Genomic DNA, 60,948 nt, shown 5'->3' on the forward strand with positions numbered 1-60,948 from the left:
GATTTTGATTTACTAGACAGGATTAATTAAGATATAGACTTGAACATTTGTGCAAATTTAGTGAATTCATATATAGATAACAAGTATTACGGTCATATGGGCAGATGCATCAAAGAGTATCACTAATAGAGTAAATTTAGGCAATTTTTGGAGGTTTTTGTTAAAGATAGCAAAAGAATAAATTATAATTTGTGTTTATATAGGGGAGATGATTGCAATTTTATTGGCTTTGCAGTGGGTGGATTAAGTAAGGCCACTCAGAGTGCTCTTGTGTTCTGATTCAAGTTCATCCCTGATGAGTTGCAAATATGCTCATTCAGAGAGCAGACAAGACATTATGTTTGAAATTCAGCAGACTCTGTTTAGAATTCAAATGATGAGGCTAAGTATTTGTTTTTTATGGATACCAGCACATGTGGGAGTAAAATGAAATGAATTAGCAGCATGAAGAAGCAGCTAAGACGGCTTGGGTAAACATGAATATAGCTATTAGTGAGGCGGAATTGAAGAGTTTGATTAAGAATGAAATGAAGAAAACATGTTAAAAGCATTGGGATGAGGAAATGACAGGACAACAATTTAAAAAAATCAAAGCAGATTGGGACATATGAGAAATGCAGGAAAGAGCTGAAGGGAAGAAACAATAATATTGAGATTTGGAATTACAGATCAACATAATAGTGGGAGATGTGATCAAGATGAGACGTTGAGTAGTAGAAGATGAGTAGTTATTTTGCCCAAAATATAATTTAGATAGAGAAAACCTTATTTCAAGTCTAAACGGTAAAAGATTACAATATGATATGAGATAAATTTTACAAAGAAGTTCAGGCGATCCGAGTTATTCTTTTTCATTTCAGTTTTTAAGTGGAAGAGCAAAACTTCTGCACATTTAGATCCATGCAAGTTTCTTAACTGAACCAAGCTTTCGGTCAAGTAGACCTTCTTCAGGGTCAAGTAAAGGAAAGCTTGGACCAAGCTTTCAGTCAAGTAGCCCGTCATGCCCTGAAGAAGGTCTACTTGACCGAAAGCTTGGTTCAATCAAGAAACTTGCACGGATCTAAGTGTGCAGAAGCACAGGAACGGGAGAGAATAACAAAAGGCTTTGAAGACAGGTGGAATTTTCCCCATTATCTAGGTGCTCTTGAAGATAAATTGTAATTGAGCCACCACCTAATTCTGGGTCATACTGGTGTAATTACAAAGGCACACACTTCATAATTGTGAAAGCCATAGCAGACGCTGGCCTGAGGTTCACATACATTGACTAATGGAAGAATCTGGTGTAAATGCAATTTAAGGCCAGGGTTTTGGGCAGGTATGTAGGTATTTATGTTGCAAAACCCGAGAGCCTGTAGACTCAGTGTGAGAACTCGTAGAATGAATGTAAACTTGTATGCTGAAATTTTCATGAAAAATATTCATGCCATAGCAAATCTAAAATGGTGGAGAGCAGAGCAGAAAGACAGACAGCCAGCAGCCAGCATCTCTGGCAGCGTCCACGGCTTGGATCTGCAGCACCACCCCCTCTCTGATGCGAGAGATCAAAGAAGTTGCAATGCCCAATTTGAGAGGTTGTAATCACGAGTTGTGGTTGTACTGGAAAATGAACTCAAGTAAAAATAAATATGACTAAATGTTGTATTGCAAGTTTGTAGCTGTCATTGTATTTAAGAATCGATTCTACAAGTTCTCATATAGAACCTAGCGGGTTTTGCAACATAAATACCTTCAAGCCAGGCCACCTAATTCTGAGCTGCCTAAAGTCCAAACTAAACTCGATGAAATGTATGCAGACCATAGCTTACACTGTAGTTTACGCCTATGTAATCCTACTAATAAGATGCAGATTGGACTTGGTTTAGTGACAGAATGTTATTTTATATAATTTTTGTCATAGTGCAATAAAACAACTGCACTTTAAATAGGCCGGGCAGGGGGCAGGGCAGGCTTAAGCCGTGTGATTGGCTATAGGACAGGAAGTTGGTGATAGGGCCGCCTTATCTGTGATCGACACAGACTTTTATGACAATGGAGGGAAACAGCTGTCCCGATTATGTGCACTTCTCCTTCTCGCATCTATCCTCCCTTCCTTTTCTTGTCCTCCATGTTACTTCCAGATAGGAGACGAGTGTGAGGGAGCAGAGGAAATGAGCTGTAGTGAAGACAAAAGGGACGCACACAAAGTCTATGAACATTGTCGCCCAAAATCTTCCTCCTTATGGACAAAGCAACATATAGAAGCTCTCCATCTTGTGGCAAGCTGTAAAAGTTTACCATTGGGTTAGCTCTACAGAGAGAACAGAATATGCAGCAGTGAAGAGGATTTTAGAGAACAGTCTAAAATATGCTTGATAGATTCAGAGGGGTTATCCTGAAAATTGGCTTAATGAGGCGTATATGAAAGTAAATGATAAGTCAAGAGAACAGCTTCTTCGAAACTCTCAAAGGCCTAAGAAACCCTTTCCTGTGAACTGTGCATTCATCTTTAATCCATTCTCGTCGGCATTCAGTAAATTATAATGACTCTGTGGCACACATTGGCATCTGACAGAACTCTGAATAAAATGTTGAATGAATGAAATGAAATGAATTCTTCCATTTTTACTCACAAACGCTCAAGGATGTACATGCAGCGAGGAACCAAGTGTTTACCCCAGGTTGATATCCTTGTAGGAATTAAGTATCGTAAACTCATTGTTTGCACTAAGGACTTGGAGCACAGGCAAACGATATGAGATCAAACTGTGTAACATGCAACTCTACCTATGTTATATATTTATTGTCATATCCGTGTAATCTGTATTATGTAAGTAAAACAATCAGAAAACTCAAAATATGATTATCAGAGCACAGAAGCAACATAAGAAAGGGTGTCATATGCCACTTTTCCACCGCATGGTACCGGCTCAACTCGCCTCGACTCGACTCAACTCGACTCTACTCGCTTTTGGTAGTAAGGTTTTCCACTGCAGATAGTACCCCCTCAATGTGCCCCACCCCCCACAACTGGTCGTCATAGCGACGCCGCATGAAACGCGACACACAGCAACAATGGAGGATATCGAAGGGATGGTGTTCTTGATTCTCGGTATCACAGCAAGGAAACAGATTTTATTTCAGAAGAGGCTGAAGGCAGCGAGACAACAGACTGCTCTCTGGTTGCTCGAGGCGACGCAAGAGGGTAAGCTAACCTGGTAGCTAACGTTAGCATTAGCCCGTGTCGCGATGACGATTCTCTCTGACCAATCAGTAGTCTGCAGTGTTTTCACGTCACCTTTTAGTATCGCCTCAGCTCACCTCAGCTCGCTTGGAACCTCGACGGAGGTGCTACGAAAAAAAGTACCAGGTACTAGGTAGTATGGTACCTGGTACCTGGTAGCCTACTTGCCCAGTGGAAAACCAAAAAAGGCGAGTAGAGTCGAGTCGAGTCGAGCCAGTACCATGTGGTGGAAAAGCGCCAATAGAGTCTCCTGTAGCACAACATTTCATTGATAAGGGGCACTGAATCAATGATTTCAAATATACAGGTACATTGCCAAATCAAAGAGGGTGTAAATTTGAAAATGAATCATTAAGACTTGAAGCTTAATAGATGTACACACTAAATAGTCTACGATAATGTCAGCTAAGATGTATCATTGCAAAAGTGGTGCCAAAAAATGAAAAAGAAAAAAAAAATGAGGTAGAGTGGAAGGTTGCAAAACTGTCCAAGTTAGATAAATTCATACGGAAAGCTTTTTCAGATCTGTCTGTTGCCGGGGAGGAGCAGCAGAAGGACATTTCGAAGTTAATGCTAGCGACCCCTCGCTCTGTGGCTGCTAGCATCACCTCACCACCTGGTTTACTGACTCAAAGCCCCCAGCCTGACTCCAAGTAAAAAAGTCTATAGCCAGTGTGCCTGAGAGATAATAATTATTTATGTTATTAACAACCTAGCAATGAATTATAGTCAAGTTAATGTTAGTACTACTGCAATTTTCTGCTGCACATTAGCTATTGTAACTATTCTCCCTCGTCCATCCATGCAACACCGTTGTATCCGGACATATGAGAAATGCAGGAAAGAGCTGAAGGGAAGAAACAATAATATTGAGATTTGGAATTACAGATCAACATAATAGTGGGAGATGTGATCAAGATGAGACGTTGAGTAGTAGAAGATTAGTAGTTATTTTGCCCAAAATATAATTTAGATAGAGAAAACCTTATTTCAAGTCTAAACGGTAAAAGATTACAACATGATATGAGATACATTTTACAAAGAAGTTCAGGCGATCCAAGTTATTCTTTTTCATTTCAGTTTTTAAGTGTAAGAGCAAAACTTCTGCACACTTAGATCCATGCAAGTTTCTTTACTGAACCAAGCTTTCGGTCAAGTAGACCTTCTTCAGGGTCAAGTAAAGGAAAGCTTGGACCAAGCTTTTGGTCAAGTAGCCCGTCATGCCCTGAAGAAGGTCTACTTGACTGAAAGCTTGGTTCAATCAAGAAACTTCTATCTAAGTGTGCAGAAGCACAGGAACGGGAGAGAATAACAAAAGGCTTTGAAGATAGGTGGAATTTTCCCCATTATCTAGGTGCTCTTGAAGATAAATTGTAATTGAGCCACCACCTAATTCTGGGTCATACTGGTGTAATTACAAATGCACACACTTCATAGTTGTGAAAGCCATAGCAGACGCTGGCCTGAGGTTTAACAACCTAGCAATGAATTATAGTCAAGTTAATGTTAGTACTACTGCAATTTTCTGCTGCACGTTAGCTATTGTAACTATTCTCCCTCGTCCATCCATGCAACACCGTTGTATCCGGACATATTTTTTATGCAATAAATTAATGCTACATGTCATTCACTTCATATCAGTCCTGATCGTAGGCTTGCCAGATGCCCGGTTTCCAGACTTTTCAGATGCATTGCACAAGCGTCGACCGGACATTTAAAATCATTCTGTATATGATAATTCACTAATTCTAGGCCTGACGATATTTCCCTATCATGGGTGGGTATTTGTTGCTTTAACAAGCTAAAAGCAATTTGATACGCTCATGACTAGAGCAGGGGTGATTGCCACCAATCATAAGTGACCATTTCCCCATTGTGTTTTATTGCGTGGCCTGTGTAAGCGCATAGCACAAAGTTTTGAATAGATTACATTATCATCAGACCTATATGATGGAGATAAAAAGGTAAGAGAAGCAAGCATCTGTCTGTCTCACTCACTCTCTCTCTCTCTCTCTCTCTCATTTGCGCTGGGATTTCTCCCCACGTTAGCCACGTTGGCCAAGAAACACATACTGTAAGTCTTTTTTCGTCTCTTCTTCCTCCTCTCACTATATTTATTTGGCTAAGTAATGTTTGCTCATCTTAGTTTGTTGACAGTGCTTACTGTGCTCACTTTGATTTAGCCACACACAGCATTGATAAGCTAAGTGCTCCGCCTGAGGATGAGTGTATAGGTCAACTGAAAATCATACAAGAAAGCAAGGTCTCCAGAGGTTATCAATTAATTCAATGTCGAATGTAATAATGAACTGGCATAGGAAGTATAATATTGTTGCTGAATGATTTGAGCTCTACACACTCACATACGTGCACACAATGTCTGGGAACTCTGGCAATGTCTGACAAATCTGGCAACCCTAATCTGATGAGATCTGAGAAGTGCTGCTTAATGGATGGTGGCTTTTTTCATGAAGGCAAAGGTGGGTGTAGCAAGTAGATCTGTTTGTACAGATAAATGGGAGCATATTGCATTGTTTAGAAGTATTTCAGAGGTACTTGCGTTAAAACATTACAACTTTAAAATTTACATTTAAAGTAAAGTCTAATAGTGTAAAATAGGAACTAATTATTCATAAAATTCAATTGCATTAATTCCATTTTATGATGTGGGTAGGTTGGGATACAGGGGCATGCTGGGGTAGGGGGGTCTTAGCAATTCTTGCAACCTAGCCCCTTGTGAAGCTCTTACACCAGCACCATCTAGAAGTCCTTACTAGCTTCAAATCACCCTCCTTGTGGCCTTTGTGAGACAGGATTTCTCACCTCAGTTACTCCAGGCCTGTGTTTCACGGACCTCAGTCATAATGAACATCTCTGAGTGCCTGGCTCTGCTCTGTCTGAAATGTGTCACAGACTTGATACTTGATCCTCTGCAGTTTGTCTTCAAGACAAATGAGTCAGTGCATGATGAAGTCAATATGGACCTACACTTTGTCCTGCCTCCTATGCTGGGATCATGTCTGTTGACCTCAGTTCCACATTCAAAACCATCACCCTGGAAAGGAACCTTGGTAAACTATTCCAACTGAATGGCACCCCCTCAATCTGCTGGTATACTGTATATTGGACATCCTGACAGGAAGAGTGTGGTTTTCTAGGATCTACCAACCCACTCAAATTGGGAGAGAACATTTGCTGGTTAATTAAGAAAGCCTAATAAAGGCAAAAATCTGCAAAAATAAAGATGCCACTGTCTTAAACTGCCCAATTTTACAAAATCACAATCAAAAGCATCCTCACATCTTGGATCACAGTCTGCTTTTGCTTCACCTCCTCCATTTCCAAGGACAAACTCCAGCATGTTGTCTGCACTGCTAAGTGGGTGATTGGCTGTCAGCTACCTCCATAAAAGAACTGTGTGACACCAGGGCAAAGAGGAGAGCAGGAAGGATGGCCACCGACCCGGCACACCGAAGCAACCATCTGTTCCCAAAACCGTCCTTTCAGAGACAGCACTGGTCCATTTAGATCAAAACCACATGATTTTTCTGAAGAGTTGGCACCCAATGCAACCAGCCCTCTTAAGATTCTCCTTAAGATTTTGATTATTTCTTGGTTGCACTGCTTTTTGGGTTTTAAATCACACTTGTGACATTTGAATTAATCTCTTCTAACGGTGGGATCCAAGGGCTGATTTTAACCAGCTGTATTAGGCAAAGACAAAACAAAGCAACAATCCAGTAAGTAAAGTATGTTTGCGCAAGAGTGAATGTCAGCCAAAAGTTAACTTGCAGTTTGACTTAACTGCAACTTGTTGAATTTTGGTCTGAAGATCCAGCCTGAATTCTGTATGTATGTCTTCTGCATCTTATCTGTGCTTCTGCTCAAAACGGACCATAATGATACAGTTCATACACTTCAGACATTACAGAATGCCGACATGCCTGTAGGATCATCAAACACATTACCTCAATATTGCCATCATTGGTACTACAGCAAAGGCTAAAGCCTCTCTGAAGAAAACAGCTTCATTACTCCAGAAGCAACCAGCCCATAGAACTGTAAAATTGGTCACAGAAATGGTATTGATCTGGCCCCTCAAAGTGCTGTTGTGACTGGACTTGTAATACTCCTCTGTAAATGTCCTCTTTTTTCTCTGGCTTTCTCTCAACCTATCAGCCACTAGTGGTATTATTCAGACACACTTTGTAGGACTGTAACTATTGTTGGATAGTGATTGAATGGCAAACAGATTTAATCAGTATAATTTCCACTTTTATTCATAAAGGATTAAAAAGCTAATCTTCAGGCTTCCTGGTGGCTCAGTGGTCTAAAGTGCTCTAATCTTAAACCTCTGAAAATGATCAAAATGTAATAAATTCTTAACAGGCTGTAAGCAATCCATTGGAGTAACAACATGGGAATAAAGAGTACAGAACAACTTAGGCCTTGAAACACAAGTATATACAATATTGAGAACACTGAAATCAACACTGAATGTGTTAGAAATAGCCTAAATTGTAACGGCCATGAGAAAAAACAACCAATCACACCACTGCAAGGCTTGTTAGCGATGGAGATCTCTCTACGAGGATTTAATGTTTCCTTAATTAATATTGAGTTGTGTAATTGTGAATATACATGGGCCTTTCCATTCACAGTGCAGATGTCTTTGTAGGGTCACCTTGTCAAAACGGGAATGGTCTTTACACAGATCCCCACCTAGGCTGCAATGTAATGGAATGGGAGATGAGTAGGATGAGCCAGACAGTGCAACCAGCTTGTGCAGACAATGACTGATTGTCTGGGGAATGCTACCTAACATAATGCATTACTGGTACATAATTGACTTTAGTGGCAGACAAGATTCCCAAGGGCTAACGGTTTAGCCTCAAGGTCACAGTTTTGCACAGGAAACAACATATGTATGAGGAGGTTCATGTCAAGATGTCTGAATACGTGGCCAAAAGAAGGAAAAAAAATAAATCCATTATCCATGACCTTGCTTACAGGCTGCATCTATGAAACAGTAGGGCTCTCTGTTCTGCAGCCCACCCCTCAACACTAACTCTACATCGAAACATCTAACCTCCTTGGACAATTCAAGAGCTTTTACTGAGTAGTAATAATCCTGTATTCCTTGGAATTCAATCAGTCTTTTACTATAAGATTAAACAGGACTCCTGATAGATTTGTTTCTACCAAAACACTAAGATTTCTGTGAAATGCAGTAGTATGTTCAATTTAATATGTATAATGTCTATGTTTGTTTTATCTTGCTGTATTTATAAATACTATATATTGTATTCCCGCCATTATTCCATCAGGGAAAGTGAAGATATACAAATGGAACCGGTGGAAGCTGTGCTTCTGTCTGTTTGAAGAGGCTGGCTGATTGAGTCTGGCTTCTGTCCCTGGCCCAATGACAGCGTATTTAGTGTCAGCACCCATCAAGCATCTGTCAGTCCGCTGTGCCTCTTACCTTGATTGATGGTCACACCCTGGTGTCTAGTGAACACCGAGCCAGCCAACCACCATGTCACTATCTGTGGTTAATGACCCTCTCGAAGGCTTCCATGACTGAACAGAGGGCAAAAGTTAGCTGCATGTCTATGCTGACAAACATGACCACTGCACTGGAACACACACACACACACACACACACACACACATACACAAAGAGAGAACGAACGAGTGAGAAAGACAGAGTGTGAGACAGAGACACTTGCAGTAACATAAACGCTCACACACACAAACACATACACATTAACAGAGGTAAATAACCAGTATTATATGATGATTACAGGACACAGGACATTATACTGATGGTACAAAGCAGTTATATTACTAAGCATTTTAGTAAGGAATTTATAGCCCATGAATAATAATATCATCCATGACATATAACTGAAGAGGGAATAATTGTTTACTGTATATATATGACAATTTTGAGATTTTATCCCAGGGTGCCACTGTGGCACAATAAACCTAGCAGCTGGCATGATGATTTATTTAAAGGTTTTTTGTTCTGTGAAAGCCATAGTGCACAGAGCCTGTAATAATACACACTTGATGCTTAATCTTGATGAAGGTCATTGACTGCTATTAATGTTTCATTGCTATATGCAGTAGATTATTAACATTACAGATGAACTGGAAATACAGACATTCAAGTCAATAGATCATCTTGGTGTTTCCTAATCTGTTCAATGATTTGCTGTTTTGTGGGACAAAGACACACACACACCTTAGCAGAGGTCCATTATAAATGATGAGGCATTTGATGAAGCAAGGATTTTCACACAGTACTAATGTTTCAGGTATTGTCTTGCATGCTTGTTGTGGCTGATTGTAACACTGAGTAGGACACTGAAAGTTTCACCAGCAAGGAGCATAGAGACATCTGGCAGGGCATCTGTGAAATCAGCTAAAACCTGTAATCTCCATAGGTTGAGCATGCTATCTCCTCTCTATCTCTCTAGGGATACACAGTAGAACCTCTCCCTGGACTTCACATCAAAGGTATAAAAAAACAAAAAAAACAAACAAACAAAAAACAAGAATTGGCAGGTGGTGATTTTCCCTCACACTTCCATTACACCTAACCCATGTTAACTTGGAGCCTGGACAGTGAGACTTTTTTAGCAGCAGGCACAGAAGAAATAAATTGTTATTCATGTGAAGATACCATTCCTCTTTCTGTTCATACAATAAATATCAATTAAATCGTATCCTTGAATGTATCACAAGCAAGCACACACATGCACACGCTCTCTCTCTCTCTCTCTCTCTCTCTCTCTCTAACACACACACACACACACACACACACACATAAAAATACTCACACGCAGTCATTATAAGAAGTTCTTGTTTGTTTCATTAATAGCTGTTGGTGTGTTATAAACACGAAATAGGTGAACACAAGAAATAGATGGCAAATCCAAACAGTGAGCTTTCTTTTTCCAGAAAACAAAAAATGTGTATTGTTTTCAGTACAATATGGTCCTGAAGGAAAACACCCTCAGAGCAGTGGTCAAAACAAAATAAATAATAAAAACCTTTGATGGATTAGTAGAGGCAGGTCCTACGCACTGGGCTGAAATACCTGATAAGTAATTTTCTGCTATTTACTCTTACCTGGTCCAACTTTAATCATTGTACCTATATTACGAATTCCCAGGCATACTCTCCAAATGTTTCCCAAGAGACCAGTCTTCCATGAGAGCCTTGCTATTGAACATGAAGGGTCCCCTTAGAGCTCTTTTCCACCTGTCAGGATGTTTTCATGTCTGCTATGGTGGCAGCGGCCATGTCCTCCAGATTGTGGGATTAAATGGACAGGGTAGGGATAGTAGGCTAGAGATAGCATTGCCACCGTATCCTGTAGACAACATGATGGCAGCTGTGCCATTGCATGTGTAAGGTAATGGTCTGATCTGATCTCTGTAACATATTGATTGGACAGAACTAAGTCCCCTCTCTTACAATCCTTCCAATCTCCCATTCCAACAACAGCCACAAAAACAGTAAGCTATAATGGATTCACATTAGAAACTCATTTTCTCAGTTTTGTGCAATTTAATTGTGTGTCATAGATGCCAGTACTCATACAATCGAACAGATAGCTGATTAAGACTGACTTAACTAACAGATCCTCGTCTGGCATGTGTCTACAGCATGTGTGAGAACTGGCTGAAAAAGTTATTTGCTTCCATGAGAAGGGTTCCAATACATAACCTTGTATGGATTATCAGAGAAACCCATTACAATCAGTGATATGTGAGACTGACAGAATCTTTAAATCTCACTTATCTTATGACACACAGAAACCTGACAGCATGCAATGCACAAGGGATGACAGAGATCTCCTATACTTCCATGTAGCTCCATCCAACAAATGCTTCACCGACTTGAAATTATCCTATTTAAAACAACCCTGTCAAAACATTGAAGTGATGGTCTAAAGTACATGTAAAAAAAAAAGAAGATTTTTAGCAGAGATAAAGGGATTCATCTCAAGAAAAAAATGACATCCAGATCAAAGTCACTCACTCTAATTCACTCACTATTAAAAGAGTAACTAAAACACTGTATTTGAGTTGTAAACTGGTATTTAGTACTATGAAACATCTTTGTTTCAATATTGAAACAAAGATGTTTCAATAAGCAAAACTCCTATCTGCTATACTTGGTGAGTGGTGTCTTTTCTTCAGTATGAGTATTGAAAATGTTATGATTGGTTCAATCAGGCCATCAATCAAAAAAAGAGGAGGCAGGCCAATTTGAAATATCAAGCGGGACCGTGACAGGCAGAGCTGCATTGTCAAAGACAGAGGTAAGTTAGCTAACACAAATGTTTTTTATTTGTAGGTATTTCATTCACAATTTATTAACTTTCCTGTTAAATAGAAAGAGACAAGTGCTCAGGTGTAACAGTTTGCTGACCATGTAAACAAGTTAGCTGTTAGCTAGTAGTTACTAACGTTAGCTGGTATGGTCATGGCCATAGAGACCAGTTAGACATAGCCAGCTACATATTCTTTGGTCACGGCTTGTGTGCTAGCTAACGTTAGCTGGCTACATAGTTAGTTGTCCCCCACCAAAGGAAGGACTATGGATCGGTCTCCGTCCATTAGTTTGTTTGTTCGTTCATTAGTTAGTCACACTGTAATGTTGACTTTGTGCCACTAGGGGGCGGCATTGACAATGAATGGGGACTCAGTGGTAAAGCAGGTCATACAGTTAAAGTTATCATACAATGTGGGGGACAATGAATGGGGACTCAGTGGTAAAGCAATACAGTTAAAGTTATCATAGGTAACATAATAGTCTACACATGCTACACACTTGGAGACATCAGACTGGGTTGATGTGAATGTGAAGTGAGAGTCAATGGAGAATTTTGTGCAAACCTCTAACCACAAGACCCTGTAGTTATTGTACAGTTGTTGGACTGTTGGACTGTTATTGCACTCATCACTGCACTTCTACTGTGCCGTCAGTGTTGACTACTTAGATCATATTACCACTTACCTACTGTGCAATACCATATATCACTTATCATTTAGCATATAATTATATTATTCATAACACTCACGCTCTTGGTGTTGTATGTTATATTGTATACTGTATTATAAATTGTATTGTAGTGTACATTGTGTAATGTACGGATTGTATTTATTGCGTATTGTAGTTCTTATATTTTGTATTGTATTGAGTAAAAACAGGACAATTACAGTTACTACATTTCAAGATATAACTTGTAAGCCTAATTCTGAGGAGAGTAGGCAACAGAAATATATGGTCAATCTGTCCTTTCATTGTCCCATATGGAAATGCTTATACAGTTTCACCCATATTTCAAGTACACTCAGCAATCACTGACTGACCCAAGGGTGGAACTAGATCACTGGTGGGGGACAACATGTTTACTATTTGCTTGTTTTATTTAACTTGTTTTAGGCAGAAATAAACACCTTCACCTTGCTTTTCCTCCGATGTGTAGGCAGTCTTGTCCTATCTGCCCTGAGCACAGTAGGCTATAAGACTCAGATGTACTCATGCCTATACTGGGGGCATATTTATTTACAGTAGGTTATAAGAGTCCGAGTTTCCGAGTTATGACGTAATTGTGACAGCTAACTTGGGAGAGAAAGGGAGATGACATGCGACAAAGTTTCTGGGCAGATTTGAATCCAGCCAGCCTGAGCCCAGTGTCCAAACTGAGTGCAAAATTGGACATATTGGAACACCCTGCAAACCCTCTCAGAAACTCAGAGAAAATGTTGTTACCCGAGTTTCCGAGTTATGACGTAATTGTGACCTTTAATCTTCACAACAAGACAAAAAAATAGCTGCAGGATGTCTGTATTTGTTTGTCTTCCGGGTTTGATTTTCCGACTTGGAAGTCCCGGATGTTGGTCCTTAACCACCAGCACATGAACACACAATTACTCTTTAAGGCAAGGCACCCCAGGTAAGTAGAAAATGTTAAATATGGACACAAATACAAACCCTTTTAGTATCATGACTTTTATTTATTTAGGCCAGAAAAAATGCACAAATTTGCACATCATTTAGAACACTTTTTTTCTTCTGATGAATGATTTAGTAGTTTGGGGCTCATTCCTAAAACTAGTCACGAGTCACATTGCTGCTGTGTTATCCGCAGCTGTAGCCCGAGTGACAGCCAATCAAAACCATCATGTTAATTAACTTTTACATATTTAACACCTTGTCCACGCCTGTGTGTGCAATGGACCACATAGATGTGTCTGAACAACAGAGAAAACCACCCTTCTCCTCATGCACTCCTGCTGCTGCAATTGCAGTGTTGGTCATGATAAATCGAATCATATCAGTTGGAAATTGACTTTTATATCAATCAGAACAATCAGAGTGGTAATTAATAATTGCAAAGCCAGTGTGTTCGTCATATTTATTAAACATTTTCATGTGTTTCCAATGATAATTAATTCCTTGGGACTCAATGTAACTTTATTGATTTCTTAAGAATTTTAATTTATTTTCATTAGTTAACATTAACTTCTACAAATACCGTCTAACTAGAGTAGGTGGCATTTTTTGCGCTACGGTGTGCTTCTATGAATTGCTTTCACAATATGCAAATGATCAAAAGGGGTGGGAGTATGGCGAAAATGTTAACACTAATAACTAGCCGGTATTTCACATTTATAAATAATAAAACACCCTATCGTGACAGCATCTGCCCCTAATGACACGTTAAACCTGCTGGTAAGTTTTATGAATAAGCCCCAATGTATGCCCCTTCGAATATTTTCATGTCAAATAAATAAAAAGTAAAAGAAATAAAAGAAATGACACAAGATATCAACAAAGCCTCTGTGAACTATCAGCTGTTTTTGTTAAGCTGAAGAAAAGTGTTCTGCATACAGGGAATGTCATTTTCAGAAAATGGTCATTGGTTTGTTTTTTTTTAGTTAATTTAGTACAGCTAGTATAAAAACTATGTATAGTCGATGATCATTGTTTTTGTATATTTTATAAAACAAAAGTACTTTAAAATTCAGCCAGTCGCCAACCTTAAAGTAGCTTAGTGGGGTAATCAGGCAGACACAGATGTTGATGAAGATGTGTACAGCAGTTGATGCCCTTGTCATATTTTAATACATCACTTAAATGCATGATGATGTAAATATTCAATAAGCACTCTTTGGCGCTCTTTGCCTTTGCCTTATCTGGCCCTCATTAGTGCAATTAGACATGAATTGTATTTCTATTGGTCATGAAAATTCATTATGAATATTTAATCAGGATGCCAGGGAATTCTCAGAATTGCTGTTAATGAAAAAGCATGCCATCTGCTACAGCAACAAGTAATTTACAGAATCCATCATCATCTTTTATCACAGTCTTAAAAAGAGAATGGTAGCACTGCTAGCAAGTTACATAAAATAGCAAATACCAAAATGCCCAAATGTTTGAAAGCATAGGCTTATATATTCTTACTGCAGCAAGCACAAGGGTGATGTACATGAAATTAAAATTGTGCATTCACTTACATTCAAACATCAGGGAAGCAAACACAACAATCTGGTTGCATTTTACCTATAAACTAGCAATAAGCTTACTTTTTGAGCTGAGTATGTGAAGCTCTCTCACACACCTCAGAATAAATTAGCAATCTATTTTTTATATTGATGTTCCTAGAGAGGTGTTTATTATATAAGTTTATTTCTCAACCTTGTGGAGTCTGCAGTGTGAGACACATTAGATAATGAAGTTTGCATTAAAAATGTCTCACAATGACCCCAATCTCATTCTATTCAAACATGGCCCATTCAAAACCTTGGAGGGAATTTTGACCACATTCCATGTGGTCAAACAGCTTCTGTTGTGATGGCTTACAAAACACATACTGTACTGTGAAAATCTGTCCACTGGAAGGAACAAAATAGAAAATATAACAAATCACAAAACAAATCAACAACTTAGGAAACTCTCTACAATTAGTTTATTTTTAGCCCCATAAGAACCTGGAGATTGTTATCCATGTCTTCATTTCATTGCGCTTCACTCTCTTTACGCCTGCTTGACCCAGTAAAATCTTCACTGATTACAGCTTGTCCAAAACGCTGCAGCCAGACTCCTCATGAGGTCCAGAAAAAGAGAACATATTACACCTATCTTATTCTCTCTCCATTGGCTCCCTATACGTTTTAGAATTGATTTTACAATCTTACTGATTACTTTTAAGGCACACTCTGGGCTTTCACCTAGCTACATTAGTGATCATTTAACCTCAACATGCGTTCAGTTACAAACACTGACACATGCATTCTTTGTCTCTATTATTACAAGAACCAGGATTTTAAAGTACAAATTTAACGTGTATGGTACCCTTCTATAAAGTTACCCAAAAATTTAAATTCTATCATTATCTACTCACCCTCATGCCAGCTGAAACACACATGAAGTTTGTTAGTCCATATAACACACAGGAAGGTTGCCAGCACAACTCAGTAGCAGCCTTCTCCGAATGACTGAAGTCATTGGGGACTGTTTGTTTAGAGTTCCAAAAAGGCCAAAAATGAAACCACAAAATTACTCCATACAGCTTGAGCAGCATAATCCAAGTCTTCTGAAGCCAAACAATCACACTGTGAGTGGAAAAGACCTGTATTTACACCATTACTGAGCACAAATCTTCACTACAGCTGTTTTTTTTTTTAAGTTAAAAAAAAAAAAAATTAATGTTCACACTTGACCATTGCGTGTTCACGCTCTGCTTGACGAGAACACACAACCTTCCTCACTTCCATGTTTACACTACTACTCATCGGTCTACATCACCCTCACTGGGTGAACTATTCCTTTAAGAAGCCCCTCTGGTACAGTCCCTCTCATACTGCCATCGCACCCCCATTCACCACAGAATGAGTGATATTATTATGCCGAAATAATTACACTAATTGTAAATGAAAGTCAATTCTAAATTAAAATGGATTACTTGAGAGGTATGAGGCAGAGGCTGATTGGAATTCCTCCAGGACATGATGCAAGTCTAGAGGCCTGATGCTAGTTCCAGAGGTCATCCAGGTCGTCTTTCTGCAGAACTGAAACTAAATTGCAGAAGTCACTGTTGTTGCTGTTGGCTGCCATTAAAGTGACCAGCATCTCTCAGGTCCCCAAACAAGTCCGTCCAAAACTGAGCTCATGGAGAAACAGAATGATGGCTTTAATGTCATCAGGTTTATGTTTTAAAAGTACAGCTCTCACAGTCTTGAGCAGATTACCAGAACTATGTGGTCAGTAGCCCTGATAGTAAAAATGTACCCCCAGAAAAATTGCATTGTGATAAAATTAACCCTATATGATCTTTATTTCTTTTAGAATTTAATCTGCTGCCAAAGAGAACACTGTAAATAGTAAACTCCAATATGTGCCTGTAATATTTTAAAGACAGGTTTTCGCAGTCGCTTTGACACATTTCTTCAAAGGTCCATCATCTGCCTTTTGATAGAATGTGTTCTCATATGTGAAGGACTTTGTACAGGTACCAGGACTTGCCAAAACATCATCGTACCTTAGTAATTTGGGGTCCAGCCTGATGAATCAAGCCACCCATGAACTTCTTCCCATGTAATGTAGCCTAATCACACACACTTACATGCATGCACACACACACGCACGCACGTGCGCGCACACACACACACACACACACACACACACACACACACACACGCACACACACACACACACACACACACATCCCTCTCATCCCACTGCTTGCTTGTTCAGGCTCTAAAGCCTCTCACAACAGTTACTTCAGGTCACAATGCTGAATTTTGAAATTTAGAAAGCTGTGTGTAATGGGCATGGACTTTAGGTAAGTAAAAAAAATAATCAAACTGCAATAAATATTCAGTATTTCTGTGTATTTCTATATATTTCTATTCAGCAGTGATGTAACGTCAGTTTCACTAACACATTTAATATAGGTGCCAGTACAGCAACCTAAAAGCATTTAGCTGGCTAGCAGCAATAGACACACGCTCTGTTCATTATTGGATTGACTGTTGTGCACTCGGGCATATTCTATTCTGACCTCTGAGACACTCTGCATGTAGAAGTAGAACAAAGTATTATTAGACATATTGCATATTTTTTTTAGAATCTTTCAAATTAAGTTGGGATTATATGCATGCGTATATGCGGTAATATATTTAAATTCAAAATATAATAAAAAACATAACTTTTACCATCAGTTGTTGACTTCCATGCTCTCTCTGACTTTCGCAGTCATATTTACCCCCTTGTTTATATCATGTTCATGCGCACTCAACTTGTAATTCTCTTTTTTCTGACAGCATCTGAAGGCAGCATAATGTTCCTTTGTCAGGTCGACTCGGTTGCAAATTTATGCACAGCGCAATCAGTCTGTCATTGTCAGCTCAGTGTATGAAAGGCAGAATGTACCAAAGTAAAGTTGGTGACGGGAGAAAGACGGACTCATAAGATGTGATGAACTTAGCTGACCTGAAATGAACGGAACTGAAATGAACTTGGTATTTGTGTTGCTAGACTGCTGGCCCACAGGTTGATCGGCCCACTAGGAATACACCCACTACTCCAGATGGCCAGTCCGCCCTTGCCTTCAGTCGCCAACCTTTGTGGACATGTCTATCTACACTTGCTCTTCAAAATTGTCTCAAGGACCATAAAAGTATGCCTGGTAGTTTTTTGTTTTGTTTTTTGTCTTTTTGAAAAACAAAATTCTTCAATTCTTTTCTTCTACAGACCCTCTTACACAATTGATCTACAAATGTTTTTTGACACCTCAAATTGCTCACCGGATATAAACAGATTGTTAACATACTTCTGTTGATAGTACTGTGCCTATTATATCTCCATACTAATTTGACTAATTTGTCATCATACTGTCAATGGCAAAACTGTTTCAGGCAGTGTGTTAAGCAAGGATGTAAAGTTACTTTCATATCCACATATTTGTGGTGCTTCTTGTTGTGACATATACACATTTCTTGAAAACTCATAACTCTAACCTTAACCCTGGTTTATCAATACCCTGGGTTATTTTATCCTACATTTCACACTTGTTTTTGTAGATTTTACACAGTACATCATAAACCCGCGGTTAACACTCAGTGTAAATGAGGTGACATAGTGACACTTCACGCGAGATAACATTCTAACCCTGCAGCATTTTACGCGGCTTCCTGTTAGCCCCGCTTTTTGGGGAGCATGAGATAGCAAAAGCGGTGCTAACCCTGCTCCCGAGCGGGCTTTCTTAATCCAGGGTTAAAAGCGGTTTTCAATAAGTGTTAAACATTCCTCACCCTTGGGTTAAATGCGTCATTAACCCAAGGGTTAGGGAAGACGTTAACCCGGGGTTAAGCAGCGTGTGAAAACTGCTATAGAGTCATCCTGTGAAAGAACCGCTCTGCTCAGCTGGCTCAACAGATTCATGACCTGCCTACTGCGACAAAGGTTGTGAGATCGAGTCCTGTTGGTGCTAAAGAAATGTGACACTACATAATACAACTATCTGTGCTGGCTGCTATGAGAAATACATCAAGCTCTCCATGCCAGTTTTAGCCCTACTATCAATAATGGCGATAGTGATAAACAGAATACATCCTGCTGTAGATAAACACTTCACAGAATCATCATGAGGTTTTTTTTAGGCAAATACTCAGCTAAATCAGCTCATCGGGGCATGAGGTTATTACTGTAACCCTTGGTGGTACTCACTTGGGCAAGCACCGTCATTTCTCTAGCATGTGGGGAAAAAAACATACATATTTAGATAATTTGAGTGGCTCAGTGGCTAAGGTGCTAAAACACAAATCATAAGGGTCCTGGTTTTAGGCAATCCGCTAACATTCTGTAATATACTTTCTGCCATATACTCCTTCCAAATTAGAAATCTTGGAGGAGCATATGTTTGCAAGTGACTCAATATTCCTTCTCATTATTCTTATCGAAGCTGCTCTCTCATGAATAAATGAGCACAAAATTCTGCACACAGGTCCAGTCACATGCAAATGTCGCCTGGAAGCAGTTTGTGTGCTTGTGCATGCAGGCATGGATGTCTGTGTGTGCTTGTTCATGCATGTGAGTGTGAGGCTTGGGTCTGTGTGTGTGTTCTGTGTATGTGTGTAGTTGTGTATGGGGTGTGTTTGAATGTCTGTGTGTCTGTGCATGTGTGCTTGGTTTTAGTGTCTGTTTGTATGCTTCTCCGTTGTACTGCAGGGTTGTTTATATGCATGTGTCTGCGTGGTCCCTGACTCTTCCTCCCTCCTCACCTCTGGTAGTAGCTGTTGTCAATGGTGATGAAGTCAGTGCTGACGTCCCTGCACTGGTGTGTTGTTCTAATGAACTGGTTGACGACAATGACGACAATGACAACAATGACCCAGTTGGTGCTGATGTCCCACATCAGACCCAGACGTTTTACCGAAGTGTCCTTACTGTTTATTCTGTGTATTTTGTCATAATTTTGTATAGTATGGTCCATTTTGTCATCAACATTTCCATCCCCCTTTCAATCCTGGAAAGGGGGGGTCCTCCTGTATGTATCCCTAAAGTTAACTTAGCAGCATTGTTGGTTTGGCCAATAAAACTGCCCCATCTGCCTTCATCATCAGGGACTCCATCGTGCGCTCTGTCCAGGCCGGCGGTGAGCCTCACCGATATGGGCAGGCGGCTGTCGGCTCTCCTTAGGGCCTGATCACGCAGCACATGTTTTGAAGGCGGAACAATGCAAGGCTTGCTGTACTGCCTTGTCATTGAAGCCTACAAAGCAAAGCAGCCTGCAGCATTTCTTTCGTTTTCTGATGTTGCCAGACAACCACAGAATCAGCTGATAAGCAGCCGTTAGTCACTCAACCAGTTGTTTTTTCTTGTGCAAGGTCAACATGATTTAGCTAAATTAAAGTTAACTTTTTAAAACTACGGACAGCCAAAGAGTACTTTATTAGAGAGTCGGAGATCCCTAAAAAAGAGATCACTGTCCAAAAAGAGATCAGGTTGGGTACAAAAAGTAACACCCCTGTTCAAGGTGTAGCTATATTGCTGTCTTGTTTAACTACTTTTTATCTGGACATTTGTTACTTTGTGTTCTAGGCTACTCCTTAAGTTCATCTTATGTTACATCTTATGCAAGTAATTTAACATAAGTCCAAAAAATAAAAGTTCCACATTACTCTTGATTTTGTGATATTGAATTAATAATTGATTATTTTGACTGATGTCTGCTGCAGACCAGGGTTGATTAGTAGGCTGATTGCAAATACTTTTTCATATTTATTTGCACTGAATGTGTAGAGTTTGTCCAGTCATTTTGTGCTAGCAGAGTCAATCACAGAAAACCATCAAAATAGTTTACCTTTATTTCTGAAGAGATAACTCCCACCAATCTGGCATTCCATTCAGTCTGAATCTGTTAAGCCTACATGCTGATACAGGCCTTGTCTGTTGCTATAAATGCTAGCCTGCAAAAAACCAACATAATGCAGGCTGTTGCTCTTGTACTGTCCATTGTAACTATATCTACCTTTTCAATCACAGATTTCTAGCAACTGGAGATTCATACAGGACAATTATTGCCTTCAGCTGTAGAGCAGGATTCTCAACTGCAGCGGGCATCATCAGAGAGGCATGTGAGGTTGTGTGGACGTGTCTCGTTGAGAAATACATGCCATTTCCTGGGGGAGAGGAGTGGCCATTGCTGAGGAATTCCAGGCGTTGTGGAATTTTCCAAACTGCGTTGGAGCAATCGATGGCAAACATTTCACCGTCCAAGCCATAACTCACAGTGGCTTCATATTCTGCAACCAAAAAGGCACATTCTCTATTGTTCTGTTAGCCATGGTACATTCCAAGTACTGATTCAGGGTGACACCTGAGCAGAGGATTTTCAATTACCGACTCTCTCAGTCACGGAGAATGGTGGAGTGTGCCTTTGCGTGCATCCTGGCTTCACAATCTCTATAGGAGAGTACTTGGGATATCACCCATTGTAGTGAAGGTGACAAGCATTTTACACCATTTCATCTGTTCTGTTGAGGATGAGGCCCATAGCAGCACAGCCTTGTGCACTGAACTGTCTGCCGGGATACAAGGCATCACTCAGTTTGGCAACACTGCCTCCAGTGGAGTGTGCCACCTTCTTCTCTTCCTCGGCTGGTGTGAAGTGTCATGGCAACATGCAGCAGTTGTTGAATGCTCCATCATCATCTGAAGACCCATTTAGGACCCCCTTGCAGAAATAATTATAGGAGATAAAAACCATATAAATTAATTGATTTCTGAAGATTCCCCCCTGGGCAGCCGTAGATGGGGCCTTAACACTGGTGGTGGTGGGGTGGTGGAGGGGCGACGAGGCGCACACCCTGAAATTATAGCAAGGAGACAGGCAGGTAAGTTTAAATACCATCTTTGGCTGACAGAAAGCCCAAGCAGACAACCAAATGTGTTCACTGAATGACAATAATTGAGAGCCAGAGAGTGTGTAAAGAGACAGAGCGAGAAAGTGAAAATAATTGTCTTCCTGCTTGAACTTGTGCTGACAGCTTCATTTTAATGATGTTTATTAAAATATATAAGACAGGACCTTTGGCGTTAACCCCGTCGTGCTGTCGCAAGAATCAATTGTAGGGGATAAAACCCTATGAATTAATTAATTTCTGAAGATCCCCCCAAAAAGAATCGAGTTATTATCTTATGCCGTGTGAAGTTAAGCTACCAAAACTAGAAGAGATAAGAGAATCAAGACATAGTATACATAATAAATATATAACTTGGGCATTAGTCATCAGAGTAGATCAGTTGAACCTTGAGATGCAAGCCAGTAATGTATTGTCAAATTGATCATGGACTTTTAGTAGTGGATGTAGGCCAGTAACAAAAATGTGATCAGTAGATTACAAGCTGGCAACCTAATGGATTATCAATACTGATAGGACCTGTAATGAAAGATGTAGGCCAGTAAAAGAAAATATGAAATATGTACTGTAGATAGGGGTTAGTGAACCAGTAATAGTGTATAACACTGAAATGACAGCAACAAGGTATCATTGGGTAAAGCAAATTTATGCACTATTTTGCTAATGACAAAATAGTTTTGATACAGTACCAAAAGTGTATTGGAGGACCAAAATGGACTGGTTCCTTAGCTGATGTAAATCTAATAACAAAAACAATATTGGGCCAAAATTGATGTATGCAAAACCAAATTATAAAGTGACTGCTTAAGAACACCATCACTAGCTAGATGCTTGACAACTCACCAGCAATTAAGGCTTGAGCTGCCTTGAGCAGCGAGCATGGAGGACTGATCAGGCCTGATGTGTGAAGAGAAGACAAAGGAGCACCAGCAACCTAATTATTAAATAGATACCACAGATACTGCATTTATTTTAAATGAATGGCTAGAATACATTTGACTGGAATGTAAGAACTAAAGATGACAACAAAATCAGGTTTTGGACATAGGCTTATTTGAAGGGAGGAGCAAGGGAGGAGAGGAGCCATGGGTGACAATTCTGATATTTATCCATGGACATTTAAGGAAAATATGTAGAATTAATTTGTGCAATTATCACCGGGAAAGCCCTTCCAACCTTGGAATGTAATTAATAAAATCTGGATGAAAACAAATTCTCTGACATGGCAGAGAATAAGGGAAATGTAGCTGCTGCTCTGTTGGCCTGAGGGCATAAACCCAGAACACATGAACATTAAAACCGAGATAAAGCATAAACCTTACAATGCCCTGGCACATGACAAGCTCTGATTTGTTAATGATAGACACCCATGTTAAATGCTTCTCAAAGGCATGCATCAACCGCAGCTTCAAATGAGCTTGTGCTTCGATAAATGACCCCACATGCAACATGTTACAACAATAGGGGAGATTTCAAACAGTGCAGAGGAATGATCCATGAAGTTTGCCAACTGTGAGGGCCAGTCACCGGCAGCCATGCGCCTAAACCCGGTGATGGAGTGATTCCTTCACAGCCAGAGGTGCAGCCAAATGGACTGCTTTGGACTGCAGATCTAAATCATATGAGTTGCATTCGGATAACCAGGTGCTTATCTGTCGCTTGGAAACAGAGGCAGCAAATTATTTGAAACTGGTGAACTTCCAGGACTTTCATGGATATTGATCACCTTCATATTGATGGGAGCCAAAACGGGGGGGAAAATGAGTGAAGCTGCAGCACATATCCAGGCGAAGCGGCAAACACACTCAATAGACAGCAAGGAGATGTATCAGGTAGGCAAGTTTAAATAACATCCAATAAGGAAGATCATTGGCTGACAGAAAGCCCAAGCAGATAATCGAATGTGTTCACTGAATGACAATAATTGATAGCCAGAAACCTGCTGCCCAAAGACAGAGCTCAAGAAATTGAAAGGGACTTCCTGCTTGAACTTGAACCCGAGGGCTTCATTTAACTTGACATGAAATTAAGTAATGTTGTTTAATGTATTCTATGTAAATCTCTATAAAACTGAAAATACTACACATATTTTGCGCTTGGCTATTGTATGGGTGGACATCTTATTTATTTTATAATAACCAAATCACCAGAAAAAGTCTGGATAATTTGAATTTAAACATTTCTTGGGATTTACATGTAGGCTATATTATGCTAAACAATTTCATAGTATGTCACTAGAAACCATACTGTTGTCGCCATGTTCATTTTTCACAAAATGGAATGAATGCTAGCGTCAGCCATCAGGAATTGGATCTAGCTGAATCTCGATGCTGGACGCTCTCGGTTGCTGTCGTTGAGTGCAATGCAGCGCAGCCATAACCATGTTTGTTATTTTTCAGCAGATTTGGATTGGGGGTGGGGGGTATGGGGGGGGGGTGCATTTTCTGTTGTTTTCTCTTGAAGTATTTCCCTTATTCTCACTTCAGATGGGGGTTTGACAACTTCTCTATTTCCTGCATGTTTTAACATACTAGAAAAATAAATGATGAGTCACAAATATGTAAAAATAACCAACATTTCACTCTCTTGCCTCAATTCTCCACTGACTGGTAGCATTCATCTGTAGTGACTCAGTTGGCAAATGTATCATAGCAGCTATCCAAAGCCCTTTTTAATTTTAGTGTCCATAACACACACTGCAGTTGACAGATATTGGTTGAATTGTCAAGATACACACAGCTAGTCATAAACAATATTATATATCCTGTCATGTCACAAATGGTGAATGTAAAACACACAACTGGAAAAGAAAAAAATAGGCACATGACTGTGGGTACACCTTGGGGAGCAGTTATCATTCTGATCACATACTGTCCAAGCTGTCTGTGGGGCAGCCTCATAGTTTCTGAAACTAAGGCTTCTTTAGTCAATTATAAAAGCAATCAATATTCTCAATTGAATCTGTGATGGTAAGCTGTTTTGATATAGGTGCCATTGATGAGATTTTTGGAACTTCTTTCTGCACTGTTAGTTTTATAGATTGCATTTTCCGTGCAGGGGAAATGCTGTTCCAGTTTGTTTGTTTTAAAAATGACCTGTTTCCTTAAACTAAACCTGAATGTCATCTCAAGTAGCTAGCAGACATCTCTTCGACCCTTAGAAAAAGCAGACAAAATAACATTATATGAATATCAACTAGGCCTACCTGAAAAGTAATAGGGCCACCCTTTGCCTTCAGAACAGCTTCAGTTCTCCTTGGATTGTTGCCATACAAGTCCTGACCTACAGTATGCAATGTGGAATACTGCAGCATTCATCACGAAGGAAAGCCTGCACTTCGCTGGGATGGAGGAAGTGTAAATATTCTTCATACTGCACACCAGAACTTCCCATAAAGGTTCAATGTTTAGAACTGGTGATGAGAGAGACCATGGAAGGCATTTGACTTCATCCTGATGTTCATGAAATCAATCTTATATACTGTATGTTTAGCAGTGTGTATGGAGGCATTATTATCTTATGGGACTGTCATGCAGGTACAGAGCAACATAGGGTGCATCTGCCCCTGTAAAATGTCCTCATATTCCTTGGATGTTATATAACCATGCAGAGCAATCAACAGACCTACAGCAATGACTCCCAAGAGATCTTTACCCATACCGGAACAGAGCCACCACCATGTTCAAAGCAATCTTTGATTTCTCCAAACATAAGCCCACCTGGGTGGAGGAAAAAGGATGAAAGATGACTCCTTTGACACTGTTGCTTTTCTCCAATGCTCCAGTGCTCACACACACACACACACACACACACACACACACACACACACACACACACACACACACACACACACACACACACGTAAAGGCTCAAAGTATCATATTGACTCTATACTGTACATCTCCATTGTTCTTAGGATTCTTTAACAGTTCTTTAACACAAGTAAATGCTATAAAAGTTAGGGTGTCTTCCAGTGTTATACACTGCACAAGTAAATCATTGAATGGGAAAGGGAGAGCAAAGGCATTAATAAATTCTGTCTCCCTAGGGTCTCCTCCAATGGACCGAAACCACTAGATTTATCACAGCAAATGGCGAGCCCATGCTGTCTTGTGAATGAACACAGTCTGGACATCAGATGATGTATAAATGCTGCCTGAGCTTCTCCTACAATTCAAGGTAAGTGAAAAGCTGTGTGTGTTTTAGGTGAAAAACATGGTCTGTCTAGTCTTCAACACACACAAAGCAGCTGAGGAAAATTTGTCATGTTTCATCCTATTATACTCCGGTAAGACAGCTGTGACATTGAAACTTAAAACATAATTTAAACTGATGGCCTTACACTTCCAATATGCAGCATACTTGATATCTGTAATCAAAGCACACTGTCAATAAATAACAAGACTAGGTCAAAACCTAGTACATGGCTGGACCGTGTATGAGTGTGCCACATGCCACGGCCGGCAATGGTGTAACTAACTCCACTGTAGATTGTTAATATACAGAATAATAGTCCATACATCCATACTGATCTCCATTCCAGCGCGTCCCGTCTCCTCTTTCCGCCGCTGTCCTCTCCACCACGCCCTGGCGCCGCTGTTGCGATCCAGCCAAAAACAAAACCATTAACTGTCAAAAATAATGTCAGGTATACAAAAGTGCTGCACACACATAGTAAGGGCATGTTTCTATAGTTGGTCTAGTGCAACAAAAGTAAGTAAATGATGTATTGTTGAACTCCTTGAATACTCTCTAATCTGTAATTGCAGTGAGATATCTCCTGTTGAAATACTACAACTGGCTTTGTTTCTATGGTGAGTTATTAGATTTAACATATTGTCTGAGCTTTTAATACTGAGTATGTAATTGCTTAACAGATTTTGCATATATCTTTAGGCTGAAAAGTTTATTTATCTTTGTGATATTTGAAAAGACTAAAATATAGCAGGCTTGTATTTTCAATTATGATGGGTTAAGGAAGTTTTAAAAAAGCTCATTTCCATCAACATGTTCAAGAACATACGACTGCCTATACATGGAACATAATTAGGTGTCTGAGATACTAATTGTGATTTGTTAGACACCAGAGGTGATCATCTGGTTCCACAATTTTAAAGATTGTGTGAAATTGATTAAAGCATGTCATCCCTGCTTTGTAGGAATGTCTCAGATTCTGAGCCATCACATCTCCATGATATTGTGGAGGATCTCGGAGCAGAGCAAAGCCTGTTATTCAGGTTTTAAGAAGTTTGCTTGTCTGCGCACACAGCCAGGAGGAGGCTCAGGTGCAGCAGAGAGAGACAATCCCTTCACAGGGGAATAGACCTGTCAGTCCAGTAAACCCTGGAAGAACCAGCCAGTGGAACCATACTCAGCTCTCTCAGCACACATCGCACTTATCTTGTCAGAACCATCCAAACATACGTTATTAGGATGGAAAGGGACAAACAAGGGCTATCATCATGCATGATCCAAGCATTCTCACGAAGTAATGTCTGTTTATATTTTCTGAGGGTTCATTGTATTGTAAATACTTGGATCACACTGATCGTTAATTACATTTAAGTGATTAATGACGGTACATATTGCTTTATTTGGATATAAAATAAATAATAAAACTGCTGCCTGTAACCCTTTGTGTGAGCTTTGTCATTCTGAAGAAAGGCATTCTTCATGAGCTCATTTTGATTTCACTTGAAATCCATAAATCCAAAATCACCTTCGCATTTAAGCCTTGGGCCTTCATCAGAGACCACAGGATTCTTCACCTGCCTATTTTCTGCACAGCCTATATTCCACTCCATTTAGTAACAAGGTGCTTTGCTCTGTGTTGTTTATGGTGTGGGCCTTCAAACTGACAAAGGCTGAGGTCATTTTGTTTATTACGCCAATTGATTCTAGGTTTTTAATTTTATTTTAAACACGCTTTATTAGAATGGGGGGGGGGAGTGTCTCAAAACCGCAGCCCTCATTGGTTTCATTCATCTTTGATTACTTACTGTTAGTAATTTGGTCCCAGGGTCTCACTTGTTGCTACCCTCTGACTTTGAGTCAATTGAAGAGGCTAGAGTGGCCTAACACAAATATGTTTAATCATTTAATTTCGCGATGATGTTACCATTTACTGTAACATAGACTGTCACGGGAAACGGTGAGTGAAGACATAAGCACGTTAGTTTTCAGAAATATCATTTGTGTTTTGCGGTAGCCTATGATTAACAGGCTCCGACAGAGGTGGCGGTGTGGTGGAGGAGGGCGCAGAGGGGGCGTGCGTGTCGCTTTGGAGGCGCAGTGAGAGCCCAAATCAGACTGGAGCTAAGCCGTGCAGACGGCTGGAGAGGGAGGATTACAGACTAACAGAGCGTTTCTCTATCTGATGAGAAGGGGGTCACCCAGGATTCCCTTGAAGACAAAACGTGTTCTCCAGGAAAAAAAAATGTTACAAGATTTCTCCTTTGTATCTCGTTAACTGAACAGAATCAGTTCGCCTGTGCTGCTGTTTTATGTAGTGTCATCGGTTCGGTGTTTTTGAGAAGATGCAGAAACGGGAAAGAAAAGTGAGACAGAATACTGTGTCGGGGATATATTGTTTGATAGAACAGCACGCCTTGTAGAAATCAGAATCAACAGCGAAATGTCGCTTTATAGGCCTGAAAGATATTTTTAAAAATTAATTTTACATTTTTCGTTTTCTTTTTTCTCATCTTTAAATGCTGCAGGTGTTACGTGCATGTAAGAACGGCAAATTAGCCTGTTAACCTCTTTGATTAGATCAAGATTTTAATGTGAATGAATCAATCTTTGAGATGGTAATTTAAGGTATTAAACAGGTATAAACGCCTAAAACATTCTAGATAGAGCTTTGCAGTGTAGGCTGATCAGAAGGCTATCAAGTACAAGTTTAAGTAGCCTATTATTCTAACAGAATACCAAAGCCTATTATGCTTAAGCTCTGTTAAAAAATAGGCTAATTTATTGAATTCGTGCTGTATCTCACAGAAGAGTTAGGCTATATCTATGCATAGAAACCAAAGGCAATACACACTGCCAACAGGCTGCATTCTTTAAGCACGTAACGTCCGCGGTGATATTTCAGCACAGAGAAAATATCCAAAACACGAACAGACGAGAGTTGAACTGCAGGGGGAGGTGTCCTATTTTGTTTGCTGGAGATTTTGTTCACAAAAACAAGGACTGTAGCAAAGGTTCTATCACAAAAACTCCGGAGAGCTATATGAAGACCGCGACACAGTTATTGGTTTTCCCTCGCAGAAATGCCAGTGCGTGCTGTAACCACCAGGTTCATGTACAAGGGACTTTGCACTATTCCAGATGTCCTCACCTACCGGACCCCTGTTCATCTGCCTGAGGATGAGGTGGAAGGTGAGTTATTTTTGTTTGCTTGTTTGTTTTGTTGTGGTTTTTAAGTTGCATTCACGCTAAGAGTCTTTACATCGAAAAGGAGCGCCTACATAATAGCCTAAACAAGTTCAGGACCATGGAGAGCACCAACCGGTATGCGCTTCATTTGTTGTAGTTCATAAGTCTGACTGTACATAGGCCAGAACAGAAGGCCAACTTATTCAACATCATGGGTAGGGGTGAATAATAACTGTGTCAAGCTTTATGGTCAACTTTTCTTTCATCATCTCTCTTTGTATTTGCTTTATGTTGATTTTACACCATTGGTGCAAAAAAACAAAATTAACTATTACAAGAACTGTTTTTGTTTTTTGTACATAAAGCTTCCACCATTTTAGTAGCAGCAATAGTACGACATACTGTTTTCAGTAGCCTTGCCTTCCCTGGGCTGTCATACATGTACGCAAGAGATTCAACTTCTCCATTTTGTGCATTCAGACTTATGATCTTATGCTAAATCTACATCATCATGTCATCAGACAAGATGCCACGATTCCTTGCTATGACTCACATATGGGAATTAAATGTACCTGTTTTCACTTAAGTCACCTGTGGTCCACAAGAGAAAAGACTGAAGAGTCAGGGAGCAGTGGACTATACTTAAAATTTGCAAAAAAAAGACTAATCTGAAATGGAGAAAAGGGCTGTGATGAATGAGAATTTTATGGTAATAAATAAGAATATAGATTAACCTTACCCCAAATGAAGAGAATATATACCTGAATGAGATGTGTGTGTGTGTGTGTGTGGGGGGGGGGGGGTAATTAAATTACATCTTCTACCCTGTTATCACTACTCATTTCTTCATTAATTAATAAAAAAGGTCATCGATATCAGCATTCTACTTATAGGCTAGATTAATTGGAGCATTGCTATTGCTATTGTAAGGCATAGATGTTAAGAATTGAGCTTTTGTTTTGGCAAATTGCCCTCAAAATGAGAAAGCACAGCTGGACGTGATTTGGAACAAACCCAGGCAGACTACAATAAAGAGATAACTATCAGATGTGATATCCCTAAGTCTTTTATACTAAGGAAATTCCATTTCCCTTTCTTCTGTTTGGTTGCCTGGCCCACAAGTGGCCTTCTGTCCTTGCTTTGAGCTATTCATTTGACATTGAAAATCCACTATCTGCAGTGACAGCATAAATTTAATTAAAAAGTTGGCTATGAAAAAACAAGAATTAGAACAATAGTAAAATGTGTTGTGTGTTGCAGGAGAGGGCGCCAGGCCTACGACAATACAGCAGGTCCGGCTTCTCAGGTCATGGAGAAGTCTTTTCAAACTGTACTTTGGAAACACTAATGAGAACCATCAAATATTCAGGCCATAGTGACACATTCCAATTATCTTTTAAGCTTTATTTACCCAGGGAAGGTTTGCTGAGCACATAATGCTCTTTTTCAGCAATACCTGCTACACACTCACACAATCACATACCCTCATACCTGGGAGCCGCCCAGTATAATCAGTCTTCCAATTTTGCCACTGCAACTCCACTGGCACAGTTGGGGGTTAGGTGTCTCTCTAAGGAGTTATTTTCCCGTAGTTGTTGAGTTGAGAGAGTTACTGATCTGCCACCTAGACTTTCTATAAAAATATAAAATTTAAGAAAACCAGTAAGTAAAGGCTGTGAAAATGTGCCTAATACTCATACAAACCTAAAGTGTCTCCTGATGTGATGGCCACAATATTCAGAAAAACAAAACAACAACAAAAACAGCTACGTTCAATATGGATACACACCTTGGGTAAATACAAATTTGACAAAACTTGTGTACAGTACCTTAATTAAATCAGAATCAGAATCACGCACCATAAATATACAGGAATTTGTCTTGGTGGCATTGTTGCAAAAACATACAGACTGTTTACATGGCACAAGGACAAAAGGACCTTGCATCCAGTGCAAAGGGACAGTGCATGTCATACCATGGACAGACAAATGATACATATCACTCTAGATAAGTAGATTAAAGATTCAATATTCAGCATTCATACGCTATGGCTTCAGCTTTAGAGGACAGTGTAGAAAATGACCAATCATCCATTGTCCTAGTGTACCAGGAGGAAGTTATACTGAACAGAATGAGATGCATGAAATAAATTTAAGTGTTGCAGATATTATATACCTAAGGCTGTAAAGCCATAGTGTGAAGGTGCCTGAAGTGCTCAGAGATGTGTAGATGTACCAGTGCAATGCAGTGCTAAAACCTGTGGGAATAATGAATAGTATGTTAATGACTAGTAACAGCTGTAAGGGTTACCGACACTTTCACTGTCTGGAGAGAAGATTGTGGGGGTTTGCATGGGGCGAGTCTTAGGAAGGCTGGTTAAGTAGGGTGACATCTCTTGGGAAGAAGCTATTGAGGTGACCGGGTGTCTTGGTCTCAACGGACCTGTACAGATTCCCGGGAAAGTTTTTGGAGCAGATGGTTGCCTGGGTGAGCAGGGTCAGTGGCAAGACTTCCTGCCCTTTTCTTCGCCCTTGTGTCATGCAGGTGTCATAAACCCTGATATGTATTCAAGCCATTACCACTGTAAAGTAATTATACCCCTACTTAACTATGCAATAGCAGTGTATGTGATAATACCCATATATTGAGACTTAAGAAATGTAAACGTGTGTATCAGTTTAGATTATGATATACACCAGATCATATATACAGTATAACTGAGCTCTATATGGTGTGGATAGTCTGTATAAATCTGTTGGCCAAAACTGGTTAGTTTGAGCTGTATTCACAAAATCTTATACATTATTGACCTTGGGAATTGTACTGTGCAAGCAGTCTCTACAATTTACTAGACTTAATTAGTTTAGAATTCAATATGTAAACAAATACTTCCATCATGTGCAAAATGTAAGCAACAGCCCATTGATTCATCAATTCGGATTCCTACTTATACATTTCCACATTACCTCTATACTACTACTCCTATTCAGACCCTTTATTTAAATCACATAATCACAATATTATTCATGTTCCTCAGACACATCCATCAAACGTTTTTGAATATAAAATTTGAAAAGTGAAGAGTGTGTACATTTCAGCTATTTTAAACTGTTATACCCACTAAGCACAATCTTTGTATAAACAATATCTATCTGTACAGGACCTAATGCTGCACCAAGTGTCTCCTCATTTAAAGGACACAGTATTAACAAGAACAAGGTCCAAAACCAAGTTCAGACAAATATGCATGGACAACTGGGATAAATAAATGTATGATACTTTTACTACATCCTGATATACATTCGGACTGCTCCCACAACTAACATAATTACACTCCAATATTTAGATAGAGTAATGATTATGTGATTATGCACATGCATTAGGTAATATGTTTTGTGTTTGATGAGCCTGAACCTTGAATCTTAATTCAGTTGAGATTCTAACATTTATTAAGCAACTTTTTGGAACGAGTTGGAAATTACACACATTTAAAGTGTCCTAAAAGGATGCATATTATGCGTTTTAGTGATTAGATTTGCATTCAATCTTTTTTAATGAATTGAAATTATTATAATAAATTGAGATTACTATGATCAGATATATCATATTTAAAATACATTATCCCACCAGCCACAACTAAGATACCACTCTATTTCATGAACAAACAATGCACTCATTGTATCCAATATGAAATTATATAAGTTAACTATACTGTGTAAAGTGTCATAGGCCACAATTCATAATTTGCAGTTATTGTAATTGTACATGTGTTGAAATAGATAATACTCTGGTTACAGGGCAGAACAGTGACTTCCTGGCAGTTACATTCATCGGAGGTCTCTTCCAGCTTGTTTCCATTCCTCAGTGCATCACTGACAGAGGCTGTGAACAGTATTTATAGATCACAGCATGTAGGAGAATCCCCCAGACATCAGGCATTGTAGTGGGGTGTAGACCATCTTCCACTTTGTATGCAAAGCTGTCTTCATCGGTGGTTACAAATGGAGTGGTTTTGCAGTAGCATTGTACACAGAGACAAGCGGAGGGGGAGCTCGCACACTTCTGACTTATCCGTCTGTGATTACAAACCTGTACTGTCATCGGTTTAGATCATATTCCTTTTGCATCAGAACATTTTTCTGACATCCTCTGTTGTTGCTGCATTACCAGATACACATGACCTCCAGCTACGTGACATTTAGCACACTGTGATCGTGTTGAGTTCAAAGATTTATTCTTGCTGATGGCCAGTGGTGTTTTTGTGGAAGCAAAAGTTGTTTAAAATAATGGGATATTTTAGAGAGAATCTTAAAGCACTCAATTTCCATATCACAGAGTGTAGAATTCGGAATTTGTTTCTTTATGTATCCATCTGAGATACACATCTATGTAAGCGTTCCACAAGAAGGTTCACAGCAAAACAAGTCCACCATTTGTGGCAGCCCATGGCAGCTCCGGTATATAGGGGTTGAATGTCTCAGTCAGGGACACTTTCTCATGATGGGAAACGCTGGCTGCTGCAGATATCGAACCTGTGACCTGTCAGTTATGAGATGGTCTGTGGTACCACCAGACCACCCTCACACCACCGTGAAAATGTGATTAATCACATGTCTAAACTATATTGTCAACTAATGTACAACTAATGGAAAATACTGGTGTTGAGTTTTTTGCACATTTTGAACATTTATTTGCAACTTAATAGTTGAATTGTTTAAACATTCAATACATTCAGCAGTAGATATGTACTACAAAATAGCATTACCCACCGACATATGAATACTTCCTTGTTTTAGGCATTAGCTTAGATAACTGAAAGCAACATCCCAAGTAGCCTTTGGATCAATGCATTTAGCAGGATTATAGCTTGTGTGGGAAGTGATAGCTGTAACATTTACTTTACACATATTGTGTAATGTGTAGCAAACAAAAACTACTTTGACTGGCCAGCACATCCAGGGTTTTTTAATAGAAACAAAATAGGAATGTGACACATGTACAGAAAAAGCTTGAAACGTAATTGGCCCACGAGAGACTGTCGAATTCAAAGAGGAATCTCACTGTGCACATGTTGTACCCTCAATTCTGACTGGCTGTAAAAATAACTGTCTTCTCCTGCATCTTTGCTCTAAGGTTTCTATATCCTCATGCAACTTCAAGAACAGAGTCCTGGAATGGAAGGCTTATGGATAATGTTTATCAAATAAGTGCTAAAGGAAATCTGACAAAAAGTGAAGACACCAACATTTTCCTTTGAGGACAATCTTCACTAGCCTACTTTACACAGTTATATAGAATATAAAATCAATCAACTTTCAATTTCACCATTTACTGATCACTACAGTCACTAGAAGAAGAGCCCTGATGTTATAACCTAGGGCTCTATTTTCATGAATCAACGGCGCAAACAGCAAAGCGTTTCAGTCAATGGAGGAGGGCCAAGGCGCTCCACAATGCAAGAGCTGCGGAAAGTGGCTTCCTGGCAAGAGTTTCAGACTATAGCCCAGAAGAGGGTGAGGTGCAGAGCCATGCTTGATGCCCTATGCTCCCTAGAGGGCCAAGAGGATTAAGTCAAGTCAAAGGTTTTGCATATCATCTGTCTATTCCATCCAACACTCATCCTTTTTAACTGAAGTAATTACAGCGCCTACAAGTATTAATTCCCCCATGGAAAATTGGAGGCAATCATATCTACCACTTAGAAGAATGGAAAAATCCATTTGAACGACCCTCCAACTCATAATTCCTAGTTGGAAACGTGGGACTCTTCTCTGAGCTCGAGTTCCCTGACATGTAGTTCTGTGAAGTCCATAAACATAAATCAACTTGGCGGCGTTCATAGTGAATGGGAAGAACAAAAAATAACAGCGTTTTAAGCTTTTAAACAGACTTTCAAGTTTCTGTTTGTGCATGACGTCATCAAACAGGTATAGGGCTAGATGATAAAAAATAAAATAAAATAACATAAAATCATTTACTTGCACTTTTTTCCATCTTAATGTGTTTTTGTGAGAGATATAACAGCTAACTGCTTTCAGAGCAGCAAAGCTTTTGCTGCTCTGAAAGCAGTCAAACAAATGCAACTTTCTTTCAGTCTATATTGTTCCCACCTCAACCACATTAACACTCTGAGATGGGAAGTAGGAAATTCTAGGTGGGAAGTTTCCCAGTTTCAAGTTGTCATGATTGTACCACGACACAGCCCCCACACAGATTCACAGAAAAAGGAGACTGTCCTCCCCCAAAAAACGACCACATAGGTTGTTTGTACAAGCAGCTTATAACAACCTAGTTATGTTTTCAAGTTAAGTGACCTCTAGCGGTTGTGTAAATAACGACAATGTTGGTCTGCGTCCACGTCACATGACTGTCAAGTTTCTCTCTCAACATTGAAATAGCAGGGTGGAAAGTTAGGGCGTTGTGGTCGGGGATGGTGGATGGGCGTATATGTTTGCCTTCGATGGCGGCGACCAGGGTTCGATTCCCAGTGTTTCTAAAGGACATACAACCGTGAGTCACATTAAAAAAAATTTTAATTTAACCATGACCAAACCATTTTCCTAACCTTAACCAAGTTGTTTTAGTTGCCTAACCATAACCATAACCCAAGTTGTTTTATTTGCCTAAACTTTACCATAACCTTAACCCTAACCTTAACCAAACTTGTTTTACTTGCCTAAATTTAACCAAAGTGGTTTTAATTGCCTAAATGTAACCATTAACCAACCTTTGGGACGTAATTCAATTTGTGGTGGAGGAACGTTTTCAAATTTGTCGAGGTCGTGTTCATTTCATAGATTTTTGTGAGATCACGTTGGAAACGCTCCTGTGGGTCGTATTAGAGGGTAGGAACAAACGACCTATGTGGTCGTACGGGTTGGAGGACTTGTTGGAGAAAAGGTACCGCCCAGAAACGTCAATTTAACCCCTGATCATTGTCAGTATCACCAACAGGAATAACAATCTCTATGGGGGGTCCAAGTCTGGAGAAATCCATATGCCTATTGAGAGCGACATTCCTACTGCCACGGACCTGACACCGTCTTCAACCACTGCTGTGAGGGTAAACAAATGATCCTGTCAGGTGTTAATTGATGCAGGTGGGACTGTGAGGTCAACCTTTTAACAGCTACTTAATGTGACAAGTATGTGACAAGTGGTTGTTTAGGTCAGTGGTTCTCAATCCTGGTCCTCGAGCACCAAAGCCCTGCTGGTTTTCTATTTTACCTGGTAGTTGATTACGCAGTATGCTACCTCCTAGCATACAGTAGCATACGGCGCTGTCATGGCTGCGATCCAGGTTGGATACTTTCCAAGTTTAGGCATAGTGTCTCAGATACACAAATACAAAATCTATAACTATTACTGAACATTTGTGAGTACTTCTACCACTACAACTTGGTCTCAATGAAAATAAACCCATAGCCTAAAAAATGGAGTTTGAGATTAAGGTTTCACAGTCAAAATGGGGTGTTATTTTGTAAAGGCAGCTATCTATGCTTGTCAAGAGCTACAGGAAACCCTGAGAGCCTTGCGCTAGGCTACATTTTAAATAACCAAATATCAAGGAAATTTAAATATGCAAAGAAAACACCAAGGAATATCTACTGAACTTTTAAGACTACAGCTACTGCTAGCCTACTGCTACTATTACAAGGCTACTGCAATTACTAGCACGGCTAACACTACTACTATCACTGCTAGTACTAGAACTACTGCTATTACTACTACTACACTACTAAAACTACTACAACTAATAGTACTACTACTACTAGGAGTAATGCTACTGCTACGACTACAACCAAGTGAGTTAGTAACACCCTTTAGTATGCTCCCTGGTGGTGTTTGCTGTTCTCGCTCCTGTGACCTGGGTTCATTTCCTTTGTCAGGGAAAAAACTTTTTAATTTATCTAGATTTCGGCCTGTAGTCAAATAGAATTATAATACTCACCTCTTCCTCCACCTCCTTAGCAGTAATCCTCCTCAATGTTGTAATGAGAAAGTGGGTACACTGCTGAAATATTTATATCCTCAGCAAAGCAGAAACAGTACCCTGCTTTTTTGCATTTCCAGCAAGCTCATACAGTTTCTTCAGAAAATTACTTTATCTAGTTGTGTGCTTTGCTGAAATTGACCACTGAATACTTAATGAATATTTACTTTTCAGCAAAATCCTAAGGTCACTGGAGAGCTGATAGCGTCACAAGAATAAACAAGTGAATTGACCATTAGGATCAGTAGGATCAATGGCTGTGAACTATTATCAGTAGGATCCATGGTTGTAACTAATATACTTAAGTGTTTAAAGGAAGACAAGGATATAATCAAGCATGATGACACAAGTATAGCTTATTGTTACAGTAATTATTAATTTGTTCAGAAGGTATTCTAGTTCATCATCACTCTTTACTTGTACTGTAATGTCGTTAACAATCCAGGCAATTCACCCTCCAGAGGCTCCAAACTGGGAAATCAATGTATGTGCGTAAACGTGAACCTCCAAGTGCTTGGGCTCCATCGTGTGGCGGTAGTGTTCAACAGTAGCACAAACACAAATATTTTTCATTGCTTCATTAGTAATCGTGGGATTTCACAAGAAAAGATCACTAGTATGGGAGTCTATCTGTGACAAAGAAATTTTAGAAAGTCAGTATGGTGCATGACAGTAGGCCTACTGTTTTTGGGCAGGACTGCAGTACTGCGGCCAGCCACTTGGTTTCCATGTTCACGTGCCAATCCCTGACCCCCTAGTTATACAGCCTCTGTGGGCTGTGATTAAGGAGGCAGACCACTTCCTCCCTGGTGGTATGGTGGTAGAATATGGTGTTCTCACTTTCATGGTTGGATACATCACTTTAAAATTTTCCAAGTTTAGGCCTGTAGTCTCTAGGGTTGGGCGATAGTGTACATATTCCTGTCAATCAGTCATCATCATGTATATCAGTGATCGTCTATGTCGACGGACAAAGACAGACAATTGTACTGTAGCTTGTTTTAAATAGGCAAGGGAAGCGACAGCAGGGGCTCTATGGATGGTATTGTTGGTCAGTCGGTCGGTCGGTTGGCCAGCACAGACTTCTTGAAAACTGTACTGAAAACTACCTAAGGAATAAACAGAAAACAGAAAAATGAAGCTTGGTGACTTGCCTGCCTTTGACCTTACCGAACAAACACCACAGGACAATACACCTGGGGATGTTGCCCCCATGGAAATTAAGTGTGTAGTAAAATATCTTATTCTGTCATGGCAGATAGAGTTGACACATTCAATTCAGCCATGCAGAGTTTTCCCTATTCACCTCTTGATATACGAGACAAGTCCTGCCCTATCAGTGTCAGCACCTTAGCCTCAAATGATAACAAACTGAAGCAATCTTCTGGTTATAATGTTGTTAATACTGTTGAAGATATTGCCTTTTCTGTTGAACAGTGTCGAGGGAAATGTGCATGTTCTATTTATTCTTTAATTAATAGAGATAGCTCAGGTACTTTTTGCTCCTGTTTGACTCAAAATAATGATTGATGAGCATCTGAAACAGTTAAGCAACTTCCCTAAAAACAGTGTATATATGGTGGATATGGTGCATCTTCCTACTCAAATTTAATCATTGGGCCCTTTGATAAGGCACATGTTCTTGAGATTTGAGTCACAACACTGGTTTTTCGAGCAGTTGTCGTCCAAATTGAAGTTTAAAAATCCTGTAAACACTAGTGGACCATATTCAGCTTCTTGAGTGTTGTCACAGTGAAAAAGGCACTGAACATCCAATTTTCGTGAATGAGAAATAATTGGCCCCAGTCACAGGTGACAACTACATTAAGACAAAGATTTTGAGATTTCTTGGAGATTGACAATACAGCATGTTGTCTCTGTCAAGTTGCTTATTCGTAATGGTAATAAGTGCATTAGTGGGCAGTCTGTGATTATCATCGATGTAAATGATACTGTACCTGTCTTTGGAATGATGAAAGACATTTTAATGGTAGACTCCTCATTTTATTGATTTGAGTTGATAGATGCTGAAAAGCTAGTTGAACATCATAGTATTTAATGAGTCAAAACCAGTGTGTATGTTCTGCTAAAATATAACCTTGATGATATCACTGCATGTAAAAATGGAAGATTGTGAGCTTTTGGGGGGTGGGGGGTGTGTGATGGTGTGTGTGTGTTGCGGTAGAGAGGTAATAGACAATTGATCCCTAATATGTTGTTAGTTACATTTTGTTGTTTTTGTCAATGAATGTAGAATACTGAGATTGACATTTCAGCAATATGTGGAATAAATGTGATATTGATGTGACTTTTTGGGTGAGTCACAAGTATGATTTTGAAAACAAACAGATTAACAAAATGATATTCACTGTGTGGTATTGAAACAAGCCCGCTCACCTTGAAAATCTCACCATGAAAAAAGGCCAATACGGTATGTTTCTCACAGGAATGCAGCTTTTGTTTGAAAATGTTTAAATTTAAGATATAACTAAAATGATCTGAATACTCTCACACACACACAGTGCTCAATAAGTAAATTATTCTCAAAACAAGATCAGTAAGATTTTTTTAATGTAAGAGGAGAAGTCTTGGTAAGGATAGACATTTCTGCAGTGCGTCACACCCATTATCTGATACCTGAGAATGAAAATGAGAATGAACAACTTGAATGTGTGGTTAGGTTCACTCTTTCCAAAAAGAAAAGGCATATTTATGATATCTGGGTCACCGGCAGCAGTCTCACCTCCCTCTAATGCCATTTCAGTGTCACCCTCTATTTCTGGCAGAATGCCTTTACTTAGGGTTTCCCCCATTTTCTAGGTGAGATGTTAGTCCAGGATCGAGAGCTCTGGTATCCCCTTGCTGCCAGCAGTAGCACCGATACTGTGTCACTGTGCAGCAATATGCTTCTTGGCATCAATCTTTATATTGTGTGACAGAAAGCGTATGTACGGTTTTACAAATCAGGTTAATTTTGTCCGCACGCACCTCTTTTGTATGTATGTAACCTTTTTTGTGGAATCTATACACAGTTTTATAAATGAGGCCCCAGAAGTACATGAACTGGCACTAGACATGGGGTACGTCCCAAAGCTACGTCACAAATCCTGGAGTGGAATGGAGTGGGGGAGAGGAGGGAGTAAGGGAAAGCGAAGGCCATTTGGGACTGTTTCTTTGCTTCTTCATCATCAAAAATGGATATCTGCTATTGAAACATAACTATTGCTATTGAAATATCATAACCAAAATGTTTATGCACACACAGCACAAAATATGAATGTTATATTCATATTTTGCCTGTGCTGCCATCCTGCCAATGTTCATTTGATAATTAACATAGTCTAAACAGTAGGTCACATTTATGAGCTGGTAATTCCCCTGCCAAGTGTTTTCAAGCTTTGTCAACAATGTCATATTCTCAGTGTGTTCACAGTGAGGTCAACCCGCCATAAAAAACAAAAAAAAATTTAAACGACTTCCTGGGGACGATACTTTAGGAGCAGCATCTCTCATCTCCTCCTCTATTGGGACAGAAAGCAACATGGTGGCACGAACATCGATTTCCAGTTTTTGGAGGAAAGGAGGGATTTTTTGGAGCTTTGGGATGCACCCCTATACGCGATAATGTTGTAAAGGGAGATTTGTAGCTCTCTCTTTTCAAGCAGAGCTCAATCTCTGCCAGGTCAGTGTGACCTTGTCTCTGTCAAACCTGATGGGATCTCTGATTCAAAAGAGGACAAGTAAACTGTGAGCTGAGAAGGAGGAGGATGCCTGCTTTTCTGAGATGATGGATGAAAGACAAAGGTGCTAATCTGACAGTTGATCAAATAATCTAAAACAAACAGCTCCATGCAGGTGTGTGTTGAAGAATAAACAAACATCAACAAGCCTGTTTGCTTTCCAGAAAACACTCAGGATCATGATTTCATTGGCAGCTGTCGGTCTAACCTGCTGAGGAATTGTTAGTGAAGATTTCATTTTGCTCTTGCGTGGCAAAAATTTATCAATTGGTCATACTAATTTTGCTCCAAAAACAGTTTATCGTAATATAATTCTATGTAATCTGGTTGCCTGTTGACCCAGTCTTCCAACAGTTGAAATGCAGGGAATGCTGGATGCCACCGCCCTGGTGAACTGAAAGAGTGCTAAAAATGGTACTTATGCAAATATTTCACCAAAGTAAAAAAAAATAGTCACACCACTAAGGAACAAAGCATTATTTTACAACAAAAACAAAGATATTCCCACAACAGTCCCCAGTTGGGCAGTCCATCTGACACAGCACGTGTCGCCAGGATGGAAAGGGCACATGGTACCAGGAGCAACAACAGAAGGATGTTGGCTCTATGATCTGGTTCTACAAATCGTTCAAAAGATGGCACAGCTCAGTGCTTAAGGCCCTATCCATGTGTAAACACTGGATGCACTGGACATCTGTGAAAGTCAGAGAAAAGGAATAAAACAGACACCTATCGTATTGGTGAGGTGCAGGCCTACAACGATTCTTATTTAGAAAAAGGCAGTCACACACTCATAGTGCCGATGCACAGATTTATTTGGCCATTCCATAAACCAACATTTCAACTGACAATGCTGCCTTCATCAGGAGTTGATCTGGTATTTAAAGGTTGCTCAGTTACACAGCTGTTAATCAGGTTTGCTGTTACATGACAACTACCTGTGTTGATAGGCACAGGCTGACCACATGGTCAAGTGAAGAGATCATAACCATCACTTGACAGAATAAATAAACCTGTGTCAATATAGGTAAGCTCATCATAGTCACAATATCTGCCTGTCACCAGCAATTAAGGTTGTCCTATACATATTTAGTGGACTTTTTGCAAGCAATTACACATCGGTACACATCCAACCACATGCACACACACACACACACACACACACACACACAAACAAACACACACACACAGCTACTGGTACGTATATAGTACGAGTACCAGTACGTTTACCAGTATGTGCCAGTACCAGTACGTGTATAGAAGGCCACACACACAACACACTACACATTGGTACAAATCCACCCTCACACTCACATACACAATCATTGAGAGACCAGAGGAGCCGGTGGGGCCATTTCTCACTGACCAGAGTCGTTAGTAGACACACATGCAGCTCTCTATCTCACTGCAGCCATAGCTATAGCGACACACATGCACAACCTAACCATCCAGGCGCACACACACACACACGCACACACAGCTAGAAACACCCTAGCAACCACCTAGAACTCCCTAGCAACCACCTAGAAACACCCTAGCAACCACCTAGTACACCCTAGCAACCACCTAGAAATACCTTAGCAACTCTACAGCAAGCCCACGCATTTTCTCCAGGAAATGTATTCTAGGTTCTTTAACAATTTAAAAAAATTACCAACGCTCCTATGACAAAGGTATCAAAATAAATTACAAAATGCTGGTAGCAAAAACATTTTGTTATTAAAATATATATGTATTTTGTGTTTTTGAAATACATAATCATCAAAACAATGAGATTTGAACGTTCATGAAACCTTGTTTGATCAATCTGAACTGCTGATGTTATTTGGCTAAAAACAAAGCTGTGGATATAGAGAGGAGATATCCCTTGATCATGGCATCCTCTTCCTTTGGTATATTCATTTCATATTCACAGTTCACATTCAAGTGCACACAATATTATTTGTTATAGCCCTTAAATATTTATATAGATATCCCAGTTTGTATGTATTTGTGCATTCTGGGGATTCATTAATTATTGGCATCCATTAAACAACAACTATTTATGAGCCTCCCAATCAGATCCATCAGAGTATCCATGATTAAACAAACAGATTCAAACATGTTTTATTTCTGTGACTTAAACAAGTCTGGGCAGGCTGCTATCATGTGAGATGGTCAGCAATGCAAATGTGAGAATGAAACGAAGTGGCACACACTCACACACTCATAGAAGAAAGCATGACAAATTTACAAACAGTGTTGTAGAGGCTACCGTGGCATTCATATCGTCCCCACTCAACAACATAGCCTGCATTATAGATGCGGTTCGAATTATGCAGGGACTATAGCAGCAGGTGAAGTCTCTTGAAAGAGACCTGAGCTCCTCTGAAAGCAGTAACAGTTTAAATTTCTTTTTAAAATTCATAATCAACCACCAATCTTTTATTTATTTGACAGTTTAATGAATTTGTTCTCTATGATTCATATTACAACAAGATAAAATCTAACTCCAGAGGGAACACAGTGGCCCAGTCTCTCTTCCTAAACAGTGAATCCAGTCCACAACAACGTCAATAAAAGACTGATGCAGTCTGGTCTACTAAGTTGCAAAAGTGAACAGCAGTATATCTCAAGAGAAAACCAGTGCATTTAAAACAACCAAAGAAAGACTAGCAAACAGAAAGATGAGTGTCATCATGAAACTTAATGAAATGAATGGTGCAACAGTAAGCCCTGCACATAGACCATTCTTGTGCTGAAATCATTACAACACATAGATTTTGTCCCATGTTAAATCAATTGGTTTGCATATTAGCATAAATTATGTGAAAGTCCAATACATGGACGTGCACATGATTATCAGATGTGGCTTCAGATGCAAAGGGGATGTAGACAATGTGTTTTTTTACATAGTTGAGCTGGGCCAGGGCACAGACACACAGTCTATGTGTAATTGCACTGAGCATTTGGACACCAGGAATGGATTAAGATTTTTTGCCATTTTTTCTAAACAGGAGAACATATTTGGCAGGTTGGCTTCTATGGCCCCTCTCTACTCAGTCCAACCCATATATCACTTTCAGTGTCCGCCATATTGGATTTTCCACCATTTTCCCCATGCTTTTAAACCATTTACATACCAGTATTTCCATGTATTTTCTTTGTTAACACAAGAAAGGTGTTGTCTCTCCTTCTCCTTTGTGCTATTCAACATTTTTTTTCTTTCCATTGATCAAGTGAGTGCCATCAGCGCTTCATCTAAACTAATTTCACACATATAATTATTTACCTTTAGAACAACAGTGTGATGAGGCACACAGAGTTCCCGAATTCACTTTTAAAATTATCATTGAAGAGCTGTATTTCGGTGCATACATTATAGTTTACCAATATTTTTAGGATATTGTATCTTTTAACCTTGAGCAATGAAGACAGAAATTGTTTTTCAACAGCTGTTTTACATTTTTTCTAGAGAGGGCTCATTAGACCCTTTCTTTCCCCACACTCAAGGTTATTCTTAAGCACTGTCTTGAAGGAAAGGGCTTGACTGACTCAATTTTTTTCCATGTGCAGTATATATGCATAATTTGTAAACCTGACAAAAATTCTACAACTATGTCACATCCATAACGTACAGAAAAGTTGATGTTACACACACATACTAAGTGCGACTGTATCCAACTTTGCCGCTCAAAGCTAACTTTAACCAAAGCATTATGTGATCAACAAATGTTCTTGCTACTTTTAAGGTCTCCTAATTTACGTTACGGACGCTACAAAATATGGACGCTTCCACACATGTGGCAACAGTTTCACAATGACAACACTGAGTGCACACATACAGTATGTGTGTGTGTGTGGGGGGGACTTACTGAGGAAAGATGTGTGTGGTTGTGGTGTTAAGAAATTGGGATGAGAACTGTAATGGACCGGTGTGTGTGTATGTGTGTGTGAGGTTGCTAGGGGATGGTTGTTAGTCAAGTACTGAACTCTTTGAATTTTGATTATTTTATGAATGGTAGGCTATGCAACTCTGTAAGAGTACTGCTATTTTTGTTGCATGCTGGAGAACGAGTATTCAACTGCTTTACTGTTAATTATATACTTAGGTTATAACAATGTAAAATATGACAAACACTTTTGGAGCATGTCAAGCTTTCTGCAGCATCTACGCACCATAAACAGGTTGAAATATGAATGGACTGAGGAAATAAATAAGTGGTTGTAATATAAAATTCCTTCAGATATATATATACATTAAAAAAAACCTACATCAGACAAAAAAAAAAAGAAGATGAGTCCACTAAGGTAGTCTCCAATTGCCAATAAAGCAGTTCCAAGATGTACATCAGTATGACATCACATGCTCACAAATACTGATTGGTCTGTCCAAGGCTGTCAATTCAATTATGTGAATTTGAGTGGAATTTGCCTTTAACCCCCTGCAACCAGATTTTCCCCTTAAAGTAGCTTCAAAGAAAGAACATTTTGTCCATACTTTACGACAATATTCTGTATCTGCTTGTTCCAACGCTTCATTGAAGCCATAGCACGCTTATATTGAAATATTCAAACCCAAGCTGCCATTTTGTTATGGCTGCAGCAAATGGAAAAGATCTAGATGTCTTGTGCATCATTTTATACACATTTCCCTGTAATTTACCATGACACATTTGATATCTTTGGAAAACTCTGACTACAATTTCATTCAAGTTCTGTGGCTTTTAACAAAGGTTGGCCGCACACCGTTGAATTGATGTCTCACTGGTGCAACCGGCAGGGTAGAAGAGAACAAAGTAAAACAGAATTCACATGCTACTATTGCTGTGAATATAAATAGTCAAGATCAGCATCTCCATTACAACTTTATGACACTGTGACAATATCCAATATCCATACTAATTTACATGAAATATCTGTCAATTGAAAATCACTGTAGTGGGATCTGTTGTCGGATCTGTTCACGAATGTGTTAAATGTCAGTTTTCAGGCTATTTTTGTGGCCTTGTTCAAATGCATGGGAAGTAAAAATCCGAACACTACACACTGAATAACCCCCATGTTATAACTACAGACTGATCTCACAGAAAAACGTGAAATGATCACGACTGCAAATTACGTGTTGGTGGAACGTAACGTGTTACATATACGTTTTCCCAGCACAAAACGGTTATGTGAAGGAGACACGACTATAAACAGGACACAGTGTCACATTGAAGTAGCACAGTGGAAAGTAAGGGCGTATACGTTTGCCTTCGATGTCGGCGAAACCCTCACCCTTTTAATTTTTAACGAACGTTTTTCTTATTTAACCATGACCAAACCATTTCTCTAACCATAACCAAACTTGTTTTACTTGCCTAAATTTAACCAAAGTCGTTTTACTTGCCTAAATTTAACCGTAACCAACTTTTGGGACATAATTAAATTTGTGGCGGAGAAACGTATTTAAATTCATGGTGGAGGAACGTATTTAAATTAGTTGCAGGGGGAATGTAATTGTGGTGGAGAAACGTTATTTTCCCATAATACGTGTCCACAGCACATAAATCGCCATTTTAGATATTCATTTCACGTATTTGTGTGAGATCATGTTGCATAACTAAGTGGAAGATTGCTTTAAGGCTAAGATGATCATAGCATCAATCTTATGAAGCCTTGTTTGCCTAGTTTGTGAAGTGTTTCTGAAAAGCATCTTAAGACGCTCTTAAAAATGATCGTAGGTAACGACTGCCTCTGACCAGTCTTAGAAGTGCCACTTCAGAAGGAAAAAAAAACACTCCAACACTCCAAACACTGCGACTGATGCAACTGGACAGATGAGCTTCTGGAGAAGGGACAGGGAAGTGGAAAATATATTTTCAAAAGAAATGTTCAATAACTTGTTGACGTGCAGTGAAACCAATCATGTATTGTACATCCCTTGGCTGATGCAGACCTGCCAATCTCTTGCCCTCCTCGTTCTCCTCTCTTCCTCCTCTCAGTCACATAGTGGTGCACTCGCCCACACAGCAATGTTGTGATAACACCTGAATAATGTGTTGTTTGCAGCTCTCTTGTTTGGAGAGCCTGCAAAATCCCTTTACATGGTGAAGCTTTGACATGTTTATTTTTTCATATTTCCGAAAACTATAAACTCTCCCCTGTGTATAACTTTTTGAATGACTGAGATAGCTCTGTCAGATCAAAAGTTATGAGTCTTTTAATCTGTCATGTATCTAAAAGTGAAAAGTGAGAAAAATGGTTTTAAACATTTCACAATATTCTGTTTTCTCTGGTGGCATCCCAGAGTTAGTCTACAGAAGAGTGTAAGGAAAAAACACACCAGCACAACAACAAATCCAATTCTGATTTGTTTTCCTCAACAACATACTTGGTCACTTCCTTTCATCAATCTGAAATCATAGGATTGGCTTAAGTGTCTGTCTGTGGACGTCCTTTACACTTTTTGGACGCTTATCTCTCTTTGCTTTAGTGGCGAGAAGGTAAACAGGAAAAGTCAAAAATAGAATGGAGTAACAAGTGAAGCTATATTGTCAAAGTTAAGGTAATTTTTGAAAGAAAAATGGATCAGTACCTTTGCCTACTAGTTAAGTACTTTCCATTTTGTTTTCTGAAAATAATTATTTACAATGGTTCTCTATGGGGAAAATGACCTTACTGCACCATTAGCTAGCAGCCGGCTGTGGTACTGCAACTACCTTACCTGAATGACGTAGGCACTGGCATCGGATGCCAGCCTACTTAATTCAATATATGCAACAGACTACGCAACATGTTTTACCAATCAGTGGTAAACAGCACACTGTTCTCAGCAGTGTGCTGGGGAGGCAGCATCAGGCAGAGGATGCATGCAGGATTAACAAACTGATGAAAAAGGCCAGCGTTGTCATTGGGCTGACCCTCAGGCAGGAGCAGAGGGGAGGAGGAGGACTAAGCTGAACTCCATCCTAAACAACACCTCCCATTCCCTCTTTGGTGAGCTGATGCAGCTATAGGGGTTCCATCAACCTCTGCTTCATCCCTCCAAGGAACAAAACAGTTTCTATTCATTTATATTTTTGGGAAGTCTTGCATGAATGGCTGGCTTCAGGTTGGTTCTCAAAAAAGGCAACTTCGCGGCTGTCATGGTGGCTCAGTTGGCAAAAGCGCCTACCATGTAAATACCTCTTGAGTTTGCAATCGGCCTGGAACCTTTCTTGTTTGTTACATCCCCTCTCTCTAATCTTTTCTGTCTCTTTTCACTATGAACTGTGTAATGAAACAGAACTGGCATTGGAATAATCTTTAAAAGGGCACTTCCACAGAGCTGCTAGTGGGGTCTGTAGGTATGCTTCCCCTGGGAGCATACTGGATGTTTTTCGAGTTTTGTACAGTGGCATGTATACGCCCATTAAAGGGAGAAAATGCAATATACTTTTTTTTTTCTGATCTCTCTCCGTGAGGAATATGAAATCCAATCTGAAAATTCCAGGTATAACATGAAATGCAATATGAAATTGAACGACTTTGAAATATCGGTAACTCTTTATTTTACAGCCCGCTATTATGGTGTAACTAGTTTGTAATTATGGGGTACTAATAAAATAACAATGCTGTAGCTACAGGGTAACAAAAAAGTCCGGGAATTAATTGGTAAAAAATTTTGTAATTATGAGAGATTTATAAGGTAGTTATGGTTTAACTATTTTTGTAATTACTGCATATTTAAAAAATAATTACAGGGTACAATAACGTAAGTAGGGGGGACAAAACAAATGTTATCTGTGCTTGTTCCCTGTAGTTATGGAGTAAGTATTTAGCCTATATTGTTTTATAAAAGGATTATTTTACATTTTATATTATAAAATTGAGATATATGATATTTCATCTTAACATACTGTATATTACATTCAATAAAGCTCTTGTATGTTCAGTTAAGTCTGTCACTGTGTGTTGAAGTTCCATATTTTTTGTGTATGCTATATTGTAATAGAAATGTCACCGAACAGCTGGTCTAGTTTCTCCTCTCCTAACATCAATTACCAGATGGACGTATGTGACTTTCTGCTAAACTGTATTTAATGTGGGGCATGTGTTTTTGTTTGTTTGTTTTTTTGTTTTTACAGAAAACAAGTGGTACATTAAAAGCAAAATGGACTCTCAGTGGAAAAAACAGCCACATTTAGAATTATAGTATTGATTATATTGTTAGCAATAGAGGGATAGAAAATGTTAATGGCCAACATATATTTACTAATTCCATTACACTTTCACTGCTTTAGGCTACAGGTAACTGTAGGAATAAAGGTGTGTTTTGAAGAAATGCACAAAAACACTATAACAGTAGTGTGCAAATAAATGTATTCAAATAAAATTATTCAGTTGTTCGATTGTGTAAAGTGGATAGGAAGATGACAGGAGTTCAGAAGTGGACTGCAGGTGAGAGGGTGCTCAAGCAGGGCTTTGGCTCATCTCCTTCTGTTTGGCAGGTCTGTTGGAGTGGCGTCTCTGCTGTTGCAGCCATGTTGTCAGCAGATTTCTTGTTCTTCCTCCAGAATATGCGGGATAGCCAAGAAAAGAAGCCACGCTTCTTCTTCTTTGGTTTTGTCGACAGGCTGTCTTTGGCACTGTAGGTTTGTCCAGTTGGACGGGTGAAAGTGTCTTTTCCAGGGTCAGACAGGACAGATCCTCGGTGTCCTTTACAGTTTAAACCACAAGGCTTGGTGGAGATTCAACCTCAACCTGGATGGCTGGAGCCTGGGACTCCTGAAGCAGGTTGGTTGATCCTTCCTTAAGCGGGTGAATTAGGGTATATTCAGCAAGAGAGACAGGGAGAGCCTCCTCTGAGGTGGAGATATTGTCACGTCCAGCAGAGAGGACAGTGACTTTTGTTCCCTCACAACATTCAGGTTGATGCAGGACGGTGACAGCTTTCAGCAGCGGCCTCAGTCTGGGCACAAGAGTCGACCGTTTCCGTCTTGATGATAAAAGGACATTGTTTGTCCTCCTTCTGCAAGTCCTGGAGGAACAGCATCAGTTTAGAATCAGCTTTGACGATTGGCTCCCATTCATCAAGATGATCTTGAGTAGGGGCATGGTGTGCAGCACAGGCAGCCATAAATGTAGAACTCACTGTTGAGGAAGCATAGATGTGCTTTTCTCCAGGTTCCTCCTCCTCCAGGAGGACTGAGAGGAACTGCATCAGGTGAGAATCAGTGCTGCTGACAACAGGTTCCCATTTGTCAAGCTGGTCCAGAGTCGGCCCATGCTGTGGGGAGCAGTCAACTACAAATCTAGAGAGATGTGATGAAGCGTAGAGGAGCTCCTCACCAAATCCCTCCTCCTTCAAATCAAAGTGGAATTTGACCAGTGGCTCCCACTCATCCAGGCAGTCCAGAGTAGATCCACAGGGTGAGCAGCAGTCAGCCACAAATCCAGATGTGTCACATGGGGGAGCATAGAGGTATCTCTTTCCAACTGCCTCCAGGTGGTAGTCATCGTCAAAACCCAAGGGGGGTTGCTGAAGCTGCCACAGTCTCTCAATGATTTTGAAGTCATCAGTCGTTGGAGCCTCATGGGATGGAGCCTCAACAAGGCGGAGCAGGTTGGACTGAGCCTCAACATGCTGAGCTGGGTGGATGGATGCTCCGGCATTACCTAATGCTGTGACTTCGGTCATGAGAGGAGACTCTTTCTCTGTGGGAGGAAGGTCTCCTTTGTCCACATCCAAGAGAAGATTGTATGCTGATGAAGCTGTGCTGGCTATTGGTTCCCATATATTGAGAGCCTCAATATATCCACAAGCAGGTTTGGAGCTGAGACCAACAGCAGACTGAGGTGAAAGGTCACAGTCGAGCTCGGCAGTCACTCCAGAGAAACTAGAGGCTTCAGCATAAAGATAATGCTCCTTTTTCAGGACTTTCGCAACCATGCAGTTGATGTTTTCATGGCGATCGTCATTAAGGGCATTGAGTTGAGCGACCATTTGCATTGATGGTGAAAGAAATGCAACGGCAACATCTTAATAATCAAATAACCATGAGGCCGCCTGATGTGGCTTCATTCAAGGTCAACATGCTTCATCATAGCTTCATCTTATGCCTTTCGTCATAGTTTTATTTCAACAACAAATCTAACTGTGAATTTAGAATGTAAATCACACTAAGGAAGAAGTGGACACAAATGCAAATCAACACAAACAACTAGTCTATCCTGACTGTCTGTCTCTTGTTTTATCTGTTCAGCAAAATCCTCTGTACTAATCTTTTCCTGTTAAATAATAAAATTATAAATACATGTGGCTTACCAAGATGGAAATCACTCTCCATGTTTTCCTTTCTAAAAGGTAGATATTGTTGATGTTTCTCCAAATGAATGCAACGTGAGTTTTCTCTCTCAATTTGCAGGTGAACACCGATCAGAGATGAAACTGTGAGTCTGACTCTGTGTTGAGGTCAATCGCTCCTTTATGACACTGACATTCTAAATTCTATGAACTCTGCAGCATTCTGTCCAGCTGCATTGTGATTCATGGGATGAAGCTCAGGCTCCAGTAAACTTTGATGACAGAGATGTCTCACTTCGTACATGGTTTATAAAGTACACATGATTAAAAAACACATGACTGAATATTTGGAATTTGTATTAAGATACCGTATTTTTTTAAAATTATTATTATTAACATCTATTTAATTGCTAATTAGTGTGCCTGCTTTGCAAGGCAAAGGAGCACATTCTTATTATTGCTCATACTTATTATGGCTAGGTCGACAGTTAATACTGTTTAATACTGTCATACTGTTTGTGTTTGTGTGTGTGCAAGGGATGGAGATGCGCACCAAGCAGCAGGCACACTCAAAATTTCCTGAAATTTTCTAGTTAGTGTGCCTGCTTTGCAAGGCAAAGGAGCACACTCTTAATATTGCTCATACTTATTATTATTAGTGTGCCTGCTTTGCAATGCAAAGGAGCACACTCTTAATATTGCTCATACTTATTATTATTCTTCCTTGCAAAACTTCGGCGCGTAACTAGTCTCGGGGCGTAGCTGCGACACCCCTCAAAATACATCAAAACGTGCGCCTTGAACGGGAATCAAGTGCTATGACTTTTCTTAGAGATTGTACGTAAAGTTTTCGCACGAAGTGCGAAAACGTGCGATTTTCGGCCCATTGAAATGAATGGAGAATCGGGAAAAAAATCGCACAAATTCATCAAATCGGCCCCTCTTTGGAGCCACGCCACTCGGTCATACTTTGTCGCAGAAACATGATTAAAAGTTTACACGGGTCACAAGACTTTGAACTCTGTTGGTCTAAAGACACTTTTCAATAGCTACTACGGTTTTTACGCAATCGCAGATTACGTTTTATACGACTTTTGGACAGTTTCAGATTTTATAATGGGTGTGTATTGCGCGGAATGTTCAGACCTAGAGCACGTGATGTCGTCACACACTCTAGCTCCACGCCTTCAAGTTTGATCAGAAATCTTCCAAACATTATCATCTTAGTCCCACAGCTTCCACTCTACAAGCAAGCTTTATACACCAAATTGTAGGCATTTTTGTCCTCTCTCACCCAATGTTACTTCCATTGAAATAGGACCCACGGTTTTTGAATAAATCGCCCAAAAGGGCAGGGAGTGCTGTCCGACACTCCCATCCGCTTCCATGTAATTTGACCGCTCAAACCCAGAGTGAGAAGAAGAAAAGAAGGTGATTTATATTTTATCACAGCTCCTTTAGTTTAAATCATACAGACACATGTCATACATCAGTGTCGCCGGTGAAGTCTTGGGACGCTCAAAGTGAAAAAACATTTTCGATGCGAGCTTTACTTTTCGAGATACAAGGATTTGTTGAGTGACCGGTTTTGTCTTATTGTGAGTGCTAATGAAACATTAGTTCAAAGTTTCCCGCCACAGGGGGGCCTGTATCCATAGCAACTAGTGACTCAGTCTCTGGGCAGAAATTGTCACACCTGCCCGTGATTGGCTAGGTCGACAGTTAATTAGTGTGCCTGCTTTGCAATGCAAAGGAGCACACTCTTATTAGTGTGCCTGCTTTGCAAGGCAAAGGAGCACACTCTTAATATTGCTCATACTTATTATTATTAGTGTGCCTGCTTTGCAAGGCAAAGGAGCACACTCTTAATATTGCTCATACTTATTAGTGTGCCTGCTTTGCAATGCAAAGGAGCACACTCTTATTATTGCTCATACTTATTATTTTTCTTTTTATTATTCTTCCTTGCAAAAACACACCTGCCCGTGATTGGCTAGGTCGACAGTTAATTAGTGTGCCTGCTTTGCAATGCAAAGGAGCACACTCTTATTAGTGTGCCTGCTTTGCAAGGCAAAGGAGCACACTCTTAATATTGCTCATACTTATTAGTGTGCCTGCTTTGCAATGCAAAGGAGCACACTCTTAATATTGCTCATACTTATTAGTGTGCCTGCTTTGCAAAGCAAAGGAGCACATTCTTATTATTGCTCATACTTATTAGTGTGCCTGCTTTGCAATGCAAAGGAGCACACTCTTAATATTGCTCATACTTATTATTATTCTTCCTTGCAAAACTTCGGCGCGTAACTAGTCTCGCAGCGTAGCCGCGACACCCCTCAAAATACATCAAAACGTGCGCCTTGATCGGGAATCAAGTGCTATGACTTTTCTTAGAGATTGTACGTAAAGTTTTCGCACGAAGTGCGAAAACGTGCGATTTTCGGCCCATTGAAATGAATGGAGAATCGGAAAAAAAATCGCAGAAATTCATCAAACTGGCCCCTCTTTAGAGCCACGCCACTTGGTCATACTTTGTCGCAGAAACATGATTAAAAGTTTACACGGGTCACAAGACTTTGAACTCTGTTGGTCTAAAGACACTTTTCAATAGCTACTACGGTTTTTACGCAATCGCAGTTTACGTTTTATAAGACTTTTGGACAGTTTCAGATTTTATAATGGGTGTGTATTGCGCGGAATGTTCAGACCTAGAGCACGTGATGTCGTCACACACTCTAGCTCCACGCCTTCAAGTTTGATCAGAAATCTTCCAAACATTATCATCTTAGTCCCACAGCTTCCACTCTACAAGCAAGATTTATACACCAAATTGTAGGGATTTTTGTCCTCTCTCACCCAATGTTACTTCCATTGAAATAGGACCCACGGTTTTTGAATAAATCGCCCGAAAGGGCAGGGAGTGCTGTCCGACACTCCCATCCGCTTCCATGTAATTTGACCGCTCAAACCCAGAGTGAGAAGAAGAAAAGAAGGTGATTTATATTTTATCACAGCTCCTTTAGTTTAAATCATACAGACACATGTCATACATCAGTGTCGCCAGTGAAGTCTTGGGACGCTCAAAGTGAAAAAACATTTTCGATGCAAGCTTTACTTTTCGAGATACAGGGATTTGTTCGCGGACAGTCTTGGCTTATTGTGAGTGCTAATGAAACATTAGTTCAAAGTTTCCCGCCACAGGGGGGCCTGTATCCATAGCAACTAGTGACTCGGTCTCTGGGCAGAAATTGTCACACCTGCCCGTGATTGGCTAGGTCGACAGTTAATACTGTTTAATACTGTCATACTGTTTGTGTTTGTGCGTGTGCGAGGGATGGAGATGCGCACCAAGCAGCAGGCACACTCAAAATTTCCTGAAATTTTCTAGTTCCTACTACACTTTCACTGTTTTAAGCCACAAGTTAGCTCACTGTAATCTTACTACTACCTACTACTATTACTACTATATATTATTATTACCTATTACTACTACCTGCTATCATATGTGAGGGGATACTTTAGGAAAATAAAAAGAAAAGCTATTCATCTTCAATTCAGCTTTTCAGGTGTAGAATTTTTTTTTTCCAGAACAACCTGCATCAACCCATTTAGTTAATAGAAACATGGGTAGCACTTTACAATGGCCTTTTTCCAGTCCATGAACCTTTAAGCACCGATAACATTTGTTTAGCCCCCCCAATTACATTATTGTACCCTGTAATTATTTTCTAAGTATGCAGTAATTACGAAAACAGTTACACCATAACTACCTTATAAGTCTCTCATAATTACAAAATTGTTACCCCTTAATTCCCGGACTTCTTGTTTTGTTACTCTGTAACTACAGCATTGTTATTTTATTAGTACCCCATAATTACAAACTAGTTACATCGTAATTAGTGGGCTGTAAAATAAAGCGTTACTGAAATATCAAATAGGACCTTACCAAAGTAGTTTATTTGTTTAGCAAGTTTCCATTTCCATTTTTCAAAAACTAAGAAAAAAATGCTAGACCAGCATTTCTAGATTATGTTACTTGGTTTATACAAAATAGGTACTGATGGTATTTAGTTACTACCCCCATTTGGACTCATTGTTAACAGCAAGAGTTCCTGAGTCAACCAACAGCTGACTCAGGAGCCAATATTCTCTGCTACAAGTAAGATATAAATTATATGTAGGTCCAAACTTATCCTTTAAGAATTCCAGGTGAATCTGCACTATACTGCTGAAAGTGAGGAGATGTTTTGATAGTTTGGCACGCTATTTAAAAAAATATGGACCATATTCACACCAAAACTAATGATACAGTTAATGGTGTAAAAAAATATTAAAATTAAAATTAAAATTAATTAAAATTATTATTGAAATAAATTGTGTTGAAAGGCCAGCCCTAATAGTTGCTTCTCAATGCAGTTTGGCATCTCTCACTATTTTGGCAGTTCTTTCGTCCGAAAGAGCTGCAGACGTTTGTGCTCAACAGAGTGGATAAGAGAAGGAGGCAAGTGTCTTATGGTTTTATGGAGAGGATTAAAATATTTGTGTGGCCTTAAATGCTCATTGCTGACCTATGTAATCTCTTGAGGAGAGGTAAAGCATGTGTGCCAGGCTTCAATAGCCTACATATAGGGGAAATACTGTGTTACAAAAATGCCCTTCAGACCTTTTAACTTACAGCTCCTCAGATGATCAGTATTATGCCAGAAGCACATTACACGACTGTTGCAGGACATCTCACATTTACCGAGCTACCAAATCCCATCTTGCATCAAAACAGTGCACACAATTTAGGATGAGGCAACAACGTGAGTTTGCACACTACAAGAGTCAACGACAAGGGACTGCAAAGTCTCATGCGGGCCAGACTTCAAACAGGATTTGACAAGATGTTGAAGTCTAGCAGGTCTTGCCTCGTGGGACTAGAGCCTGCAAGACAGAAAGCCAAATGGGCCATTAGTGTTAGCGCCAACAACAACAACAATGGATGAACAGCAACTGGCCGCAATCTGTGTTTGTACATTCATATGTGCAGATGAAGAGAAGGAGAAGAAGAAGAAGAAGACTAGGGTTTGGGCGCAGATGGTTGGGTTTCTTTGTCGCCATATTTCCCATGTGTGCTTTGCAGTAAACAGAGTGATGACATATGCTGCTGCAATCTAATTGGCCAATGTGACAAATCCCTTGTTGTACTGCACTCACACTACAAGAGCAATGACAAAAATATCAAACATATTTGAAAATGATCAGGACGTCCCAGACTGCATCGGGAGATCGGGACATGGCATGCTGACCTTCTCACGTTATGCAAGTCTCGACATGCCTTTTTCACTCCGATCTTGAAAATTTGTCTGGGACCATCTAAATTGGCTGTGACATCAGGTGTGTGTAAGGCCTTAGCAAAGCCTGTTTCGAAAACCTGTCTCTGTCTCTAATTTTTAAAAGGGTATCTATGACATTGTTCTAGAAGCATTGTGTAATATCCAGGGAGTCTTTGGTAAAGTTTTTTTGGAGAGCAATGTTTTACTCTGTTATATCCTTCAATGAATACCATTGTTGTTCAGTGTTTTTCTTAATGTGGATTCATGAAAACAGACATTAACAAGTGCAAGAGATGCCTGCAGATCTGTTGGTAGAGGCCCAAGTCTTTACAGATGGGGTTTTTTTTAGCCCTTAGAAGCCTTATGAGCCTTATAAGCCTCAGCAACTCTTCTTCTGAAGTCTTCTGAAAGCTTTGATCAGAGCTTGTTTCACTTCAGCAGATCTTTGTTTTGAAGAGCAGAGTGTTGGTAACCAAACTTTGTGGGTTTTTTAGTAGAGCTGGGGGCCTCCTGCACCTGAATGTCATCACATTGGTTAGAATACATAACTCCAATTACTCCCTTTCATACAAATCATTATCCCAGAGGTTCACATGCTCTTCAAGACAGAAAAAGTCTGTATATATGTTGTAATTTCACATATGTTTTCCTCGTGGTCTCATGTCATTCTCCTCTCTTTTCTAATTATTTCATACTGAATATGTTTTATATTTTTGGTGTGTTTTCATATTGTACATATTCTACATTCATTTTTTTAGTCTCAGTCACAGTAAATTCTACTTAACATGCTCTCATGTTGGAATTGTCAGTTGCAACTGGGTCTTTTATATAAAGCCATTTGCTAATACTATTTGTATTCTCCCTGCTGTATCCTAAGTTTCCTCTTATCTTATCTCATCTCGTCTTGTCTTAAAGACCACTTAAAAGATCACAGATTAGAGTAGGCTACTGGTTTCCTCTTACAGCTTTCTCTTTCAGTGATTTTCATGTTCACAAATCTTGACTTAATTGTCAGTCATAATACAAATTACACATACTAACACAATAATCAGAATAACACATAATTACTGTGCATATTGACTATAGTGAATATTGAAGAGTTTCATATTTTTGAGTATGTATATCTACATCAAACAGAAGGACTGAAGATCTGAGCCTTTGATGTTCAACTGTCCTTTTTACCACTTCAAACAGAATACTGTATTGCAGGGTGAGGATACGAGCCGAATGGCAATATGTTTATGGATTATTTCCCAAAGGTTGTTACTACGCGTCTACCCTCCCCTCTCTTACCTGAGTTATTGCCCTCCTTCTTCCCACAGAGATCCGTGAGGCGTTCAAAGTGTTTGACCGAGATGGGAATGGGTTCATCTCAAAGCAGGAGCTGGGGGTGGCCATGCGGTCGCTGGGATACATGCCCAATGAGGTGGAGCTGGAGGTCATCATCCAAAGACTTGACATGGACGGTAAGTTAGCATCTTTTCTTTCTCTCTCTCTCTCTCGCTCTCTCTCTCTCTCTGTCTCTCTTTCTCTCCCTCTCTCTCTCTGTGGGTCAACAAGCTCACACAGTGCACAAGCAGGTAGACACACACACACACACACACACACACAGGTCCTTGACTACATGGCTGATGTCAGAACACCTACTATGGATGTTTTGTCTGGTTGCTGAAAGTAATCTAATATATGGACTATACAATGACATGTTTGTATCTCTGCCTGCTTTATCAGGTGATGGTCAGGTTGACTTTGAAGAATTTGTCACATTACTTGGGCCAAAACTTGTTGCCGCTGGAATGCCTGATAAGTTCCATGGAGCAGACTTTGATTCTGTGTTTTGGAAGGTATATATCATCAATCATCATCATCGTCATCATTATCAATCAAGTCTATACCTCTTTCCTTTATCAGAGTTAACTATTCTATTATCTTTCCTTTTTGAGCAAGATGATTTTCCTGAGGGCTTTTATGACATTTTGTGATAATCAGCCAAGTATTGTAATTAAAATTACCATGCAAACATAATAGAAGTGAAATAGTCATTTAAGCAACAGAACAATCATGCATTATATTCATAATTGCTTCTCTGTGTTTTCCTAACACATTAAAGTTCTCTTTTTTTAAATAGCCATGAGAGACTACACCAGTGTTGTGATCATTATGAAACACATTGCCAGCTGAATACTCACACCATAGCCTATTCTCCACTTGCACAATGTAGTGTGACGTATATCCGTTTTACGAACTGCACGTCTGTTTACTTCCGGTCAACCTGCTGTCAACTCTACAGTAACGTTACCTTCGCCTCCACCTCACAGTTACTTCACCTCACAGTTAATTTTGTACATATTGTTAATAGTATTTACCGTTCGTTTTTGTGTATAGTGTTTTTAGCATTTTTGATCATTTTGATAATCACCTCAGTGTCTTAGATAACCGTTAGCGACGTTAGCCAGTCACTCAGTGTAGCACCAACGCTGATTTTCACAGCTTTAACGTTAGGTCGCTATGGCTCTTTTTTATACTCGGTGCTTGGAAGAGCTGCCAAAACTGAAAAGTGACTGACGTACACGTGTCTGGACAGTTTCGAACAAAGACAAGCTGTCACAAGTTGTAACTGTTAACTTGACTGACTCTAAGCAACAATCAGTCTCCCTAGATTTCACCCTACTCTCAAACTGTGCGGCTTCTCATTCTTCTTCATCGATCTGTAGCAACAAGCTCTCACGCTGACTTCCCCTGACAGCTTGTCTTTGTTCGAAACTGTCCAGACACAAAATAATATGAGTATAACCTTACATGAAAGATTCAAACTGAAAGCCACCAAGACTAATTTGTCCGTGGTAGCTAATGTTTAAGTTACATTAACGTTACTCAACTTCGTAATTGAAGATATAGCTGGACACATACAATTTAAACCCCTTATCCAGCAATGAGGTCGGAGATTTACTGCTCGCTTTCGGTGTATGTCAGTCACTTTCAGTTTTGGCAGCTCTTCCAAGCACCGAGTGTAAAAAAGAGCCATAGCGTTAAAGCTGACGTTAAAGCTGTGAAAATCAGCGTTGGTGCTACACTGAGTGACTGGCTAACGTCGCTAACGGTTATCTAAGACACTGAGGTGATTATCAAAATGATCAAAAATGCTAAAAACACTATATACAAAAACGAACGGTAAATACTATTAACAATATGTGCAAAATTAACTGTGAAGTAACTGTAAGGTGGAGGCGAAGGTAACGTTACTGTAGAGTTGACAGCAGGTTGACTGGAAGTAAACAGACGTGCAGTTCGTAAAATGGATATACGTCACACTACATTGTGCAAGTGGAGAACTGCTGACCTGTGGTTTATGTGCCTTACCTTACTAATTTTTCTTGGTGTTTTCTGATATCCCAGTGTGACATGCAGAAGTTGACTGTGGATGAGCTTAAGAGCCTGCTTTACGACACCTTCTGTGACCACCTCACTATGAAAGACATTGAGAATATCATTATGACTGAGGAGAGCCACCTGAACAGTCCGGAGTGCCAAGTGGATATTGATAGTATGTTTCATAAAATATTTTGTTCAAAACATTATTCAGAAACTATTCAAACTTTATTAAAATACTCACACACTGTACATTTTAATATGTTTCTCTAAATCTCTCCACAGCAAGCCCAACACAACAGGTGAAACACACATGCGTGCGGAAAAGCCTGATTTGTGCCTTCGCCATTGCATTTATCATCAGCGTAATGCTCATTGCAGCAAATCAGATGCTGCGCAGAGGAATGAAGTAAAGAATGGTCCCAGCACAGTTTCCAGCCAGTTACAAAAAGGATATAATGATGGAGACTGAGAAGCAAACCTTAACCAAAATATCTTGTCGTCTTTGGTTTTCAATAAGTTTTCAATAACCATTTTGGCCCGAGATCCAGTTGACTCGCAATGACCAGACACTATAACACATTCTCTCTATAATGGACAAATGGTTGTAAAGTCTGTTGTTCCATGTGAACCACTAAACATAGTATATCATATTGTTTGGAAAAAACGTTTTTGGTGTGCAACAGAAGTAATAAAAGAAAGAAAGAAAGAAAGATGTTTTAAGGGCTGATAAGTATCCAAAACTAGTAATGTCCCATTATATAATATTAAAATTGTTTTCTAAGATATTAGATAGTAAGGCGGACTGTAGATGATGGCAATATATGCACTGTATTAATAGTTATGCTGTTTCTAATGTATAAAAATAATCAGTGGTATGTGGCATCAAATCAGTACAATGCCATTTGGAAGGCACCCAATAATAATGTAAGTAATAGTAATGAAAAAAACAGACTTTGTGAACTAAAATGTTGATTGACTACATATCAAATTCAATGGACCGCATTAAATGTATCTATACCCTAAGCATTTGCGGTAGTAGATTTCAGTGCATAAATTAACATTCACATTTTGAAAAAAACACGAGCGTAAATGAATGGGCTATCCAAAGCCTGTATGCCTTTATAGTCTCTCTGCTTATTTAGTGAAGATTTGTTGTCAGCACAATTTCACATCCAGTTCACAACAGGCTCAATTCAGATCTTGACTTTATTTAAGCACCCA

The 60,948-nt window shown here is 39.6% G+C and overlaps 1 protein-coding gene across 1 annotated transcript; it reads left to right on the forward strand.

Moving 5' to 3' along the window:
- Window positions 1-28,949: 28,949 nt before the first annotated feature.
- On the forward strand, window positions 28,950-60,137 carry cabp7b (calcium binding protein 7b). Its single transcript, XM_071522406.1, has 5 exons — window positions 28,950-29,058; window positions 57,678-57,821; window positions 58,087-58,199; window positions 59,752-59,899; window positions 60,010-60,137. The coding sequence occupies exons 1-5, from the start codon at window positions 28,950-28,952 to the stop codon at window positions 60,135-60,137; spliced, it is 642 nt and encodes a 213-aa protein (XP_071378507.1).
- The last annotated feature ends 811 nt before the right edge of the window (window positions 60,138-60,948 follow it).

This window comes from Centroberyx affinis, unplaced genomic scaffold (assembly GCF_046629955.1).
Source record: "Centroberyx affinis isolate AG114_WGS23_722 - 3 ecotype Tasmania unplaced genomic scaffold, CSIRO-AGI_Caff_v1 ptg000087l_1, whole genome shotgun sequence".
In the NCBI taxonomy this organism is placed as follows: domain Eukaryota; kingdom Metazoa; phylum Chordata; class Actinopteri; order Beryciformes; family Berycidae; genus Centroberyx; species Centroberyx affinis.

Coding starts and splice junctions, on each gene's coding strand:
- cabp7b (XM_071522406.1), top strand. CDS start 28,950: ATGCCAGTGCGTGCTGTAACCACCAGGTTCATGTACAAGGGACTTTGC. Junction 57,822..58,086: donor CCAAAGACTTGACATGGACG/GTAAGTTAGCAT, acceptor CTGCTTTATCAG/GTGATGGTCAGGTTGACTTT. Junction 59,900..60,009: donor GTGCCAAGTGGATATTGATA/GTATGTTTCATA, acceptor ATCTCTCCACAG/CAAGCCCAACACAACAGGTG.